Source organism: Sebastes fasciatus, chromosome 16 (genome assembly GCF_043250625.1).
Source record: "Sebastes fasciatus isolate fSebFas1 chromosome 16, fSebFas1.pri, whole genome shotgun sequence".
NCBI classification, from domain to species: Eukaryota; Metazoa; Chordata; class Actinopteri; order Perciformes; family Sebastidae; genus Sebastes; species Sebastes fasciatus.
In genome coordinates, this window is record NC_133810.1 from 11,980,764 (window position 1) to 12,052,852 (window position 72,089).

At 40.9% G+C, this 72,089-nt stretch overlaps 1 protein-coding gene and 1 long non-coding RNA gene across 4 annotated transcripts; one reads left to right on the plus strand and one right to left on the minus strand.

Annotated features, from left to right (window-relative positions):
- The first annotated feature begins 7,237 nt into the window (after positions 1-7,237).
- LOC141752631 (uncharacterized) lies at positions 7,238-41,677 on the plus strand. 3 transcript variants are annotated; one of them, XR_012590280.1, is made up of 4 exons: positions 7,238-7,609; positions 28,055-28,143; positions 36,253-36,370; positions 40,064-41,677. It is a non-coding gene; the product is annotated as an uncharacterized LOC141752631 (long non-coding RNA). The 3 variants fall into 3 exon arrangements; XR_012590281.1 differs by lacking the exon at positions 28,055-28,143; XR_012590279.1 differs by lacking the exons at positions 36,253-36,370; positions 40,064-41,677 and adding an exon at positions 28,297-28,959.
- Positions 41,678-50,770: 9,093 nt separating this feature from the next.
- Positions 50,771-55,352, minus strand: spry4 (sprouty homolog 4 (Drosophila)). The gene is made up of 2 exons (XM_074610545.1): positions 55,132-55,352; positions 50,771-52,492 (listed from the first exon to the last, which is right to left on the minus strand). Exon 2 carries the CDS (start codon positions 52,439-52,441, stop codon positions 51,287-51,289), a length of 1,155 nt encoding a protein of 384 aa, XP_074466646.1. The 5' UTR covers positions 52,442-52,492; positions 55,132-55,352; the 3' UTR covers positions 50,771-51,286.
- Between the last annotated feature and the right edge of the window lie 16,737 nt (positions 55,353-72,089).

Genomic DNA, 72,089 nt, shown 5'->3' on the forward strand with positions numbered 1-72,089 from the left:
ATCAGTTGGCACACACGCAAATGTACCATTATACTTCTGTTGCACTCAATGCAAGAATAAAATGTACGGTATCTTAAAGGGCAGTACAATAGAATGTGCTTTCTGTCAACATTTACTGTGAATGTATCATATGTTACATCTTACAAACAAATGTTTTTTCTCTCCCTTCAATGTATTCCTGGTAATCATCCATTGACAATAATGTAATGTCATTACATCTCTCCCTATATTTTTCATGCTGGGTGGCACCATTCAGTCTATAAAATGAAAAATGACCCATGTTTCTCACTTTACCGCTTACCTCCGCAGACTGCTGACGAGTTAAGTCCTGCAGACGTTTCTGAATGTCATAAAAACGCAGATCCGTTGTGTAGTCTGTGTTATTATCTTGTGTTTATAAGATGCCGCTGTATAAGACGCAGAGAGGCAAGTTTATCCCATGGCTTCATCCTGTAGTGATGTCCGTGACCTGGCTTTTTTTTGTGTCTTCACACCGTTTATCAATTCAGCCTGTATTGGTTAGAAGCTGTGACTATAATGTTCCCTCTGCTCCTAATGCATATGTCTTTTATTGTATTATAAATCTATTGTGATAAATCGCATTGTATGTAATGTACTATACACTGTACATGCTATTATATTATATTCGTCACTTCCACCAGCGCACATTTTAATAGTCTACTCCATCAAAAAGTAAGCACAACTACAAGCCAAGTTTACCTTTCTGTAGGCCTATATTGCAAGAATACTTAATTATACTTTTCTTAAGTATATCTTGATCAAAGAATTAAGCCAAGTATGCTTAGACTTTTCTGTATACTTGTCAGTATGAGTTAAGTATGCTTAGACTTTTCTGTATACTTGTCAGTATGAGTGAAGTATACTTAGACTTTTCTGTTTACTTGTCAGTATGAGTTAAGTATACTTAGACTTTTCTGTATACTTCTCAGTATGAGTTAAGTATGCTTAGACTTTTCTGTATACTTTTCAGTATGAGTTAAGTATGCTTAGACTTTTCTGTATACTTCTCAGTATGAGTTAAGTATGCTTAGACTTTTCTGTATACTTGTCAGTATGAGTGAAGTATACTTAGACTTTTCTGTTTACTTGTCAGTATGAGTTAAGTATACTTAGACTTTTCTGTATACTTATGTATACTTTCTGATCAGTACATAAAGAGTAAACTGATAGTATACTCTCTTATTTTAAGTTTAAAATAAGTATACTAATGGCACACTGGAATAAACTTTTTGGTAAGGGTTTACAATATAGGCTATCACGCATGTTGTATTGTATTGTATTGCGTTACTGCATATTGTATTGTAGTTAATTGTATTTCTATTCTTTTCTTACAGTTTTAGATGATGTGAGTTGTTCGCTTTTGACTCTGAGCTGTCGCATGCTCGGACACCTCAAACACACTTCCTGTCAACAGTTTAATTACTGTTACAAATCAGTGCTCTTGGCAATCCAGCTCATATTTGACTGCACATGCTGTAACCATGGCAACAATAAACCTTGCACAACATTGATGGTGAAACTAAACCAAAGATACTCACATTACACTTGCCAAGATTTTCAGTTTTTTTCTTATCTGCTTCATTTGGTGCAGCTTTCAGTGCTGATAATATCGTATTATTGTTTTGGACTGTATTACACTGAAATGTATAATATTGTGGTGTGACACGGTTTGTGTTGGTTCTGGTGGCGTGAATCCACCTGCCATCTCTCTCTCTCTCTCTCTCTCAGGGCTTTTTTGTGAATGGAGGCTTGCTGTGCTATGACGAGAGGGATGGATGAATGGGAGGCAGCGACGGACGGATGAATGGGAGGGATGGAGGGACGTGTGTGGCGAGGGAGGGAGAGATGTGCATGGAGGCTACGTCACATTACGTTTCCGCAGTGCATCAAGGGAACTGGTCTGTCTGTGACTCATACTGTCAGGATGGGGCGGGGAGGGGGTGATGGAGAGGAGAGAGAGAGAGAGAGAGAGAGAGAGAAGGGCAGAGGGAGGAGGAAGAGGAGGAGGAGACAGAGAGGAAGAGGATGAGGAAGAGAGAGAAGGAAAGGAGGGGTCTGGTCTTTTTTTGTCCTATCTTTCGTTTTCTTTTCCATCGCTCCATCCCCCATCAGTGATGTAATACAGGTGACCTATTCATCACAGGGAGGAAGCCTTCCTCCTCTTCCTCTTCCTCTCCTCTCCTCTCATTTTTATCTCTGTCTCCCCTCCTCCCTTCCTCTCTCCTCGCTCAGCTGACTGGCTGAATGCATGAATGAACAGGCCTCTCTCCTTTTATAGCGGTGGGGGGAGGGGATGACACAGGAAGCCATGAGGCAGACGCAGAGCAGGAGAGGAGGAAAGAGTGAGCGATAAAGAAGAAAGAGAGGGAGGAGGAGGAGGAGGAGGAGAGAGAGTTCCCATGGCATCTCGACGGATACACATCGACTGCTGATCTCATCCTTTACGTGTGAAGCTGTTGCTATTATCTGTCCGTCTGTGCGTGCGTGTGTGTGTGTGCAGGCATACGCGTTGTGATGTATCAATGGATGCAACCTATTGAGAAATCCATGTGCACATTCTCTGTCTAGTGCAGACACTTCCTCTTTGTGTACTGCTTTATAGTTACTATGAAAGAATGAAGTCTAAAAAATGTAATACAGTGAGGTGTCACACAGTGTTTACAGTCTGAACATATTTCTGGTTATAATTAGGTCATTCTCAACATGTATCTAATGGATTAAGTGTAACAGGATCATATTTTTGATTTTTTTTCCGGCAACTCTGCAAATATGGTAGAAGGTGCAACTTGAATTATCTTACTGTAAACCAGTGTTTAGGGAGTATAACAGTGTGGTGGAGAAAGGAGGTGCAGCACGTTATCAACTTTATTCAGTGACTTATATTTATTAATTTAAAAGGATCCCAATTAGCTGAGGCGAATGGTGCCAGCTAGTCTTCCTGGGGTCTGTTGTGATATGCTATGTACACGTGTTTCACATGGCCTAGACCCTTCTAGACCAAAGACCTAGTGTAAGTCAACAATAATACACTACAAGGTTCCCTCATACACAAAAATAATGGAAAAGGCGGCAAAGAACACAAAGATGTAAAGCAGGTGTTTCCTCTGCTGGGTCCTTTACTTTCTATTTCAGCACATCTTGGTGTGCAGTATCACATTTAAGGCCACTTACACAGACAAAACGAGAGCTCAAATTATTTTTAATATTAATTTAAAAAAATGACTGTAATTTAAATTTAATTTAATTTTAAAATTTCTGTTTACTACAAGTGTATAGAAATTTAAGCTGCACAAATCAGTGTTTTCCTATTAACAATATGTCAAATATATACACAAAATATATATAAATATAAATAACATGAAATGTGTCGCTCGTTGTGACGAACCCACACAGAATTATCACCTGACTCTGCATTTCCCCTCAGCTATACCAGCCCGATCTCATTCCCAGGGCGTCAACGCTTTGTCACGCCCCTCGCTGTGATACTGACGGATAAGGCACTCTTTAACGTCTGTATGAGACGCACTATGTAACCCCATCCGCGTCAATATTAAACGCTCAGAGAAAGTGGTCGGGGAGTGTGGTGGCGTAGTTTTAAGAGCAAGACAACACACATAGGGTGGGCGGGAGTGGTGATGGATGGGTCCACCAAACACAGGGCTTTCACCGAGGAGACCGCTGTCCTATATATTCAAATAGCTTTTTGGCTGGTAGGTGGGTATACTGTAAAACCGTCAGAAAAAGAGGTGGATATACTCCATATACCTGTGTATACCCTCCACTACACCACTGGTTAGGCCTGTTTCACCAGCAAGACTTGATGGTAATGGTAGCGCAACACAGAAGTGCTGTTCCTATGGTTACCTTCAATTTAATATACGTTGCGCACTGACTTAGAACAGTGTTTAAACTGTTAACCAGAACTATGCTTGATATTATTCTAAACACCTCTCAGGCAATCAGACATGAATATTTTCAGCAGCCATGGAATAAATCAATTTTAAGTTTATCCAATGACCTTTTGAGTTTGTTTTTTTGAAGGACATAGAAAACAAAAATGTTCTCAAAAATGATCTGAAATAGCCATAAATAAATATGTAATACTGGAAACTGACTTCTGTCTATGGTTAAGTATGCACAGTGCTATATGTCGTATAGGCTATGCATATGTGTATTATGTCCATACCTGTTTACTTTGCTATATAGACCATATGAGTGTATGCATGTGCGCCTGTGTGTGTGTGTGTGTGTGTGTGTGTGTGTGTGTGTGTGCACGCTCATTGCCAGTCTTCAGACCCTGGTTGTCTCTGCCTCCACCTTGTATGAGTCAGAGCTGCAGTACAGTGTGGGAGGGGCTGGGATTGGATATCCTGCTGGTGGCTCGTCCACACATATGCACACACACACACACACACACACACTTTTGTATTGTTATACTTGGGAGGACCTTCAGTAATGGAATACATTCCCAAACGTTTAGAAGTGAGCAAGATATCCACTGTGAGGGGATAAAACTCAAGCTGCTCCTAGATTAGATGTAAAAGAACATATAAACACATATACTGTACATGGACACACACTCCTCATGTGCAGGAAGACATACGAGGAGACAAACAGCAACATATAGTCTGCACTTAACACACATAAGCACACACAAACACAGCATGCTGTCACATCCGGCCCTGCGCTCCACAGCGTGGCCTATAATTAGCTGCCTGCAAAGCTGACTGCCTGGAGATGAGATGAGCTAACCAGAGAGAGAAGGAGGAGAGGAAGAAAAGGAGATGAGCTAACCACATGGAGGTAGATGCTTGCTGCTCCACCGAGAGAGGACGTAGAGGAGGGTATAGAGGAAGAAAAATGTTGGGAGGGCGGGAGGGAATGTGAGGAGGGAGAAACAACCAAATAGAGGTGAATCTTCATAAAGGGAAAGCCACATATGATAGAGGAGAATTACAGTACTATGGGTGCACAGTGTGGGTGGCCCCAGCAGGGATTAAACACCTAGCAGTGACACACACTCGTCCACGACCCATTCAGCTATACACGACGACCAAATAAGGGATTGGACATGTGTGTGTGTGCCTTCCTCTGCAGAGACTGGAGCATTTTTTTATGAATGGGGCTCCGGCAGCCAGAGCGGTAAAGTATGTCATAGCACTATAATGAGAGCAGCGATGGTCTCTTAAGTAGCACGATTTCATCTGTATAACAAAAGTAGGCTTGAGACTCGGCTGTGAATGAATGAGTCAGGATCGACGTAACCCGGCTACGTCGGCACTGTAGGCAGGAGGGGAGAGGGCGAGGGAGGGAGGGAGATAGAGAAGGAGAGAGGGAGGGGTTTATGTATGACTCATACTCTCTCCTCTCTCATTGTCACTCCACTGCAGTAGCATTGGAGGACTTCTGGCCTGCTGTGGGCTCTCCCTCCTTTATCTCCATCTCCCTCTCTGTCTGCCTCTCCATTCGCTCCACACACTTTCTCCGCCACTGCATTGTTGCTCTGTCTCATCCACGTGTCTGTTCTCTACTTTTAAGATCTTTCACCTCTCACCGTCAGTAAGATAAAACCAAACAAAGTTCACTAACAAAGCGACCACGCCAATAATGGTATGGGTTCGGAATAGTTTATATTGGAGATAGAGGGGAGCAATGATGATGTAGGGGGAATGGGTTAGAGGATGAAGGGTTGCGGTATAGGGGGATGAGGGCAAGAGGGGTCGTAGAAGGATGGATGGAGGAGAGCGATGGTGGACCGGTGACGGCTGGAGGCGGAGGGTATCGGGGGGAGTTGAGACCCAATTGTTCCTGTAATCAAATGAGAGAGAAAGAAGGGTGAGAGAAAAGAAAAAAAGAGATTTGGGGGGGTAGGGAGGTGAAAGCTGAGTCAAGGGGAAGTGAACGGATCAGGTGTGCTTAAATACTTTTGCTGTGGAAATGGGATGTCTATGAGGCGTGGTCTTTGTTCTCGAACTTAGTTATAAAACTTAATTAAAATAATTGTATATAAGGATTAAAAACAATGATAATAATAATAAAGACCGGTAAAACAATAACACACTGACACACCGTGACCCGGGATCATGGCCCTGAACTGTCCATAGGTTGGAAGAGCACTGATCTTCAAGTTGTTTTGGAGTTCGTCCCATGAGATGGGAGAAATTATTTTTTCAAGAGCATAACGTGTTTGTGGGACCTTAAGCATAAGCCAGTCACGAGAACATGTTAGATAAGGTCCAAGGTCCCGATCCAGCATTGCTGTGATGTAAGGTGGTAGCAAAAACTGAGCACTTATTTCCATCTAATGTGGTCATGTCTATTGATCACAACGTCATGGTCTTCTGTTCTTCTAGAGATTGAGAAATTGCTTAAAACGGATCCAAAACTGTGTATTCTATATTCTATATTTGCAATTGTACTGTTAACTATTTATGTAGCTATTATCATTCTATTGGTGGTAATTTAGATTAACTCTTATTTTTGTAGCATAAGCCTCTACATTTATGTAAACACGTATGTAGGTCTATCATTTATCATTGTAAAATGAATTTAATCCATTATTTATTAAAGTTGATTTTCCATAACCTTTCATTTTTTAACTGATAGTAGTTAATATCAATATACTTTTGTGTGAATAAACAGTAGTAAGTTATGTGTAATTTGTACACATGTAATTTATGTCGTCACTTCCAGAGAGCCTCCTTGCTGGTTGGAAATGTGTAACCATGGTAACCTGTGCAAACCTCATGTGACCAAAATTACGTTTTTGTGAAAATCAAAGTCTGAATTCATTGAAAATATATATTACTTAAAGCAAAGTGAAATCTTATACTTACAGTTAAATTGAAGTGTTATTGATGTTACAGTGCTGTCTGTCAATGTCCGTTTTGAACGTTTATCCTCACTACCTTATTGCATTGTGGGATATTTATGCCGTACCATACTGTAATATTTCACCGGAAATATAATGCAATTTGCATACAGTTGGTTACATAATTAGGTTTCGGACGTAGTAAATATCTCACATACTGTTTTAGCGTACTAAATATCATGTTAGTATGGAATTTCGGGTGTAGACTAACCGAAATAAGCCTGTTTTAATTGGTAAACTCGCTTTAAGCAACGGCCCCTGGTCACAATGGGAGTGTCCGATACATCCGGTCCACACGGGGGCGCTAGTGAGCCTAAACAATGGTTGAGTTTAGGTCGTGGCAGACAGAAGAAGCTGTAATTTGTCTCAGGTGCTCCAGTGAGTTCTTTTAATTACATCCATCTCCAGTGCTCAGTCACTTCTAGTGGAGTTAAAAACAGAGTCAAATATGTTAGGTTAAAATGTTAAAATAGTTCCAGAAGAGATTCAAATTGTCAATAAAAGCTATGTTGCGGAGTGTAGCTACATGTTGACTGCAGCCAGGTGTGGAAGCTAAAAGAGTGTGGCTAAAACAACACATTGAATGGAGGTATGGGACCGGAGATTTAAAAAATCAGCCATCAGACTCTCGGGCACAGGATGTGTTGGTTTTGCTGGGCCGAAGATGATGGTATCCATGAACTTCTCAGGACGCAGCTGACACAGCCAGGTGTAGAGGTGAGTGGAGCCCTTTGTTTATAGGTGAGGTGGCTGGGTAACAGAAAAAGAGTGGATGCCAGTACAGAGCTAAAAGTGGATAGCATTAGGTTAGTGCTTAAACGCTAGGGCTGCAGTGGTCAGGTAGCCCAAAATGCCAAAGACTGTCACTTTTTCCTCAGTAAATATCGGCATACAAACTATAAGGATGCTGCTTTTTACAGCTTGTACTGGGTTAAACGCCAAGGTTTTCATGGCGTGCAAAGGTGAAACTGCGCTTTTCACAGCGCGCAAAGGTGAATCGCCACCCAGAGCGGGGAAACACCACTTTTCATGGCCCTTAAAGTTGAAACGCAGCTTTTGACGGTATAAAAACTCATAAAATGCGGCTTTTTACGGCGTTCTGGTGAGGACACTAGGGGATGCGCTGCTCCTTTCAACTGGTCGCTCAAGTGGTGACGTAACCCAAATGCACCTGATTGGTCCCTGGTTTTCTGCTTGCCGATTCAAACAGGAAACAACATGGGGGCCTGCTGTTAAAATTTCAGTTATTTCGTATATATATTTACATGAGAAATAGACTATGCCTCTGCTGAATCTCGTTTCATTTCCGAATTACATCAATTAGTTTGACAGCTTGGTCCAAGTTTCGTGAGCCAGATGTGTCGCGCTGGACGGGCTCATTTGCATAACGTTGAGATTTATCACTCCCACCATGCACTGGGCGACTGCTTCTTCTGCTTTCCATAGGATCTGTCACCGGATCTGGTGGAAATGCGCCGTTAAACCCACTGACCCTGTTGGTGGGTCAGTCAGTAAAACCTCATTGTCAAAACTGACAGAAATTTTAAATTCAAGTGGAGATATCAAATATGTCAGCCTTGATTTTGGTGAAATTAGTATAAAATTATGCCAAAGATGGGATGGTGCAACCATAAATACATCTTGAATCTTTGGTGGTGTAAACATCAGATAGCTCCAATAAAGAAGTGGAACAATTTTAACTGCTCCCAGTGAAAATCTGAAAGGCCAACTGCTGTCTTCAACCTTTACTTGGCGTGTGTTTAACTAGCATGCATAGCCACATGTGCAATGTTAAAGCTTCTGTCTTTCACAGCAACCTTAGCATTCTCCACTCAGTCCCCTGACATCACATGAAATAAATGCTGAATGATAAAAAAACATAAAATTAACACAAACTTACTGCTGTTCAACGCTGCCAGTGTAGCTGTGAGGAAATCATTTCCCTCTGATTTTCCACTCTCTTAAATGTGCTGCTCAATCCAGCATCTGCCTTGCAATGCCATTATTTTGCCTTTTAAATAATAATGATGATAATAATAATAATAATAATAGTAATAATAGTGTGGAGTCTTTCTTATTTCATCCAAGAAGGCAGACTAAATACTGGGAGAAGCCAGACGCAGCACGGCATGACATGGTGAAAGACTTTAAAGCTGGAAGCTGGACTGTTTTCTCCCTCAATATTGGTCTGATTAGTTTGTTTGCACAACAGTATAGTTACACAGTAATTTAAAACAATAATAAAAAACGTAAAAAGCGAGAAGCTTTTACAAAAAAACTTTCATAAAAGACCTCAAAATCAGCAGAAAGATGAGCAAACCAAATGCTGGACTACAATCAGACACTGACGTAACCATGGTGATTAATAATGATGATGACAAATATGATGAAAGATGACGTCTACAAGATGTAAAGTAAAACTCGGAACAACCTTTTGGGACACAGAAATAAGTAAGAAGTGATTTTCTTTTCTGCCGTTGCGGTTGGTCCACGTCATAGCACTGAAAATCTCCCTTCTTGATAGGAGGATGGCGAGATCTGTTGAAGTGAGAGGGACATACATTTTACATGATGGAAATACCTCCTGGAAACTCACCGGTGGTGGCGAAGGCGGTGGTGGTGGTGGTGGTGGAGGTGGTGGGGGGACTTTACTTGCTCATGCGTGTGAGGTGCGTTCATTATTATTCCATGCCTTCCTCGGCTTGACTAATGGGTGCACTGGGCCCTGTGCTTTCACGCTGGGCTGGAGGAGGCATGGAAATAAGATACAGGGTGTGTGTGAGTCAGTCAGTGGTCATTACAAATTAACAGCTGGTAACCTAAAGACTGTATGCAACCAAAACCGCTGATATTCAATTAGGAGAACTTGGAAAGGCTTATAAGTTAAGTTCTGTTTTTCCCATGTTCTGTCTGATGATTAATAATCATGTGCAGGATTGCTAATTATTAGCTATGAGGGAATTATAGGCTACTTTATTATACGATACAGTGTCAGTTTACTATGCAGAGAGTCGATTAGTCGACTAATCAGTCGTTTTGGTCTTAGTCGACTAAGATTTCTTTAGTCGATTATTAATTCTTTATGCTTTTTTCATGCTGAATGACTTTTTTTTCCAAGAAACTTGTGAGCACATCTCTGGTAAACACAAGATTAAAAGTGGTGCTATTGTGTGATTCCTTGTGGAGAAACTCAGTTTTACAGATCTGTCTATGAAATTAACTAATCGATTATTCGACAGAATCGTATGAGTGTTAGTCGACTAAGATTTTTCATTGGTCTAGGTCTTTTTAAAGTCAAACCCTTGATTTAACAATTACCATAATGAGTTTCACTGCATTTGGTGACCTCTATGGTGACCTCTTTTATCAGGGCACGGGAAGTTATTTTTTTTAACATTTAGCATTTAAGATACTAAGATACTACCCTTCAGTGTGCTCTTTAACATTAAACACAGTATAAAGGCCTGCATATGTTAAATAAGCACCTTAAAAGGGCTCAACTATAAGCTACAATGTGCTTTCTGACTTTCGTTTTCCAGTAGTTATAGTTTTATGCAAGTGCTGTCCATTGGAACGAAGAGAAATGTCCCAAAAACAGTTATATATTTCAGGGAACGCACAATCGGCTCAGTCACTCGTCCATTGATTTGCACTGCGCGTAGAAATTTTTTTCAAGATAATTCAACTCTGGCATCGGGCGGGCGTGTGCGGGAGGCGACCACGGCCGCTTCACAGGATTGCGCCTGATTGCGGCTCCGCCTCTCATTGAAAGTGGCCAAAATCCCGAACTCGATGCTTCAAAACCATGATCAAAACGGTAGTCCACAAACCAATGGGTGATTCCACTTCTTATATATAGTCTAAGGTTAGCATGCCAACATTTGTCACTTTCGTTTTTTCGCCACACGAGAAGCTGTTCAGCGCAAACAGTGTATTTAAAGAGCCACACAAATACTGATCTGAATGTAGGCCTATTTTATATGATTATTATGCTATTTAGTACCCTACATTTTCATAGGTTGATTTTTCAAGATATTCGTGAACCAGGTTTCCTGTAGTTGAGCACTAATCACATTATAACCACTGTTCAGTGGTCTTTATTCAAACTGCAGAAGAAACTGATCCATCAATGATTAACTTTCTCCTCTGTGTACACGGCTCCCACGCTGCCTCGCACAGGATTACGTTACACTGCGTTCGTCTGGAAATTCTTCAAAAATCATACAGAGCTTTGGAACTTTAATTTGAGACACATCGTCGACCTCTATGAAATAACAGAAAACAGACTTCTCAGGCTGATATTGTGTCATATATCAGACCCCAATGAATCATGATTAGCGCTCCATTTTATAGTTCCCATGATGAGCATCTTTCTATCAGACTGTTTTATAATTTTACCTCCCCACTCGTTTTTGACACGTTCGACTTTCCAGTCCAGCAGAGACGATGTGTAAAGATCTCTCTGGAAATGGAGCCAACAGAGTGAGCCAAAAAGAAAGCTCAAAGCTGATCATTGTTCTCGTAAATTACCCTAGTATTTGTAAAGTGATATTGTTTAAATTATTACCTAATATGACTTATTAATGACTGTGATTTAGTAACGAAAAATTGCCTTTCTTGAAACAAAATAGGATTTCTGGTTTCCACTGTTCCCTGGCAGACCATAACACAAGTTCAACATAACCCTGCGGTTAATGCTGCGCAGGGCAAAGATCTAGACATGAAACTAATCTCAGGATATTTTATAGTTTAATCGCTTGCGTAAGATTGGATTGCAAGATTTTTCTGGTTTCAATAAATGCAATCTTTTCAGGATAATATAACTTTTTTCAGGGAAATTACATCAAACACAAACAAATTGTCTTGAGGCATTTTTTTTTTAAATCGATTACGTGTTTTTGATATGGTTTTAAAGACACATTACTGTGTCGAATACGTTCAATTAAACTAGAATTTGCAAAACGATGCCCCTGCGCAGTAACATAATGCAATGAAAAAAAACAAAACACACAGCTGGCAAGATTGGATGATAAAATTACATTTCAGGCTTGTCATTTTTTGCAGTGTATAAACAAGCCCTTATAATGATTAACTGCTCCTTACATAACGCCTCCTGGGCCTTATGTGCTCATGTCTTTGTACCTGTTATTTGTCACTTGTACAACAATTTAGTGAGTAACTGCCATAAAGCAAGTTGTCATTCGAGGATAACAAAGCACTACTATGCTTATACTGTAGTATAGCTGTACATTAAATATTTTTGCCTATTGTAAAAAAAAATAGTAGCTTGAAAACATAAAATAGAAGCAGTATTGTGGTTTCATTATTTAAAACTTCCTAAATAGGTGCAACATTTATGAGCAGACTGGTCAGCTGCTAACAGATGTGAGGTGTCACAGGAACAGCGAGTCATTGTGAAGCAGTGGCCAGAGGAAGAGAGGAAGAGGAGAGGTAATGAAGGTGTAATTTGCTAACCATCTGTGAGGTGCCTGGCTGCCCCGGGGGTTTCCTCTTCCCCGGAACTCCCCCTCCGCAGGGGCACAGGTGCTGGAGAGAGGAGGAGGAGGAGGAGGAGGAGGAGGAGGTGAAGGCGACTGGTAAAGAGGGAAGGGAGGCGTAAGGTAGGAAATATAAAGGAGGAAAAAACAGGCAGATCAGGAGGGCAAAAGATGGAAAATGGATCAGGAGGAAAAAATGGCAGAAGTGTGAGGGAGGAAATAAGGAAGAGAAGGGAGGGAGGCAACAAAATAGGCAAAAGTATGGTGGGATTATTGGGTTGGATTGATTTTTTGGAAATGAAATGGCATCCTCAATGGTCAAGCTATCATGTTGGTCTTTATTTTATAATCCCAAATTTCCCAAAGGCATCATTAAAGGTGCTATATTTGATATCCAGAGCATTAATATAGCAGCAAACAACAATTTTCCAATGTAAAGATATAGAGGAGTAATGTCTACCTGAGCAGAGAATGAAGTCACTCTCCTTCTGTATGTGTTAATCAGAGCTTTTCCGTGCTTTGTCGACATCACCAAATATACAAGAGGTATGATGGTGAAGAATGAAATCTAGGAAAAAAATCTGATACGGTCAGAATATTCCTAACACTGGTTTAGTTTTTTATTTTGAAAATGGGACAGGAAGTGGCCTGCACCACTTTGTCCCAGCTGCCGTCAACAGTTCAACTCTATCTCTCTTTTGTTTATGCCTTTACTGTTCAACAGCCAAGCCATTTTCCCTTGCATCAAACCCTCCTTTTCCATCCTTCACCTACTACTTTCCATCCTTAAGCTCTGCTATAACTCACCACCATCACTTCCTCTCTTCCAACTCCATCCTATTCCCACCACTGTACTGAGCAAGTATCTAACAGTACAACTTTGACATTTTTAGATTATATGAAAAATCACACTTTTATTAATAGTCAAAGTCAGGATTTTTTTAAAAATTAGAAAAAACACACGTATTTGTTGAATGTTTTCCACATTAAATATTTTTTTACACTGCATATGTGTGCATATCTTGCCTGTTTTACACACTTTGACCAACAGGTGGTTTGGTGTGCACATGAAGCCTTGTGAAATGAACCCTTTTGCGGACCCAAAAGGTTAAAACAAAACAGGACAATTAGTCCATCAGTATAAATATTCTGGCGATTAACCAAAACAAAAGCCCCAACAAACTAATATACTGCTAAAGAAATAAAAAAAAATCTCTTAACTAGGAGATTAACACACTGGAAATCCCAACCCTCCCTATGATGTGGCGGCACTTGGTACATTCTGATTGGCCATTTCCTGTATTTAAGAGCTCTGCTTTATGGGGTTCATCTTTGGCTCCAGCCTGACAAGATGTCCAACCAGCAGTGACACTTTCAGCATTGGTAACTCAAGGTAATACAAACTAGAATAACTTAAGGTGAACTTATCTAGACTATAAAGTGTACAAAAGTGAACTAAATTCATGCACTACAAATAGAAACTAATACCCTGCCAACATTTATCTGTTTGCTGATGTGTCCATGTGGTCAAAAGTTCAACAAACTCAATGAAGAGAAATTAACTATTAAGTGTAAACTAAAGGTGTGTGCAGGAGGATTTAAATCAGCTGTGTTATCGGCAGCAGGTGTGGCCATCGCACATCCAAACACCCTTGTATCTCTGCTCATCCTCCCTGATCACCCTGCCCCCATTTCACCTTGTAAACTCCTCACTTCCCCTTGAACATGCATGCTGGTGGAGGTGGAGGTGGTGGCTGGGTCCCTTCCTGCTTTGAAGCGCTCCAGTCAGCTGTGTTGCCTCTGACTGCCTCTCTCTGAGGGGCATATAATGGCTTTAAGACGTCCTGACTTCCTCCATAATAACTGCTTCCTCTTGCTCTTGTCCTGTCCTGGCCACCTGGCTGGCTGGCTGGGTGTGTGTGTGGCTGGCTGACCAACACTCAGCTCACATCTGTAGTATATGATTTTAGTACCAATCATTCCAAGTATAACTTGTCCCTGTGCTTGGTGTTGCTCTCTTGTTTGTGTCACAAGCTGATGTTGCAAAAAGGGCAGCTTGCTTGCAGATTATTTAAGTAGTAAATCCCACTAAACTGGCTAACTGGTTAGTCGCCTTGCTGATCAACCGACAGGATGGATGGCCACTTTACCGCCTGGCTCTTTGACCGACTGGCTGATTAAAAGCTGGCTCCTTAAGTAGCTGACTTATTGGCTGAGGAATGCAGCAGGTGGTTCAAAATCGGAATGTTTTTTTTTTTTGCGGTTGTGTGTGCATACGTGCACGTTTATGTTGTGTGCGTGTCTCGGTGCGTGTTTTTTCCCATGGTTGAAGCCATTGAGTTTGTCTGCAGGCCCTCCGATTGCTTCTCTAATCTGGCATGTTTCACATTCCCAATTTCCTCCGCTGGTGCATGACTCCTCCGCTCTGTGTTCGACTGGAGACTGCAGAGAGGAAAGCACGACAACTGCCTGTCTGTCCGACTGTCTTTCTCTCTCTCTGTCTCTCTCTCTCCACTCTGCTGGAGCTCTTCCTCCTTGCTGATGTGCCACACCTACTGTATTTGTTTTCTCTAATCTCCTGTTTGTCGATCTGACTGCACTTTAGCCTGTTTTCCCACACAGAGAAAATCAGTGGAGGTATAAATCATCTCTTATTGAACGTTATATTTTTGCTTGACAAAGAAACGTTGCAAAGAAATCTCTCTTTGTCGCTATGCTGCACAATAGCGTACAACCGTTTTAAACTGGGTGGATCCACGGAAGCTGTTTAACCAACTTGTCTGCAGGCGTTTAACTTGTATTCAGAGTGTTCTTGAACCTGGGAAAACCTGATGGCCTCTCTTACCTCAAGGCCTTTCCTGATACATGTTTAAACATTTCGTTCAGGAAGTGGTTGTAGGTAATACTTTGACCTTGCGGGAGTGTCAATGTGTGTCCCACGTTCTAAAGAATACCCTGCTTTATGGTCTATTTGACTCTAAATGGGACCATAATTTACAAAATGAACATCATGCTGTATTGAAGAAGACTTGAAACTAGCGATTGACACTAGGGATGTTAATTTTGAAAACTTTTCTTAACCGATAACCGACCCTCGTTAACCAATTATTAACCGTTAACCGACAAGATTTTTGTGCTACCTTAGCAGCTCTAGCATTGCTGGAGGCTGCACACGTAGTCTGCGGACCAGCTTTTCTCCTTAAAGTGACGAGGCGCTCCTCTGAGCCGCTCAGCTTTTGAGTTAATTATTAACATTTCTTTTAACCGCTAGCGTTAACAGTTAAACAGTTAATTATGGACATCCCTAGTTGAGACCGTAAACTCATGTTTACAATATTTACTGAGGTAATAAATCAAGTGAGAAGTAGGGTCATTTTCTCATAGACTTCTATACAATCAGACTTCTTTTTGCAACCAGAGAAGTCGCCCCCTGCTGGCTGTTAGAAAGAATGCAAATCTAAGGCACTTCCTCATTGGCTTCACTTCTCAGAACTGGAGGTTGCTGCCGGGCCCAGATTCAGGTCTCTGGTATCAAAGTCCTGCTCTTTGAACATGCACCTTTCCACCCCGACCACCTCCCTACTACTCGTTGCTCCTATAACACTTGAAAATGTTTTGAGACAGAGCATAATCCAGGCAGCAAATACATTTCTCTCAAAATGATTTATCAAAAGTAGCAAACATAATCTCTAGGAGACAGTGTTGCTCCAAATATACATTTATGTGTACACACATAAGGATGTAAGATGTGGCCTGGTTGTGGCACAATGGGAGATGGAAAACACCCACTTAATCACAAGTATTCATGCGCGCACACACACATATCCACACACACATACATACAGATCCACTTTATCATTAGGTAAACAAAGGGCAGCGGAAGCTAAGGAACACTCTATCAGCAGGCTATCTACAGTACTGTTGACTCTACCGTCCCTTATCTGTTACATGAACTCTACTCTGTCACATAAACATGCTCTCTCTCTGTGTGTGTTGCATATTTGCATGTGAATGTGATACCAGCGTTTTTTCTGATGCAACAGCGCTGCTGGATTAATTTTGTGTGTCATCACGCCCATTACTTCATCCTATGAAGGGGGAGATGTTCCCGCACAATGTCATGTTCTGGATTCATGTAGTGAGCTGAAGCAAAATTAATTAACAATCCTGGTAGTTGAATAATTGCTTAAGTCAACTATCAAGCAAAAAAACGAATTCTCTGGTTCCATCTTCTCCAATGTCAATTTGCTGATTTCTCTCTTTTATATAATTGTAAATTGAATATCTTTTCGGATTTTCGTCAAACAAAACAAGCAGACGTCGTCTTGGAGTCTGGGAACTTGTGATTATTTTCTTACATTTTATAGACTAAAGGATTAATCGAGAAAATAAGCGATAGATCGATTTAAAATGAACGAGCCTCCAGTGTCTAGTGTGTCTTCCAACACCCATAAAACTCACTAATTCACACACTATATCTCATTTGTTTAATATGTCAACCCGGTCTCATGGGAAGGCGTATAAATAGCACAACATTACAAGGATATTCTGCGTGTCATGAGGACGCATTTTAGGCTTTTTGCATGTCATTTGTACGCCATGCAAAAAAAACTACGGTAACATCCGCAGTTAGGTTTAGGCAACAAAATCATTCAGTCTGTCTTCTCATCTAACTCAGGAAGAAAACAAACAAACATCAAACTATTCCTAAATGTTCTTCCCTTTATTGTGCTGTAGATCAATCCAATATGTTTTTTGGGAAACCACATTCAAGTGTTCTGCAGTATAAAGTGCAGTGTAATTGCATATATACTGGAGAGGAGAGGTTGACTGAGATTTCTGGAAACCTTTCACTTGTTGCTCATTTTGCTTGTTTGTATAGTGATTTGCCAGGAAAGGGTGACCTGCTGTTCTTTCAAAGATATCCTAAAGGGAATCCAAATACACCAGAATTTATCAGATGTCTGTTGCAAGTCAACTTATCACAGGACAGACGGTGTGCCACATTATAGCAGAGGTAACTGGGGTAGACTTTTATGCATGTAAATAAGAAAAAATCAATACACATCCTGTATTATCAGTTCTGTAGGTCAGACAAAAAAAAGGTAACACTTTATAATAACCATCATTAATTAATGGTATAGTGATTGTTAATTAGATTTTAGTTTAGTATAGTGATAGTTAGTTTACTGTGAACAAACAATTTAATGATAATTAATGTTTACTTATTATTAGTAATGCTATAATGTATATTTTAGCAGTTTATTGTTGCACATAACATTTTATATACTATATTAAGTATTCGTTAATGATTAATTAATGTTTTGTAAACCATCTATAAACATTATTTGGATGACTATTATAAAGTTGATGATTATATTACCTTGTTAAATGATTAATAAAATAACATACATTTATACATCCATACTTGTGTGAATGTGGATGTTATTTTAGTAGTGTTCCACTTTTCTTTTCTTTTTTTTTCTTTTTTTTTTTCTTCTTTCTTTCTCTCTAGTATTTTAGTTACGCATGTACTTGTCTGATATGTTGTGCACCTTATATTGTTTGGTATGTTGTTTTGACTATGTACTTTGAAAAATTTAATAAAAAGATTTACACTAAATGATTAATAAATACTTTGTAAAGCATCTATAAACATTATTTAGATACATAGTCAATACTTTGTCAATAGTTAATATTTGATTTCTGCTCCATCTAGCTATTTAATGTTTATAGAAATATAACAAACAATTTCTAAAAAGTTTGCAAATTATTTGATAATCATAAAAAAATATTTAAAATATTGTATATGAAATGTTATAATGCGTGCACCAATAAACAGTTAATAAATAGTTTTAATGTAATCAGAATGTAATAGTTATAGTCTCTTATTAGCTGATACAATCTATAATTTATCAATTGTTTCATGTCACACAAACTAATGATAAAATAAACATACATTATAGCATTATTAAGAATTAGTAAACATGATTAATTATCATTTGATGGTTTGTTAACAGTAAAAAAACTAAAGTTAATATTCTATCAATTTACCATTTATTAATGATAGTTATAAAGTGGTACCAAAAAAAATAAGGACACTAGATTTCTCATAAAGTAGACGTCAATTTTATAATAATAATCCCAAAAAAAGACGATTACATATTTCTTTATCATTTTCTGTTTCCAGGGCAGTCACCTCCTTTTCCCACTCACCTCTCTTGTTTCGTCCTCCTCTCCCTTTCTTACCCCCTTCCTTCCTTCTTACTTCCTTTCTCTCTGTCCCCATCCTCCATGCTAAATGAGAACCAGACGTTCAGTAGACCTAATCAAGATGTCCTCAGCTGAATGAGCCTTATTATGGGATGGGTAAACAGTGAGTTCCGACGTTGCCGGGGGATAAAGTCCCGGGACAAACCGGGGTTGATTGAGAAGAAACGATACTGACATCACACAGTTGTCAGTTACAACTATTTGTTTATGTCGGAGGCGGAACATTATAAAAGGATGAGGATTAGGAAACACTGGTTATCACAACAATTGGCATAGCAACTAACATTGCACAGCTACAGTATGTTTTATATAAATGATCAGCTGGAGGCCTAAATTAGGCTGCATTATAAACCTTGAAATAGTAGCCTATATGTTTGTTGTTACTCTCCTGAACTCTCAGAGGGGTTTTGTGCGGTTTCCTGTGGATTGCTGACTTGAGTGGTCGTGCCATAAACTCTGAGCCGTGCTTGTTTTGTCCTTAATGATGAGAGGCCATTCATACTAACAACCTGTACATAAAGCATGGCCGTAAAATGCTGTGCGGTGAGGCTGCTCTCCAGTGTTAACTATGGATCAGATTCCTCGTGGCAGATGTCTAACCCCAAAACATTCACTGCTGGGGGAGTTTGTTTCCAAAATGTCTTTGCCTGAAGATTTAACATCAGTAAAACACTGGAGGTTCAGTGTGAGAGTCAGCGAGCAGATAAGCTCCCAACTGTCCTTTTTAAGTCAGCAATATGATATACCTTCTATAGGGTAAACTGTCTCCTCCTATACTACATACATTTTACATTTCCTGCTCTAAACACTCTGATGTACAGTCGGTCTTTGGAGTTCCCGCTTGGCCCATAGACTGTACTGAACCTCCATGGATCAAAAATCATAATCAACCTTGTTTGCAGTTTGAGGTGTCCTGTCAACAATTTTACAGACGTCTCTTTTACAATGATGGTCTATGAGGGAAAAGGCTTTTTGGGCCGCAGGGGGGATTTTTCGCTGTATTACCGCGAGTGGCCACTGGAAAAAATGGGAAAAAAGGCTGAACAGAGGCACCGTATCCAGGTCTTATTATACATCCATGCTTGAGATACCATAATGAAATATTAACATGCTTACGTAAGCATGATAAGATGCTAATATTTTAGATATGGCATGCTAACTGTCAGCATTTAAACATTGATACATTTTACTATATATATTATGCTATACATATTTTGTTTATCAATTAATAGCCTGCGATTTAAGATTTATAGGCTAGAGGTGAAGTTAAAGGTTCACGTTAAAGTGTCTTAAGGCCGTTATGCACCAGTGTTTTTTTCCGTGCGATTAATCACACGTGAATATATCTTTTCGAACTATTGTTTTTTGTCATGAATACTTTCACACAGACAGCAAATATAGGCATCAACCAATCACGTTGTGCGGAACGTATTGAGTTGCGCCTACATTTATGAAACGACACTCCTTTCAACCTTGACGAAGGCAGCGCAGCCCACTCTTTTTGTTCTTACCTTTCACAATAAAAGCCCTCGACATATAATATTCGCACGCGATTATTTCGCATTTTCGTGTTGTTTATTCATCACGCCCCTGGTGTGTAAAAGCCTTTATAAGGTCTCTATAAACTTTCTATAATTTGTAGTACAATCCTGCACAACAAAGTCCACACTCATCTTGCCCCAAAGTACGATAAAACAAACAACAGAAATGATTCTCCCACCCTGTTTGGCCCATCTGGAGTGTACTGTACCAGCCTGACTCCAATCACCAAGAGCAACAGCTAGGTTTTTTATAAAAACTACGTTCCCCACTGTGGCCTCTCTGTTGACTGCAGCTTAACTGGTAGTCAAACAGAAAGCCCTTATCATAGGTAAACATTAAGTGGCCACTCAGCCATCCGGCTACAGAGATAGGCAGGGAGGGATAAACATCTCTGTATCACCACGCAGAGCTGCGTTCAAATCGAATTTCCGCTCTCCAATTTGGAGGCTTGTTTATATCCAAAAGCATCTGGAATATTAACATGCCCTTGAAAGAATTTCCTGGCATGCCTCATGCAGTGGCCACATGCGTCTTTGAGTGCCATATTAATGCGAGTGTGCGCATGTGTAGCAGGCCGTGTCCCAGTGTATGTTTCTCTTTGTGAGAGTTTGCATTATTGGTGAACATGTTGAACCTGAATGTGTTCCACTACTGGTGCAGAGCCAAAGTCCTCATTACTGTAAAACCCTCAGATATGAGAGCACTTGACAAACCTCTTTAAGGTTTGTCATATTTGACTTTTTGAAATTGTTTACTAATTTCTTCCCAATTGTTTTCACTTATTGTCCCTTCAAGGATGAGGCTGGCGCTATTTTACTTTTGTATTTTTCTTACTGTTAACAAATGTCAGTACTTTTTGACTTCTCTGCTATGACCTCAAGGCCATTAGTTCCTACTGGAGACCAAAATCTTAAAAAAATATATGTAGACGAATCCGGCAACCATCTAGCGGCACCGGGGACTACTCACTACACTACTAACTGGGGACTTTCAGCCGAAAGCGTCCGTGGTTGCTCGTAGTAACTTGCGTAAATGGTTGCCGTAGACAATAAATGATTAAAGTCAATCTGAAGGCTTTTACGAGGACACAGCTGCCGACGCATTCGGCAGAGTCACCACCTAGACTGCGGTGTTAACTGGTGACTTTAGCCTGCCACTAAGCAGTGTTTACTTAGCTGACGTTAATTGTTTCACCGTGTTAGGCTACAGTTAGGCAGCTGAGAACTGCTCAGGTACTTCCCGAACTCCTAAACATTGTTGTCAAAAGTAACGTTACATAGAACGTAAAGGTAAAAGTAGAAAAATGTACACTTCTTAGGACAACACACACTCAAACGCGCACAGGAGTAAATGGTCCATTTGTCGGGGTACTATTTTCGGCTGCGGATCACTGCACATTTGGTGCACTTGTGAGTATTTACGGCACCAGAATGATGCATGTGGGATTGGCTCAAAATAAACAACACTACCCATGTTCATTATAATGAGGGAACATGTGACTCAGCGCTCATTGATGTGTTTTTAATAGTTTTTGGACAATGTAGGTCTATAGTACAAGGAGTAAACTCTATTACGTTTCTGGCAATACAGGCAATGCTTGTTAGCAGGATAAATGAATTACTGGTGTTAATGTTTTCATGGGATTGGTTGACAATAAGAAAACTATAGAACATTGCCAGCCTGCTTTTTATGTCTAAACAACACCTGTTCCCATGTGAAACTGGCATCAAATTCACAACAGCTGAGCAGAACTCAAACTAACTTAATACATATAAAGCTTCATATTCACGTTGTCTATGCATATGTGTTCATTTTTTAAGTTTTTTTGGGCGTGTATGCTCCCACACAATGCCTGCTCCTTACAATGAACCCGACACCAGAGCAAAATGTGAAGAGAGGGACGTTGTAAAAAATCTAAAAACAACTCCCTGCACGCTTATTTTGCTCTTGTTTTCCTGCAGCACACCAGTTTTTCATTTTGGGGAGGGATGGAGCGAGGAGAGGAAGGCGGGATAGAGTGCGTAGCGCTGACAGTATTTATAGCCCGCTGTTCTGACCAAAATTATCAGTGTACCACAAAATAACTTCCTCTGGCCTCACTGCCAAATAACAGGAAGCCTTCAATTGTGCGTATTTATTAATTCTAACGCACACGCATGCAGACACACACAGTCGTGCACACGCTGAAATTTACGCACACAAACAGCTCACACATACAGCACATGAAAACATGCTCTTGTGTACACACACACACACATACACACATGTACACACACATATGTAGTGAGGGTTTGCTGCCTTTATAAATAGAGCAGCTCCTGGAGCTCTGCAAAGTCGGCTGTGTAAACTTCCTCCACTTTCTGGAGTTGGTTTTTCTTTGTACTCACAAACTCTCTTTCCTTTCCTGTCCGTCTGTCTCTCTCTGTCTGTTGCTCTCATGCACATACAGATGGACTCACGCAACCGAGTATGAGCGCACGTGGAAACACACACACAAACATGCACACAATCTCAAAATCTGGCCTCCATTAGAGAGCCATTCAGCGGAGTTTGGGCCGGGGGGTCAAAGGTGAGAGTGTGTTAATTGGTGACGTGGGGGGTCTTTTCTGCTTGACTGACCATCACTGCCATGTGCACACACACACATACACACATATATATATATATATATTTATAAATTATACTTAATTCCTACTTTCTTTTCCAGCACTTCTGTCTGCCTCTCTCTGTCCTTCTCTCTGTGTTTTGCCTTTTGGGTCTGTAAATCACAGGTTGGATGTTTCAACGCAGCACAAAATACAATCACAGATGCTGCACCTGGTAGACATGTTAGTGAGCATGTGCACATGTGCAGCTCTGTGTATGTACATGTGAGAATGTATGAGCCTGCCAGCCGGTGACTCTGTGATGGCAACTCTGCTTAAATAACGTAAAAAAAAAAATAAGTGTAATTGAATTGAGCAGCATTAAAGTACTGAACATATTTGGTGTCATCTCTGCCAAAATGGTATGTTTTATATAAATAAGCCTAATTAGGTTTGTTGAAACTAATACAAGCAAACATTTATAACTGTTAAATGAATTGTAATGATAGATGTCAAAGTCATGACAGTCAAAGAAGTCTACACACTGGTTTACTTAAGAACCACATGGCCTGCAGGACATTGGAGGATAAATCAAAACTGGAAGTTTTCTACCTCGTGTGTGTGTGTGTGTGTGTGTGTGTGTATTGAATTACAAGCATGTGTTGTCCACTGGTAAAGCAGCATATTTCTCTCCCATAATCAGTAACAATAAATAAATCCTCGATTTCTTTTTGAAACTGCCAAACTTACTCAAAAGCAGCCGTCTGTTAACTTCTCTTTTTCTGCAGCAAATCGATTGGATTAGGTACAAAATTAGTTCCTCATCTCCAGCTACTTCTGCAGAATTGGTAGTGCAATATTCAGATGTTGAATCCCAGAGAGTCTTACAAATTTTGAGACTACCTCTCTTGAAACATTGTCTAACCTGCCTCTTTGACCCCCTACCAGCTAAACTTTTTAAAAGATTTCTGACCTACAATGCTGAATATTGTTCATTTATCATGTTTGAGTACTGGAACTGTCTCCACTAGCTTTAAAGGTTCTCTATACAATACCCAGAGCATTAATATAGTAGCAAACAACTATTTGCTATATAAAGATATAGTGAAGTAATGTCAGCAGAGAATTAAGTCACTCTTCCTCTGTGTGTTGTAATCAAAACTTCTCTGTGCTTTGTTGACATAGCCGGGCCGGCCGCATGTGTCAGTCAGTGGGCTACCTCTGGGTCTGAAAAGTGAAGCCAATATAGAAGTGCCTTAAACTTGCATTCTTTCGAATAGCCAGCAGCGGGCGACTCCTCTGGTTGCAAAAAGAAGTCAGATTGTATAGAAGTTTATAAGAAAATGAATTGAGTCATGTTCATTTAGTAAATTATGATCCCATTTAGAGTAAAATAGACGATAAAGCAGGGTATGCTTTAGCACGTGGCTACCTTGTGATTGACAGGTCGCTACCACAGCCTTGTCCGGTCTGGGTGTTGTCCGCGTTTTCGTCTTACAACTTTAACCCTTTCACAGTGTGTTTTCAGTTCATGAAAGTTAAGTGTAACATTTAGGTCGCCTAAAAATGTCTTATTCAGCGTTTGGTTGTACTTAGCTCTACACTGTCGTGTCACTCCTAGTTGCAATTAACCAGGATAGCGACGACCAAAAGCCAAGATGGCGACAGCCAAAATGCCGAACTGGAGTTGTATCAGCAACTTTTGACCCACATTTTTCACTCTTAGATCTCAGTGCAGCCGTAGTGCCCCATGGGTCATTGTATACTTCTAAACCAACTGGAAAATCAATTTGTAGTAAGATAATACTCCATCTTATGTGAATTATGGAGTACCTCAGGGCTCTGTTCTTGGCCCTCTGCTCTTCTCTCGTTATATTTCACCTCTTGGCCAAATTATACGCAGTCATGGAATCAATTTCCTCTGCTACGCTGATGATGCTCACCTGTATGTGCCTGTAAGCAAGATTATTTATGCAACGAAAGTGCAACCTGGATTGATCGACCACCATCTAGTGTTGCGATGGTGGTTCGACAATTGCTGTGCCAAATCCTTCGCGAAGTGCTAAAAATCAACGTGTGAACAGGAAACACAAATCCGTCTGTTCTCTACATTTTGTGTTTCGTGACAGAAGCCTTTAGAGTGTGCATCCATGTCAGACAGATTAAACAGTTAGTTTTGATTTGTTTTGTACGTATTGTACGGAGTCAAAATCCCATTCAGCTGTTGTTAGGACGCTTGAATGTGCCTGCATACTTGTGAGTGCGTCTGTTTTCTCACCCAGGTGAGTGTATTATCTGTGTGTGTGTGTGTGTGTGTGTGTGTGTGAGAGAGAAAGAAAGAGGAGTTGGCTGGCGTTGCGTAACCACCATGTGCCTGGGTGCCTGGAGCCGGCAGCTCGTTAACCTGCCTTCCTTCCTGCTGTCACCTCAAACTAAATAAACACAGAGGCTATCTGCTGTGCATGCACATGTGCACTAACACACACACACACACATAGGACTATATACATACTCTTACACTTGCGTTCATGCACGTGGACATTTCTTTTTCTCCTGAACATATGAGCTGTGCACGTACGTCACCGGAGGCTCTTGCCTTTGGGGAGGACAGATCATATATCTCTTTCTGATCACACACACACACACACACACACACACACACACACACACACACACACACACACACACACACACTAACGTTGAGCTTTTATTTACCCTGTGGGGAGGATGTTACAGTTAGGATGGGATACAACATGTCATTAAGGAATCCTGCCTCTGACAGTTGAAAACAAGCTGCCGGGTCTCTGCGGACTTTAACCTCTGCTTGGTGTTTTTCAGCGGGTGGCTTATTGGCACCCAACCGAGGTTTGCAGATATTGTGACAGGGCAACCGAGATGTTATGAAAATAAGACATGCGGCTTTAGGCCAAGCTAAAATGTGGACGTGGTGGTGCCGGATCGTAGCCTCCAGGCAAACGCTCGTTACTTGGTCTGAACTTATACTGAAATGATGCAAAAAGGTTTTAATCAGGAGTTTTTTTAATATTTTGTTTTACGTTGAGCAAACATGGCTGTAAATTCTTCACAAGTAAACAACGACAGAAAGTGTTCCTCTTAACTTTACTGCCACACAGCAGGCTTACCTCATTGTTTTTCCCTATCCACATTAAACAGCAAGGCCGGCTTTTTCATATTTATCCGTTTTTTGGGTGTGAAATTGATGAGAAAGTGATGCATTTTCAGATTTAGCCAGCTTAGATGCAGTCTATATTATAGATGCAGTCTATATGAAAACAATGGGGATAACATAAGTTAGGAGAAGACTTGATGTATACGGGATAAGAGTTTTTTTCCCATGTTTCCATATAAAAATTCTTGGACATCCTAACTGATTACAAGACGCTGGTCGGCAAAAGATTGACCTCATCCGATTTCACTTTCCTCGTCCTGAGGCCTTTAAATCTGTTTAATACCCACTTTGAAACTTCAGCTTTTCATTCCACAAACGCAAAACATATCAAACCACATGTAACAAACCCACATCAAGGACTCATGTTTGTTTCATAAAAAGTAATCACATTAACATACCCTACCCCTACTTTTAATCTTTTAACCCAATGTTTCAACATGAAACTTCGCGGGGCCTCTCAGTCTGTGAGGGTTTTTGTATTAGTTTCTTTCTTTTAGAAAATAACACAGGAACATGGGGGGAGGAGTAGCAGAGGAGGCATTAATAAACAAAGAAATAAATAATGTTTATTGCGAGGCAGACATCACAGTGGGTTTATGGCTGGACTGTAAACTAGAAGAACCGGCTTAGAATTTACATAATTACTTCCTGGTGTAAATTACTCACCACCTCCCTCTCCCACTCTTCATCTCTCTCTCTCTCTCTCTCTCTCTCCTCGGGGTCATGTCATTACTCTTAATCATAACAGTATTCTTTCAGTAGCACTTATCACCTATGGACAAAGTATTTCTGCATATTCCAATAGCATATATTAATTCTGTTTTCAGGAATATATGGTGTTCAATTATGAAAAAAATAACAAATATAGTCTGGTGTTGATGGAAGAACAACAAAAAACAGTTACAAATTATTGGAAAAAATATTGTTATTGTGGTGTTATGCAAATTGCTATTTGTGAAGTTTTAAAATTCTGTGCTCCAATGTTGTGAAATTGATCGATGTCCATCAACATGTGACTTGAAAAAAACACCCTGGCCCCTAGAAATTACATTTATTTAGAGCCCAGTCGCACAACAGTTCGTAAAATAGTCACGAAATTGAATGTATTGATTTGTGTACATAGAAACAGATTTCCCATTTTTTCATGATGGTCAGCACAGGTATTTATTACATGGTTTTTGTTGAATACTCGATTCTGATTGGTCAGCCACAGCGTTTTACTGTCTCTTATTTCTTTATAGCAGACCGTTGCTATGGACCTAGTTCTGATGTCAGAGTCGGAATCAAATTATTGATTCAATAAGTAATTAACCGTTTAATTAGCAGGATAATGTACAGCTAGCGGGTCATTGTCGTGAAATAAACTTCCCTTTTTGTACGTTGATAAATTATAATAACCGTCCAAATCCCTGTTGATCTTATCTATTAAATATGCACTTCAAAGTGCGTCACATAGCATCGCACCAGAAAAGAGGCGATAAATATCCATGACTTCTGTAACCTTTCCCACTGAAGACAAGAGCCATGTTAGTGGGTGTTAGTGGGTTTTTTGTTCAGTGGGAAAGGGGCTTTATATACCAACAGGGACACCGTGATGTATTCTTAATAGAGCTTTGACCAAGAAGTTGCACCACAGTTGTAACAAGAAACACATTACATAACTTCCAGCTATAGTTGTTATTATCGTTTGATCTCACCATGATTACCCTTTTTACTAATATAACCTGATTAATGAGAATGCCCTTCAGTTGGGGCTTGATCAAATGTCTGCAGAGTTTATACAATGACAAATGTACTATTTTGAAAAAGGACCATTAGTTGATAACAGATACAGGCCTCATTAATGATGAAACTATTTAAAAAAAAAACTGAGCATCAGAAATAAATTTTTTGTTTTTTGCATTTACACAATGAAACGACAGACTTGACAATGAAAGCCTTGAGCTGCGAGCTGCAGGGAGTGTTTTCTGTCTCTGGTCCAGCGTTGAATTGTAAAGCACAGGGTTAGGTTAGGTTAGTGGAGGTCAGGGAACACAAGGACAAATTGCTAAATGAAACGTTTCTCCTTCTTAAGGTCAGACTCTTTGCCTGTGTGTTGTTTATGTCCTGGGCTCGAGAAGAGACGGGTGGAGGGAGGAAGAACTGAGGCCTTCACTTTCTCCGGTCTGTTTGCACTCTCGCTGTGGTCATTTCAGCCTCTTCCTCTCTCTTAACACTTTCTTCATCTCTTTCTTTTCTCTTTTTTCACTCTTTCACTCTTTTCCACCCCCCTCTGCTTCTCTCTTTCTCTGTCCTCCGTTCCCACTGGGACCATAGCCATGTGCTTTGGAGGCCCTCAGAGATGAAACCACACATTGGAGCTGTAGCAGGGGGTAGAAGAAGAAGAAGAGGGCTCCAGAAAAAGCTCTGCCGGCGCTCCCAGCCAAGACACCAGCCAGAAACCAAACTGGATGTGGTGAAACTGTCAAATTACTTAAGGAAACTGCTGCAAAACCTCAGGAAGCGAAAAACAGAGAGGGAGAGGGGAGTTTTTTTTCTCATCGTGTTGCAAAACAAGCAAAGCAAAATGGTATTTGTAAAATAATTTATAATTTTAAAAAGCTGTCAGTGGGCAGGCCTAGCTGTTATTGAACATATTTTCTCAGTATCTTTCAGTGTTCTTCTGTAGTTTAATTAAAAAGGTATTTATGAAATGCATCTTTTGATTCAAATCCAACTGAGGACCTACCTCTTGCACATCTTTCTAACCATACTTCAAATCAGCTCTCTAATAAAGAAATAAAATGCACGGAAATACCAATTAAAAAGTTATTTACTTGAATGTATTTCAAGACTTAGGCCACATCCACATTAATTCGTTTTCTGGTCATTCTTTTGGCCACACTAAGCCAGCGAAAAAAACAAAACTTTTTCAAAAAGATGCACCCAGAAGTTGAGAAGTTTGAAAAACAATCACGATACTTGAACATAACCAACAACAAAAGCTTTAAAACCTTATTGTAAAATGTTACAAACCTGTCTAATTAAAAGAGTTTACCAATTATTCAGTGAGGGAAACCAACAAGACTGCATCCATTTGCAACCCTGTCCCTAGAAATATCGTTCATATAATACCAATTTGTTTTGGCAGTACCGTTTTGAAGGAAACATAATTAATGCCTCGAGTGTATTCAGTGGCAACATTTCTTTTAGTGAACTGTAGGAAGTGCAACGTTTTTCTACCACATGCAAGTCGTGGGGAGTTTCCTGATGTAGATGGAGGGCGTACAAAGACTTTTAAGGCACCAAATGTACTTTGGTTATGGTTGGGGAAAGATCTGAGTTTCCGTTACTTGTCATTAAGGAAAACACGTCATGTATATTCACTTTTTTTTTCTCACTTTTTCAGTGTTTACCAAAGACTACAATCTTTCTCTAACCTTAGCCGAGTGCTCTCAGTGCCTAAAATGAACCATAAAAAATATAATCATGCTTTAGTTGTATACGATCGGATATTGTTGAAAAACAAATTAAATACAGTACGTTGTTGGTGAATGTTTTGCAGATATGTTCCACTTGGTATGAATATATTGCGACTTGCCAGATACATTCATTGTTGGTAATTCACGTGACATTAACTTTCTTTTTTTTCGTAGTTGCTGTTGTAATTTTGTAATATATCAATATCATTTCTAGGAGACTGTGGATTCTCATAAATGCATTAATACTGATACATTTGCATACGATACAATACAACTTTATTGTCAGTTTGCACTGAAATTAATTTTCTCTGGATTCAGCTATTAGTGCATTTTACAACTTTTAGGACCTAATGATTTAAATAAGGGATATTCAAGTGTTCATACGGGGAAGATGATTTACCTCAAATATCCACTGATTTACAGATGTCTCTTTCCAAATGTAAGTCTATGGGAAAAAAGTGTTTTTGGGCCCAATGTCATCACGTGACGGACACGGAAGTTGTAATTCCACCGTTTGGCCATTGGCTTCAAAACCCGGCGCTCTTCCTTTGGGGCTTGCTTCGGACATTATTACAGGATGTCCCGTAAATTCAGAACACGCTCTTTACTCTGCTGGAGGTATCAGCTTCTACGGGATCTTATCCCCCCAGTACTGTATATTTTAATTTGTGAAAGAAGTGTACAAACTGGCAGTGTTCCTGAAATTTGCAAATGAAAAAAAGGAGGGCTTTTATTTTGACATGGCTGCCGGTTAAAACTGATGCAGAATTCCAGTTTCCTGTCATTTAAGAGGAAGATGTAACATGAAAACATTGTAAGAGTTGACATAAGGGATGAATCAGCTCAAGGCCTGAGTGGATCATTAGGCTGCTATAAATCACGGCTATACGTTTCACATAAAGTGTTACCATTTGTGTGTGTCTGTGTGCGTGTGTGTGTGTGCGTGCGTGCGTGCCCTTGCACCGCGCTCTGGCTCCACTGAGACTCCATGCCTAGCAGTTATAGACAGCAGACATGGCTTTAACTTCCGCTGCCTCTCTCTCTCTCTCTCTCTCTCTCTCCCTCTCCCTCTCCCTCTCCCTCTCTCTCTCTCTCTCACATGCACACACACACCTACACGCACACACACCTCCTCCTCACTCCATAACAAACAGCAAGAGTCTGGGCCCCCAAGGCTTCCTGTATCCTACACAGCCAGCAAATAAACACAATCACATTCATTTACCCCTACACTCACACACACACACACACACACACACAAAAGCATTCATTCGTGCACAGTCGTGCTGCAAACAGACCCCCCCCCACAAACACACACACACACACACACACACACTCAAGCATTCAGGCGTGTGCAGCAGACACACAAGCACACACACACACTCTGCGACTGAAAGAGGACTCAGACCAAATGGGTAACCACTGCTATTTCTTCCCTCATTAAGCAGCGATATTACGAGCTGACACTCTGAGAGGCCTGTGGGCTTGGACTCGGTGTCCCGAGGTTTCCACAGTTAAAGGGGGGGAACGTCTCCTTCTGTTACAGGAAGAGGGGAGAGAGGAATCAGAGGAGATAACCAGCGATGCCGCAAAAGATTTAATGACCATATTTTAGAGGTTAAATGAAGGAAACTGTGCGTCCGCAGGAAGATTAAGGTCACAGAGAAGTGGACGAGTTTTCTTTTGGCGTTCTCGGCCTCTTTGTTTCTTACAATTTAAGTATTGAAATTGCATTCCCATTCCCTGCAAGTTTTCCAGTCAGAATAGCAGCATTTTCTATCACTATCATTATGAATTAGAGCTGTCAATCGATTAAAATATTTAATCGCATTATTTGTCCATAGTTAATCGTGATTAATCGGAAATTAATCACACATTTTTTATCTGTTCAAAATGTACCTTAAAGTTAGATTTGTCAAGTATTTAAAACTCTTATCAACATGGGAGTGGGCAAATATTCTTGCTTTATGCAAATATTTATTATTGGAAATCAATTAACAACACAAAACAATAACAAATATTGTCCAGAAACCCTCACAGGCACTGCATTTAGCATAAATAAATATGCTCAAATCCTAACATGGCAAACTGAAGCCCAACAGCTTGAAAATCATCACTTAAACATCATCAGTGTTTCATTTAAAATTCAATCTGCAAGAGTGCAGAACTAACGCAACAACAACAATAATATATGTCACCGTCAAACTACCTATGGGCTGCACCCTAAGTATCTTGTATAAATATTAGAAAGAATTGATTGTTTTATCGGCTTAATTCACAAACCGGGCCGGAGAAGAGATTTGATCGGACTGTGTTGGCTGAGCATTTGTGAGTTTGGATGGAAAGAAGTGGTTTCTGGGAAACCGTAGCTCGCGTGGGGGCCTGCAAACAAGCCAACGTGCAAGCCTCCAAAATCTTAAATATTTGTTGTGCAAATCTGTGGTTCTTTGTGTCAAACAATCTGTGATTAGCCGAGCGGGGAAGGAGATCGTGTGGTATCACTGGGATCACGCCAACACGCCAATACTTTATGTATTAGGATTGTTTTAATGCATTCACATTTGACACTACGCCTCTGTACACACATGACATCTCTGCAGTATGTATGTTTGCAGGCTTTATAGAGGAGAGCTTTGTGAAGGTATTTACTATTACAAACTATTTCATATGAATAAACTGGAACCACCTTCTAATAAGAAGCCCTTTGTAAAGGTTTATAAGTTGTAACTAACGGCTTTATTATTAGTTATTAATCTGTCATCAAAATAGTTGCTTACTAATTTAATAGTTAACAAATAATTGATTAATTGTTGCAGCTCTAATTGCCTTATTGATCCTTATAAGCCATTATTAAGAAAAAATGTTGGGTTGTTGGCTTACAATTGATCGATCAGGATATCTTATTAGACAGTGGTACCAATAAAGTTCCTTAAGGTCTGTTGGCAATTGTAATATTTACTGCAGTGAGCAAGCGGTTAACTTAGATTGTACATATTTGGAAGTATTTTGCTTACTCTAAAGTCAAACCGATCTCACAGGTAGGTGTATAAATAGCACAACATTACAAGGACATTCCCTCGTGTCATGACGGCGCATTTTTTAGGTTTTTCGCGTGTCATTTTTACATCATGGTTGGACTTTAAATAAGTACGTAAACTAAGTAAAATACATACGAAAACATGTCACAAACATCACTAAAAAACATGTCAAAACGTGACTAACGTAACTTACAAAAAAAAAAGTGTTGCATATTTACACGGATGCATTTACATTGCAGTCAGCACTACATTGCGTACAAATGACATGCCAAAACCAAGAACGACGTTCTTATTGCACGCTAAATGCCTTGCTGATTATCGTGTCGTTCATACGCCTTTCCATGCAACTGGGTTGCTACAGCAGCTCTGAATGTGCATTATGGTGTTAAATGAAATAGCTTTTTTGTACTTAATAGCAAGAATCTTTATTGTGGAGTACACGCACCACTGAATATAAAATGGTGCTGCATGTTTCTAGTGTTTATAGTCAACATGTTTCAACAAAGAAAGAAACGACGGACAACTAAACTTTTAATGCATCAAGAGAATGTGAACTGTTGCTACTATTTTGTAAACTCATGTAAATTCCTTATTTTTAGCCCCACCAATACTATATTTTTGACTTCACCTATACATATAGCATGTGTTTATAATATCCCTTCCTCTCCTCTCGTCCTCCTCCTCCTCGCGGGCGTGTGAAAGGAAGATACCAGGGTAGCAACAGAGGAAACATAGCAACCACATAATTGGAGGCCAGGATCAAACTTCAATCACATCGTCCTATCGGCGAGGCTCAGTACCCTGCTCTTTTCCCATATATCTTGTGCCACAATGACTGCGACACAGCTCTGCTACTACAGGCTTCGGTTGAGTCGGAATGTATGTAATTGGTTTACAGAAGTTGCATTTAAGGGGAAAAGAAATTTGCAAGGTTGCAAGTCACTGACATGTACTCACTGTTGTGGTGGAAACAGATTTTGTTTACCCGCCTTTTAGGGTAACATAAATCATCAGAATGCATATAGTGTATATTAAGTTTTAAGTTACATAGAATAGTTTTAAGTAGAAATAAATTGTTTCCTTGTGGTCACAGTGGCCTATTTTTAATATACATCTCTGCATTAACTATAAACAGAGTTGCTTTATAAACTAGAGGTTTACTTTTTGGCTTGTGTGAAGGAAAGTAATGTATTCTTTAGGGCTGCTCCCTCTTAGTCGATTAGTCAACTAAGATTTCTTTAGTCAATTAGTCATTTTTTAATGTGTTTTTCATGCTGAATAACTTGTAAACAGCAGATTTAAAGTGGTGCTTTCGTTTGATTCTTTGTGAAGAAATTGAGTTTTACAGATCTGTCGATTAAACCGCGTTAATAACGCATTAACGTAAATTTGTTTTAACGGCACTAATTTCTTAGGAGTGTAGCAGGCTCAGTTTTAAAGCTAGAGTGAAGATACTGGTATCATATTAAACTAGAAAACCTAAGAAATCCATTGGTACCAATGGTATGTCATACTAGCTTGTCAGGAAGGAGGCTAAATAACGCTCCAAACATGCTCTAAATTTTGGCGAGGAAAAATTGTCATGGTCATTTCCAAAGGGGTCTCTTGACCTCTGACCTCAAGACATGTGAATGAAAATGGGTTCTATGGGTACCCACGAGTCTCCCCTTTACAGACATGCCCACTTTATGACAATCACATGCAGTTTTGGGCAAGTCATAGTCAAGTCAGCACACTGACACACTGACAGCTGTTGTTGCCTGTTGGGCTGCAGTTTGCCATGTTATGATTTGAGCATATTTTTTATGCTAAATGCAGTACCTGTGAAGGTTTCTGGACAATATCTGTCATTGTTTTGTGTTAATTGATTTCCAATAATAAATATATACATACATTTGCATAAAGCAAGCATATTTGCCCACTCCCATGTTGATAAGAGTATTAAATATTTTTTGACAAATCTCCCTTTAAGGTACATGTAGAACAGATACAAAATGTGTGATTGCGATTAATCGTAAATAAAAAATTTTAATCGATTGACAGCCCTGGGTTAAACATAACTTACAGTCTAAAATAAGGAATAGATCTGCTGTTTTATTGATTAAAATTGGGGCCAGCTAAGCTCTAATGGTAAGTGTACAGAGATGTAAGTAATTTCAAGCTGCAGCAGTTACAACAACAGTTAAAATATATTTATACGTTTGTAAGCAGGAAAAGGAGGTCAGGAATTTTATGCCTTGATTTCCTTGAACTGTGCAGCTATAAAAATCCAAGGACGGGTTTGTTGATTTTAGAAGGTTGAGTCTCCTTCCTGTTATCAAAGACAGACATTGAGGTGGTGGACAATTATGTAATGCTGAATTTCACAGCGGACCTGTTGCTGAGCTGAAATCTGAGGCCAAAGAAAAAGAAAAATCCTTTGATGTAAGCTTTAATGTAATGTCCCCATTTTCAAAATCCCTTTCTCTCTCGTTTTGACCTCCTATTGGTAACTACAATATTTGAGAAATGCTACCTACATCTTCTATGGCCGTTGAGCTGTTTCCATGGCGATGGTAGTCTCAAGTTTAGCATCCAAAGTTTAGCCCTGAAGGGGGAGGGCGGCCAACTTTTGTGGCTCGTAGTGAATCTAATTCCTTTTTTTTTGCACCAGACTCCTATCTTCTCTTTTGCGTTTTATATCTCGCAGACAAAACAGGAATTCTACAAATGTATGATGATTAAAATGCATTAAAATCTGCAAGAATAGGAGACAAAAAGCAAGCTGATCATCTTAATCAGACTCCAAACTCCACCAGGAAACAATATGTTTCATCTGAGGCAGTTTAAAATGACAGAAAGAACCCGTTTCCCTGAAAAAACATTAAATTTACTTTACTACAAACTAAAACTTGTGCAGAAATGTTTCTCTCCGGGGAGATTACTACCCACCGCTGTGTGTGAATGAATAGAATCAGCCTGCACAAACAGCTAGCTTGCTGTGCTGTTTGGTCGTCCCACCAGACACAGGAAGTTACAGTGTCCCGGACGTCATTGTACTGCGGGACAGAGGTGTCTTTGTCTGGGCCCCGAGGTCGCTGAGCAGGTGCTCTGTCTCTGTTCCCTCAGTGGTTCTCACTCACTCTCTCTTCTCTCTCCCTCCGTCTCTGTCTTTCTCTCACTCTCTTGCACTATTATGCACATTAAACACATGAAATTACAAATGATTAAAGATATCTTCCTGATATGAAAACCACAAAAGTGTACAGACAATGGAGCATCTCTTGTTATGTCAAGTTTGTTAACTTCCTTTTCATTATTTGGCTTTTATGTATACAGTAATTAAGGCTGTCAAAGTTAACGTGATAATATCGCCTTAACGCAAATCTGTTTTAACATGGCCATTTTCAAAGGGGTCCCTTGACCTCTGACCTCAAGATATGTGAATGAAAATGGGTTCTATGGGTACCCACGAGTCTCCCCTTTACAGACATGCCCACTTTATGATAATCACATGCAGTTTTGGGGCAAGTCATAGTCAAGTCAGCACACTGATACACTGGCAGCTGTTGTTCCCTGTTGGGCTGCAGTTTGCCATGTCATGATTTGAGCACATTTTGAATGGCTAATGCAGTACCTGTGAGGGTTTCTGGACAATATGTAAGGGATAATGTACAGCGAGCCGATCATTGTTGTGAAAGAAACCCCTGACAGGGCGATGCCGCACCCTGACGCGGTGTGGATGCTTTAATTAAAACCCGCTGATGAAAATGCATCTGACATTTTTCTCATAGTTGGATGGCAGCGAGGACGTACATGGACGTTTGGGCCTCCTGTTTACTGCATCGTACGCCATCGGCAGGAAAGGAAAGGATGAATCGGGACAGTGAGGAAGCATTGAAGAAGGCAATTGTATGCAACTACACACAAAAACACACACACACACACAGACACACACACACAGACCCAGGAAAGAGGAACGTGAGAAAAGAACGAGAGGGAGATTAACACACTAATCCAATATCCGATGCTCCTGGACGGAGGAGCGGCTGTTGAATGATGCCTCTCTCTCTCTCTCTCTCACACACACACACACACACACACACACACACACACACACACACACACACACATGCAAGAAGACACACACATGCAAGATACTGCAGAGGGGGGGTCTGAAGGATACGTCCCGTAAGCATTTCAGTGAGACCAACCACATCCTTGGCTAAGCCACACACACACACACACACACACACACACACACAGAGCCACAGGAATAGTATTGTGGGCCACAGGGCTTCGCAGGCCAGACCACTTCTCACAGACAACACCACTGCCACAAAATTTACAAGGCTTGTTGCTAATATACATTCGGCTGCATTTGCACGTCCATGCATGAACGTGCGTGAGTGTGTATATGTGTGTGTGTGAGTGCGTGCGAGTATGTGGTGTAGCTTAACTAGTTCCTGTAGTTCCTAGAGATTCCCTTTCTTGGAAACCATTAACTAAATCACTTTTCACAATGGCTGGCACGAAGTGAATCCAGCGGGTTTATAATTTGTTTCCTCTCTGAGGTTCTGTCCGTTGAGACCTTTTGATTGACAGCTTGATGCAGCACTTTGTAGAGTACGATTAAAAGAGCGGTCCGTCAATTTAATATTGCACATCCCCTAAATGAGAAAGAATTCTTAAAATTGATGCAGTAAAACCAGAGATTTCCTCTCCTTTACTTCTTTGATGCTTCCTTCTCTTAAAACAAAGCAGGATGGCGCCCACTTGTTCTAGCTAAAGTTGCTCACCCAGGACGTACGCTTGCTGGTTGCTTCTGTGTTGTGGTGCCCACTTCACATGTGTATTATGCCGTGTTTCCACTCACTTTTGGTACAAGGTCTTTCTCTCTAGCTGTGTTTCCACTGCAGATAGTACCCCTTCAGTGTAGGCGGGATTCTCAGCTGATCGTCGTAGCGATGGCGCGTGAAACTGCCGTGACATCATCTTCAACGGAACACTTGCTGAATCATTTCAATGGCAACCAAACAGAGAAATGTCTGCACTTCTTCAATTGTAGGGTGTATTGTTGCAAGCTGCCATTCTTTAAAACCTGGGTCACTCAGCACGACTTTCAACAACGTTTTTTTCATGCGTTTTTTTCTATGTCCAGCAACATGGGACACATGTGTCAATTTCCGCTCCAGTCTTTTCAAAATAAAACTACTTAGGTTTAGGAAAAGAACGCTTTTTGTGTGTTTTCCTACCAATGTCCAGCAACACGTGTCAATTTCCGCATTTTACATACATACAATCTTTTCAAAATAGACTTCCGTCTTCACAGGAAACAACTTGGTTAGGTTTAGGAAAAAAACGTGGTTTGGGTTGAAATAACACCGGGAGTGCTGTAACTTAAGTACGTAATTTCCTGACAAATAAATCAACGTTGACTTCTGGTTTCACGCGGCACATGAATGCCGGTCTCCTGGGTGAAAGTCTGGTGTTTATGGACCCACGCATCCACCACGAAATCTCTCCTTTTTTAAAAAAAAACAGTAACTTTAACTAAACTCCAGCTTTACTGTCATGCAATCAAAAGCATACAAACGATTTGTGCTAAATATTAGCCTTCTATTTGTGGGATAATACACCTCTTTCTAAACTATCATACTGCACAACTGGCTTTGACTCAGAGACCTGTGACCTTCGAGAACAGAGAATGCATGACAGGAACTTCACAGGAAGAGAAAAGGTCAGCCAACAGGAACACGGGAGTGCCAATAGAGCTAAAAGGAAACATTGAACCGTGGTGAGACATGCCAACATACCCCGCCTTCAGGTCCTAAACATGCAAACACACTTACACACACACACCAACTCTCATATATCTGAGAAAACATGACTTGACCTCTTTCTCTTTGCCTATAGGTGGGCTACTGTGAGAGGTGGCGGGTTGTTTCTGATGGGTTGCCGTGGTGATTTTGCTTGTTGCTCATGATATTGACTAAACAGATGTATGTTAACAGGAAGAAGAGAGGGCACTTCAGAGTAGAGCTATGTTAGCGATCAGCTGTAGAAGATGTGACCATGTGAAAGTTACAAGAGGAATGTTTCACGAGAGCAGGGTCTCTCCTCTCCTCTCCTCTCCTCTCCTCTCCTGAGCCGGAGAGCGAGTTGGCAGATTCAGAGGAGTAACAGATGTGTGTAACATCATTATTTCAGTCACTGGCACGACCACTGTTGGATTTGTAATACAAAGCTGCTGTAAGTTTATCACAACACATCCAGCCTTCACAACTAAACTCTACAAGTCCCCCAGGGTGTGTGAGAGTGAGTCCATATTAGTGTGTATGCATTCATAGTCTGTTTATAGCATGATGAAGCAGAGGCTATAGGCTGGCATGGGGGCATACCCAGAGGATAAAGTTCACATGAGCTGTCTGTGTCCAGTGTGATGATGTCTCCTCTGGTTCTCGTCCACAGTGAGTCTTTGGAAGTTAATTCATTTCCTATAAAAGTCAGCGGACAGAGATTCTTGGTCATGATGTGGGCTGTCAATATGGCAACCCAATCTCATGGGAAGGCCTATAAATAGCCCGGTATTTTAAGGAAATTCCGCGTGTCATGATAACGCATTTTTAGGCTTTTCGCGTGTCATTTCACGCCACGTTGTGAAGTGGCTTTTGTCATTTAAAGATTCTCTATATCATATTCAGAGCATTAATATAGCAGCAAACAACTATTTGCTGTGTAAAGATATATAGAGGAGTGATGTCTACCTGAGCAGAGAATGAAGTTGCTCAAGTGCGTGTTGTAATTAGAGCTTCTCCATGCTTTGTAGACATAGACGGGCCTTTTCTCACTTTTTTATTCTATGTCACTAACTCTGAACATAGCATATTCACATGGAAGCGTTTATATCACAGTCTGTACTACATGGCGTACACATGACATGCCATAAGCAAAAACAGCATTGTTATTGGAGGCGAAATTACTTAAAAATGCTGTATCATTAATACGCCATTTGGTGAGACCGGGCTGCAATATGACTAGAGAATTTGGCCATGACTGAATTCATGCACATCAACTGTTCTTATTAGTGCTGGAGATTTCGTTTGACAGCATTTTAACCCACAAATGTAAAAAGAAAAACCTCAGGACAGCAGAGAAATGTCAGTAAACATCAAAACCAACACCAATATTTTTTAATATAATAACGCCAATCTTAAAATCAAACAGTACCATCCCCATCCTATACATCATGCATTTAGTCTGTGGTCCAATCAGTGTACCGACTAAACCGAGTCCAACAACAAAGCCTCATTGTGGACCACAAAGCTGATACACACACACAAACACACACTGTTACGACATGCATACATGAATGGGGACACTCACACATATGCATACAAGATAAACACAGCCCAGGGAACAAACAAACAAACAAACACACACACACACACACACACACACACACACACACACACACGCACACAATGGCGCTGACTTCCTGTGAAGTCATACCTGTTACATAAGTCTCTCTCTCTCTCCTTGTTTCTCTCTTTCTCTCTCTGTGTGTGTGTGTGTGTTTGGCTCCTTTTGTGTTTGTCCTGACAGAATAGAAACTGGATCACGGACAGACAAGCAGACACGTGAATGAAGCAGATTTAACCTTCAAGAAGCTCAGTAGGAATTACATGAAGAAGCATGAGTGACTTTGAAGCCAAATCTAGGAAAATGAACACCATCATGTTGGGTTTTTGGAAATTATAGCTGCCACCTTTCTCTATTTTCTGACATGAATAATTAGTAAGAATGACTATTAACATACACTAAAATCTAAATGACTTCATAGCTGACAATGTCCTGAAAGTCTGTTTCTATTCCTCCCCAAACAAAAGGGTAATATACATATTTTTTTATACCTTTTTTAATTTTTGTCTGCTGATTTGGTGAACTCTTCTGTTCATTTTGTGTATTTCTTATTGACATTTACTTTCTTTGTATTTTGCTAAATCAGGTTTGAATTTTTAGTTTAGTGTTTTTTCCATATGGCTTCTTGACCTCTCCTGTCACATTTGTTTTTATTTCTGCTTCACCTGATATAAGGCCCAGGCACACCAAGCCGACATCAAAGAACTAACATTTTCACTGCTCATGGCCTTTACAGTGAAACAGATAATTCAACTAACAAGATCAGATTTTTACTTAATTGAAAACGTAATAATTGGTACACACTTTTTTCTTGGATGCGGTAAATGTCTCAAACTGAAAAAAAAGTTTTGAGAGTCCCGTGTGAAGAGACCAATGAGGCTGAGGAGGATAGGAGAGCTGCGTCCTGTAACGAGAGGAGGTCAGGATGAAGGAGATGTTATTCGCTATCTAGTGAAGTCGTGAGAGGGAAAAAAGTCAGTGCAACAGCTTCACTTTAGAAAAGAGAAAACAAGATTAGAGAGAGAACATAGATAGGAACACTTGGACAGAGAGGAGGAGAGCAAAGACAGGTATCAAAACAGTGTTCTGCAATACTTTTTTCTATGTGTGCATGCATGTACATGCAATGTCTTTTCTCATGCATGCACACGTGTTGTCTGTTCTCTGTTTGTGTCAGTACTGAGTGTAAGAGAGACTCCAGCCAAGAGATAAATGTATGAAATGTTATTGTGGCGGGGCTGGCCCTGCTCCAGAGGAAGTGCTTGGCTTTGACAATGCTCTCACCAGGAATGCACTGCAGGCCGCCGCCAAGTGGGCGTGTCGCTGCTCCGGGGTCGGAAGCCAAGTTTGGTCGGTTCAGTTTTGGCCCCTCCGACGCCTCGGGGGACCGTTCTGCTCCGCTGTTGTTCAGAACGAGGGAGAACGAGAGGGGAAAAGGGAGAGAAAGCGGGGAGAGAGAGAGAGAGGGTGTAGGTTTGTGTGTTCTTGTAAGCTCACTTTGTATAGATTTGAATGAGTGTGTTTGTGTGTGTTTTCCCTTTTGAGGGGAGGATCTGAAAGGAATGCAACTGTTCCTTTACACATGTCCACCCCCCCTTTAGGCCGCCACAGGGCCTGTTGAAAACAGACACGCATCCATGACACACACACAAACACACACACACCCACACACACACACACACACACACACACATAGAGGTTGTGGAATGGAAGGAAGTATCAAACTACACCGGCTGAATACTTATCAAGACTGAGGAGCAAAGCTGCCCATTAAGATTCCAGACTTTCACTGCTTAACTTCTGCAATAAGGAAATAATACGATCACAATACAACACAATAGAATAACATGTTTAATATATATTTCTAGGCTCAAATGTTTCCCCCTCATGCCTATACCATACACTAGGAGACTGAAGTCTGATCACATCTAAAGACAATGTTTCTTAAGTCAGAGTTTTTAGTCACAGACTAGAATGGGGATCTTGCAGGGTCACTATTTACAAGACTACAACTAGATTCCTTTTTGACATTATGTCCCATCCTGCTCCTGGTGGAAATCAGGGTTGTCAATTATGCTTATTATAAACGACTTTGGGCTTGTTTGCCGTTTTTTATAAGTGTGATATACGAACGAGCACATCATGCCAATCTGGTTAGATAAGAAAGAACAAGAAAAATGTAAAGTTACTAACTAAAAATGTATGCAAAAATGACTTGAAACGTTCAACTTCTTTAAGTTTACAATAAGAAAAATGGAAAGTTACAAACTAAAACTGGATGCAAAAATGCCATGTAATGCAATGCAAGTGATCAAGTGGCCACCTCTCTCTCTCTCTCTCTCTCTCTCTCTCTCTCTCTCTCTCTCTCTCTCTCTCTCTCTCTCTCTCTCTCTTGTTCACTCCACGACTCCACCAGTTTCTCCATGTTTACTTACTTACCCCGTTTGCTGCTTCCTGTTTGGTGCTGGAGAGAGCGCTTCTATTGGTTGTTGACAATGTTCGCTTAATTGAACTTACGATAATATCAAACTCGTTTGATTTTATCAGAATGTCAAAACGATAAGAAGACTGACTTGGACTGAGTTTTATGACCACCTTACACTAAACGATCAAGATCACAAGGGGGCGCGTCGAACTCTAAAAAACTTGTGTGATTTTATTCCGACATTGGAAATATGTCTGTGACAGTGAAATTGCTTGAAAAGTTGTTTGGGTGTAAGGAGTCCACTGAAGTCCACTGACAAGAAGAAGTGCTGTTTGATGGGTTTAATTTGTTTTTCTTTTTATGTGCTGCCCCTTTTGTTGACACTCCTGAAAGCTGAAATCAAACCCTCCCCCCCGGGTACAGGGTTAGTATAATGGTGGTATAATGGGAGAAGGCTGTAACAGAAAGCGGTGTGGTGGAGGCCTCGGTGTGCTGCAGACTGGCAGTGCCTGGTGATAAGAGGCTGCGGCCTGGATGGCCTCTCTGAGGGGAAGTGATGCAAGACAGTAGCTCTTTGTTTAGTGGCATTACTTGGTCCCATGCCAGTGGCCCCGCTGAATGAAATGGACCGGTTGGCTTGTTTGCTGGCTGGGTGACTGGCTTCATGGTGGACAGGCTGACTGCCTGGCTGACTTGCTGGTAGGCAGGCAACTGCGGCACTAAAAATCGTGGCTAATCTCTCTTTTCTCTTCTTCTTTCTTCCTCTTTGGGCTCAAAAAGAAACATTTAAGCCGTGAAAATATTTCCTTCCATAAAAAAAACAGCACCGCTGCTTTGGTTTTTTGACATACTGGAAATGAAAACTATTTGGATGTTTGACAATCGCTGTCAAGGCTGACATTTTTCATGAACAACTAAGATGTTTTTAATTTAATATAGGCTCTCATTGACCATTTTTAGGACGGATACACATTAAATCAGACAAGCTTCTCAGAATCCCGAACAACCGCTCCTCCTTTGCTCCCTGTTCTCCTCCGACTGTCCCGGCAGCTCCCGTTCCTCTCCGCTCTGCTTTCCCCGCCACTTCCCAAGTGTTGAAATGTGTGTTTTTCCTGCAGCTCAAGCCGTCCTGTCACACTTAGGTTCATTTTACTTTTGAATTCCACAGAGGAAAGAGAGGAGGGGAAAGAAGGGGGTGCAGAGGAGAAGATACTGTGTGTGTGTTTGGACATCTGTGCATGAGTGTGTGTGTGTGTGTGTGTGTGTGTGTGTGTGGTGGGAGGCGACATGATTTTGCAATCTGCAGGTCTAAATGTCAGGGGTTCCATTTCCAAACAGCGTGCACTTGCCATGTCTGCCCCATATAAGAGCGTGCATTCCTGCAGGATCTCATTCACCCATATGCACACACATAGGCTTTATACACAAACATAAACTCCTCCTCACTCGCCATCATCATCCTGTTCCTGAGTCAGTGCAACCAAATTCTCTTATATGCGTTTTTCAATTTGCACATAACAACCTCAGTGGAGGGTCTGCCTGGGTAGCCAAGTGGTTACAGCGCTTGCCATGTAACCGCAATGTCCCAGGTTCGATTTCACCTTTGTTACACATCATACCCCTTCCTCTCTGTCAAATAAAGGCAAAAATGCAAAACCCTCAGTGGAAGCACAGGAAATTCCAAAAATAGTTGAAATATTGTAAAAAAAAAAAAAAAAAAGTTTTTACGCTTGGCTGAGGTAGAAAAGTTATATTGTGCCATATTTCCATTACATTTTCCACATTGTTTTTGTTCATTTGAGATTTGATTGGTGCTATTTTTATTACGCCATCTCGTTGCAATGTCTTCTTCTACAGTGGTCTATTGGCACTCAACTGGAGAATTAGCACCACCAGCTGGTTAGCTCTTAATATTCACATACCAGTAGTGGATGGAAACCATAGACTGTATATAAGAAGTGGACGTAGTCAACGTGACGTCACCCATTGGGTTTTGGACTGCTGTTTTGAAGCCTTGAGTTTGGCATCGTCACCATCTTATTTTTTGGAGCCAGAAGTTACCATATTTGGACGAGAGGGTGGAGCTTGGAAAGAGCCACTGCCCGCCATTTTGGACTGAAAACGCTTATCATATTTATAATATTGCATTGTTCAATACAGGCCATTTCAGTAGAATATGACAATAGAATAGAAATAATTTTGTTTTACTTTTTTTACGGTACTTTTTAGGTGGACGTTTTACTGGCGTCCGGTAGTCGCTTTCAGTCCAAAATGCCAAAATGGTAGTTTTGCCGCTGGGCACTGATGTTGCAATGGAACGACCAATTGACTTTCACTTCTTGGCAATATACGTTCTTTGCCCGGAGGTTGCTGGTTGATGGAAACGTTGCATTAATTTGCATTTTCTTTTTCTCGAATTTCTGGAAATTCGGTTAAAATTTACACTGCATGTGGATAGACACTTGATTTCTGTTTACAGGTTTATGAGTAGAATCTTTTTTCCCAAATGCTATATTTCTATTTTGTGACTGAGATATTATAAATAATCAAACCTAATATATTTGGTGTTGTTAAAGTGACTGAAAACAGCTCATAGTGTTAGCATTTCCAGATGGTCACACTGTGTCAGATTAGGTTATCATGGTGCTGCTGTAACTTGGAAGAGAGATCAATTAGCCTATAGCTTGCAGTCTCGCACGACCTGCAGGCACAGAGGGAGTTATGACTCTAAAATTACAAATCATTGTGTCTGGTGCTCTTCATAGTTCGTTATGCCACATATCTGTTGGTTGGGGCCATTTTTGGGACCAAATTGTCACACTTTTTTAATATAAAAAAAAACTATATATATCTGCATTTATAGATGTTCTGTGAACAGAGAAATATAGAGAGAGGGGGGATGAATGGGGGTGAAAGGAAAAGTGAGTAAAGTGTGTGTGTGTCTGGGGGTTGTCGGCGGTGCGAGGGGGTTTGGTTGAGCGCTACACCAGATGTGAAAATGACTTTTGCAATATGTCATCTAAACAGCAAACTGCAGGGGATTTACTTGAGCTAACTTGAAGCACATAAGTGCTGGAAAGTCAAAAATTACAGTTAGCTTCTTGAAAATCTCAAACGGATCCAGAGACCAGCTGAGGGGAAACATCATTCATTGCAGGAAACTGGCATGCGGTTTTCCCCACGGCCTCAGAGCATCGGTCTAACACATGCTACCCAAATGCAGATTCACGCTGGAAAGCGGGGAGGTTTTGCCCCTTTAAGTGGTAATCTCGGGTCACATCGACGCGCGGCGATACGGTGATTTAGCAGGACGAGTTCTGCCGGTTGTGAAACGCAGCAGATAAGGAGACAAACATGAGATGGGTCAAGTCAGATTATGTAGCTTGGAGGTTGCACCTGATGATCCCTTTTGTCCTGCGTTATCGCAACACAACCTGTGTTTTCAGCGGGACTCATATGTAATGATGGTCCAACACACACACACACACACACACACACACACACGAGGTCACACGTGTCCTAACTGGAACAAAGTCCCATCCAGCCTGAGGGCCACTGACACACTTCTCTTTCTATCCCATCCAGCCTCTTTTTTAAAGGAGCACATTTAATGCATTTAAATGTCCTGTTCTCAGTTGCTAATTAAAAAAATTAAAGTATTTTTTTCTTGGATGTAACATACTTGGATTTGAGTAATAAATTACCAGTAGAACAGAAAATACTCTGCCATAACAACAGCTGATATGTGTGCGTGTGTGCAGGGTGTGACGACCTTATTCTCTTGACATTGTACAATAACGCAGCGAATGAAACAAAAGCACAAACATGCAGCAGCAGTTCCCGCCCCACACAATGCTTAGCTGAATGAAACAAAAACAAAGTACACACGCAGATTAAGGTCTTAAAAATATTAAAATATTTGTTTCAACTGGCTGGTGTTGGTTGCATTGTAAGCAGCAGGCCAAACCACAGCAACAAATAATTATTTGCATACTCAGTTTCTGACCCAGGACTGGTTCCTCAGTGAATCCAGCCTGCTGGCTGCCATAGCCGATAATAAATGGTTTCTCCTTCACCTGCCTGTGCCGAAGCTTCCTGTGTTGATGATATGTATGCGGCCCGGTGGGGTGGAGATGACAATGTAGGTGTGGAGGAAGTCAAATGCAGGTGTGTGTGTGTGTGCTGTCCCAGGTGGGTGCTGACAGACCGGCAGGTAAACAGACAGGTTGGTCTCTGATCTCACCTGTTGGAGCAGACACTGCAGCGCCTGCAGGGCTTTCTGCAGCGGAAACATGTTCTTTATGTGATGCTGGAACTCCGCTCTCCTTTTTTTGTTCCATCTCTTCTCTACCTTTTCTCACACACTTGCTTGATTTCTCGTCTCCCAGGTGCACTCGGGTAAACACCCAGGAAACAAGCGTGTATATATATATATATATATATATATATATAGAGGGGAAGGGCGTAAAGGGAGGAAGAGCGCCTCGGGGGTAACAGCAGCGCAGGTGGGCTAGGGGGTTGGGGGGGTGACGACAGTGGGTGTGAGAGGAAGATTTTGTGTGCTCCAGCTCCTTAAGGAGGTGCTTTGGAGAGAGAGGAATGCTACACATCCAGATTATAACAGACCACCCCTATAAAGTAGAAGGCAGTCAGTTTAAGCACACACACAAACACAGCACCCATCAAGCATAATCTCTGATATGAAGTGAAGCGTCTGTTTCATATTAGAATCGTCCAGAGGAAGTCGTCCAGAATTATTTCCTGTTAACTTATGTAATGTTTTCTTTCGGTTTAAGGTCGAGCTGCTTTATTTGGCCTTCAGTGACCTACCAGTGTTTTATAGAGAGCGATCCATTCAGACACAGGAAGCGGGGGACCTCAGGAAGTTGAAGTGTTGATGTAAAACAACTAAAGCCTGTAAATGTTCCTGCGCAGAATGATTCATAGTTTAAGTAATCAGCATCTAGAAACTTTAAGTATCATTACAGAGACGTTAAAAGCTGTTTAAAAAATGATTTTCTGTACTAAACTGTACTGTACATGTGCACCATTACTGCAGGACTTAAGGATTTACTCAAGTTTTTATAGTAGAAAATGTTGATTAAGCCATAAATGAAGCTAAATTCATTTTAACACAACTAATTTCTGGCGATTTTTAACTTCATGGCGGAATCTTTTAAGCTAGAGTGAAGATACTTACATCATATGAAACTAGAAAACCTAAGGAATCCATTGGTACCAACCATGTCATACTAGCTTGTCGCGAATGAGGCTAAATAACGCTCCAAACGTACGCTAAATTTTGGCGAGGAAAAACTGTCATGGCCATTTTCAAAGGTGTCCCTTGACCTCTGACCTCAAGATATGTGAATGAAAATGGGTTCTATGGGTACCTATGAGACAATATTTGTCATTGTTTTGTGTTGTTAATGGATTTCCAATTATAAATATACATACTTTTGCATAAAGCAAGTATATTTACCCACACCTGTGTTGATAAGAGTATTAAATACTGGACAAATCTCCCTTTAAGGTACATTTTGAACAGATAAATTGAGATTAATTGCAATAAAATATTTCAATCACAGCCCTAATCTTTACATGAGTATCGTATTTTTATCCAAAATCCCTCTTAATGTCTCTATAGGTGCGTTCTGAAGGTAAAGTGCATGAAGTGTGTGTTTGCATGTGTGTGGTATTTGGGTGAAAACATACTCACAAAATTAACGACACAACAGCCTGGTATATTTAACAATATATATTTCCATTGTCAATGTACATTCCTTTTCGACATAAGCTTTCTTCACAAACAAAAAAGTTGGCATCTAAATAAATACTATATAAAATAGAACTTCAAAATAAATATATCTATAAAGGGAACCTTTTATATGAGAGATTTTTTTTCTTTTTGTTATATCTAAACAAAAAAACAAAAGCACAGATCTCGTTCTTAATCCCCAACGTTGACGTTGCAAAGGCATAAAGGAATGGAGTAGCATCACCCAGCTGTATGAGACTTTTCCCTCTTGTTTGGGTTTGAAAATAAAAATAATAAATCAGTGCCCATGAATGAGCGACACAAAGGGGGGTACGGGTGTGTAAAAGTCACAGCATTGTAGCAAAGGCAACAAAAAGAATAGAAAGGTTTTAATCATTGAGTTGTCGTCGTTGGATGATTATTCCACACCTTGAACAGGCTAGCGAACACATGTAAAAGTATAAAGCTAATGTGCAGTGACTAAAAGTAAAGAAAGGCAGTTTGAAAAAAGAGGTCCACTGGTTAAAAAAGATGGCACAGAACTACAAATCGAGAGGGAAAAAACAAAGACGGGGAAGGGAGGAAAACAGACGAGAAAGAGAGACAGACTTGTCTTTCTCTGCTGTCTCTCTGTGGTATGACAAGTTTATGCACAGCAGCTGTGTTTGTCAATCAAGGCCAGGGGTGTTTGTTGGACTATTTCTCAGGGAGGAAGAAGGGAAGAAGAGGAAGGAAAAAAAAGCAAGAGAGAGAGAAAGAGGGGAGAGAGCTGAGACACTGAGCAGTAACAGCAGGAAATGGGTTGATCCGGATAGGGGTAGATTGTGTTCCCTGTGTGGATTCAATGAGTCCACAGTCTTTAGGACTCGGAGAGGAACCAGGGAATTAGCTTAGCCTCTCGACTGCTAATGAGCCATGGATAGCATAAACAGCAGGAGTTTTTTTTTTTTTTTTTCCTCTTCTTCTTTTTTATTGCCGGGCACACTTTTCTAAATCAAGTGCTAGTGATAGAAAGACCTGTCATTTTTTTGTTACCCCTTACCGAACCTTTCCTCTCGCCACCCTCTCCCCTCTTTTTTTTCTCGCAACCTCAAAAACATCTTACCCTCAAAATATATATCTAATATATTCTCTATATATTTTGTACTGAATTGTAGTTATAACGTACCATGCAATCTTTCAAGGACATTTAAAAGTCTCTTCTAAAGAACACAAATGTTGTGAAACTATTTACAGCAAATAACATTTCACCTGCATAGCTCTATTACTAAATATATTGTCAAAACATTTGTGATTTTTGCCGCCCACACCTACATGTTATCAGGCAAAATTTGCCCGGTCAAACAATCATTCTCCGATTTTGGCACCTTCCTCTCGGACTGAATTGCTAGGTTTTGAAAATATTGCCTCATACATTCAAGGACAGTGTGTTTTTTTTTTTTTCTTTCCTCTTTTTTCAGCTTTGTGCAACAAGACTATGAGCAAAAAGTTAGGCGCCCTACTGGAAGTTAAGGGTTCCGACGTGAAAGAGAGGTGTGTGTGTGTTATGGAGCAACAAAGACAGTATGCCAAACAGAAAAAAGGCCATCTGTATTAAAGGGCAGCGTGCCTTTAAGAACCAACTGCCGTCAACTCCATTTGGCAAAGAGTGCATAACAACTGTGATCACTCAGACAGCGAAAACAAGCTACTGTACGCTAGCTTCCTTTGGCAAAGTCCTACGAACATCATGCAAGCCACAAAAATAGACTTTCAGAATAAAAGACAGACTATCTGACTAAGCTATGCAGCATAATGGTTAGAACGAAGACACTGTGTGTGTGTGTGTGTGGAGGTGGACTGGGGGGCTAAATGTAGTGCACGCGAACGTAACGTGAGATAGCTGAGGTGGTTAATACTGTGCTTTAGTACATCCTTTAAGGGGCTTCCTAAAAAGGTTGTGCAAGTGGCAGGTTTGATTTCGACAAAGATACAACAACAACTTTGCTATGCCTTCTCCCCCCCCCCCCCTATTCACTCTATCACTTGCGTCCCCTCTCTCCTCCGGAAACATTATTTTCTGGCCTCTCACTTAGCTTACTTCGTTTTAAATTATTCACTATTGCCTTTTTGCCCCTAAATGTTTCTTTGCCTTCGTGTGCAAAGAGGAAGTAGGACCAGGCTCTTAGGCAGTTTTAGAAATCGACATGCTGTAGGCCAAGTTCTAGAGAGGATTACTGAAACAGTCCCTGAGAAGGTTGGGTGTACTTTTTTTGTTTTGTTTTTTTACAGATTTCTCTACGACACATCGACTTCTAGCATGGTGGGTTAACCATTACACTAGAGCATGCAGGTCATGACATGCATTACCTCCGAGGTGATTGGTGAACAGCATTCAAAATCTTTTTAAGAATCTCTGGGCTTCACCCCCCCCCCAAAAAATAGGAAACACACCGTAAAGTGACTATCTCTCTCTCTGTACAACTGCTTATGCACAATACAGAGTTAAGGATTTATGGGAATTATCTTAAAGTCTCGAAAAGGGTTTGTTTTTTACATCTTAGAACTCAGAGATACAATGTTAGCGTTACCAAGCCAGCATCTTTTTAGCTAAACGAGGAAAAAATGGCGACACTAAAAGATGGTCATCATCGTAATAGTGGAGAGAGTGAGCGAGTAAGTGGTGGTTTCACTCTCGCAGTGGCCCATCATAAAGCCACAGTATAGGTTTGTTTGTTCAGACAGAGGGACACTGGGCTGTGCTTTCGGGGGGGACGGGTGGGAGGAGGGGGCGTACAGATATTTATCTCCATCAAATAACTTTTTCTGTTATCCGAGGATCTGCAACCAGCTTCTGGTTAGTTACCGTTACAAAATTAGCTGAGAAATACAGCAGCAGAGAGGTACAATGACTTTGTGCCTTCAGCCAAAACAACACAGTCCCACAATCTTGTCTCTTCTTCTTCTTTTTCTTCTTCTTGTGTCACGCTTACAAACAAACAAATAAAAAAACATCTCAGAGGGGGCCTGTTAGCTATTCTCTCAGATTAGGCCCCATTCGATCATCCACCCTTATCAAACGCAGGTCAAGAAGCCATTTAAGTACCTTTTTGTTTTACATAAGTCACCTTCCAGCAGATTAATGGGGTAGTTTAAGGGGTTGGTGTTGGATTGTCCTATCCATAGAGAGCAAGCAAGTATGGTCCTGTCCAATTTTTTTAGCGAAGGCCAGTTTGGTCCACTATCATGACCCCTGCTGCTGCTGCTTCTCTAGCGTCCCGACTTTTGCTTCCACGCCTCCGTTTTTACACACGGGAGCGCCCACGCCGCCCTGCGAGTTCTTGCAGCGGCACCCGGGCCGGCTAACATTGTCGTAACACTTCTGTCCGAGTTTGGCCAGGCCCGTGGCCGGCAGATAGCAGACCAGGCAAGGCAGGACAACTGAAAGGGCCGCCATGAAGGACCAGCGTGCGCAACAGTTAGCCTGGGAGCACGAGCAGGGCTTGTCGGCGCAGGAGCCCTCGTCGTCCTCGTCCTCGGTGCAGTGGTAGAAGATCCCTTTGACCAGGCACATGCAGGTGGCTGTATCCACCAGGCTCTGAGCAGAGCACAGGCACTCCTGGTTGCAGACCCAGCAAGAGGGTAGGGTCCGGGGGAGCGTACACTCCGTGCATCGGCACTTCCCGCAGTGCTCGCAGAGAATGAGGTGCTTCTTCTCGGCCGGGGAGGAAGGGATCAGCCCCGGCCCCTGCTGGCCTCCGGTGCTGCACACGCCTCCCGCGGGCATCTTTGCAGACTTGAGGTCCAGCGATTTCGAGGAGGAGGAGCAGGAGGAAGCAGAGGAAGAGGAGGTGAGGACTTTCGATTCAGAGGAAGTGAAGCAGCCTGGAGTTCGGGTTGGGATTGCGTTGACGGGGCCCTGGTGGGGGTGCAGGTTCGGGTGGTGGTCCACCGTCGGGGTGGGCGCGGCGTGGTCCAGCAGCCTCTGATCGGACGAGGTGCTGCTGCTGCTGCTGATGGAGCTGGGCCTCCCGCTGAAGGAAATCCAAGGGTGGGTGGTGGTGTCCTGGTGAGGGTGCATGGGGTCGCACCGGCCCTGCTGGTGGTGCTGCTGTTGGTGATTGTGATGATGGTTGTGGTTCGCCCCCAGGAAGGACTCCTGATTCTGACCGAGCCAGGTGATCCTTCGGTTCGCAGACTTCTGGCTCGGGGGCTGCTGGGAGACGACGGCAGGGCTGTCGATGTAGTCGTTCTCCACATGCGAGGACTTTATCTGGTCGATGGGGTAGATGGTGAGAGGGTGCTGCAGGCGGCCGTAGGGCACTCGACTGTCCAGCAGGGGCTGGGAGATGAGGGAGGAGGACACTCCGGGGATGTGGTGGGGAACCCTGGACTCCATATGTAGGCCGGTGCCTCGCACGTCTTCACTCTAAAGCAGCATTTAGCAAAACTGCAGAAAGAAAGATACAAAAGAGACAGTTATGACCGGCTGCATCATCGTTCTTTCTCTTTTACCCTTTTGATCCTCTTTTTTTTTTTCAAAACACCTCATCTTAGGCAAAGTATATTATGAATAAAGGATGGAAATAACATTGTGATCATTGCACAAAGTTTATAAATCACAAAACTGTCCAAAAATGACAGGCAGGTTCGCTATAAAGAACGAGAGGTTGAATACGTGCCTTCCTTAAGTTGTCTTTAACCAAACCAGGAGCTCAAAACCTTAATTTTATGTGACATAAAATGAGCAGAAAACATCCTTTGCATTTATTCAACCTTGTCTTTAATCACACATGTTAACGTATAATGGAGGGTCACATTGTTAAGTGTAATTTTTACTCTCTGTAGTATAATTTCAGTCTTTTTTGCGTTGCTTCTGCTGATGACTAACCACTGCTCTATGTCATGATTAAACTAAAATTGCTTTCCCCACATGATTGAGAACTTTATGATTGTAATAAATCATACAATGACTATCTAAAGGGATCACTAGGTTTCAAATCGATACCTCGGACATATTACACATAGTTTACTTCATGCAGGACAGTTATTAAATCTTTAAAACCAGAGCGTTTCAGTCTCTCAACGGAAATCTCTCTCAATGCCGGATCTCTGCAATAATCTGAATGTAGAGTCTCCAAACGATCTTGATCTTTCGACTGAATACCAACAGGGTTTCAAAACCTCCTCTATTCTAACTTTGACATTAGAACAATAGAAGTTGGGCTCTCATCGCCTCCCTTCCCAAAGAGCAGGGAGCACCAAGAGAGCAGGGCTTGCATGCAAAAAAGATTCAAAGATGCAAAAAACAAGGCAGAGCAAAGAGAGGAGGAGGTTTGCCAGAAATGGGACAATACCAAAATGAACGCAAAGGAGGCAATGGGAATACAATAATATATTTTTACTTCTAATTGTATATGTTGTAAATTCTCTCTCTCTTTATATATACACAGAAATTTGAATCCGAGAATCTTTGGGATTTTGTGAATGGATGGGATTTTGTGAACTGCAGGTTTTTTTTTGTGAATGAAAAGCTGCTGGCTGCACTCGGTGTTGCAGGCATGAATCAATGCGCTCCAGTCATGATGAGCTCTGAATGAAATCGGTGTCATCATTCATTTTCATAGATCAAGCAAAAGACCTACTTTACAGAAAACCAAAAAAAAAGAAGATGATTCAAGACAAAACGACGCAGCACCAGCAGACATTTCCACTGACCCACATCTGCTGTAGCTTATTGCAAAATACACAAAACCCACAAGCTCATTCACAGATTTCACACCATAAGATGCATTATGGTTTTCCAAGCACCTTAAAAACCTGTCGTGTTGTGCTTTATAACTGCTGACTGGTGGTCTATTTGATGTCAAAATGTCTCAGTATAGTCAAACGCAGCTCGTGTTATTCTCCTTTTTTTTCCCTCGGATTTTGCAAAGAAAAAAAAAGAAAAGCCTGCTTGCTTGAGAAGAAAACCTGTTGCGACATCGCTGGCACCGACACAAGCGCTTGTGATCGTCAAAAATCTCTAGACCATTATGAGCTCCCAAAGCCGGAACAGTGCGTGTTCGAGTGCGTGTGTGCGCGCGCGTGTGTGCGTGCGCGTCCCTCCCTTCCAATATATGTGAATGGACTGAGTCATAAAAAACCGGAGGCGGTTATACTCGGCATATATATACTCAAATAGCATGTTCATATAGGCATTGTAACCACGTATGTGCAACACCTCGCACGTAATAATGTGGAAATTGACAAAATAAAATGATATTAATAAAAGAATATGGTAGAATGTGTGAACACCAGACAGACTGGTATATAGAGGGGTAGTTTTAATGGATAAATGCGTAGTTTTGGTGCGTAAAGCTGGATCGCGCTTGACAACCAAAAGAAGCTGATTAAATACATTTTTATATATTATCTTGGATGTTAGATCAGATGGAAAAAGCTAATGGCAAAAAAAAAAAACACCTGACACAACCGACACGGTGCGCCAACAACCAGGCAGGTCGCTGCAGCGAGGAACGAGACACGCAATTGGTAGAAATTCATTTTTTTTATTCTTATTTTATTCTAACGTTTTTATCTATTCTTTTGTTATTATTATACTGTTTACTTGCACCAACAAATCCAAAGCAAATTCCTAGTGTATACCTCTCACACCTGGCAATAAGCACCATTCTGATTCTGATTCTAATTCTGATTCCGATTCTGATTCCGAACCGAACATTCTAGACTCCAACATGAGAGTGGAATAGGAGGTTTTAGACATAAGATGGAAATGTGGATCTGCTGTCCAAAAAAAAAGCGACATTATACGAGCAAGTTACGCTTTAAAACGCGACGCTTGTTTCCTCCTCACAACGTTGCTTTCGGTACCAAATCGGTGGTTAAATATTTACCCAAAGTGCAAACAAGCTTGTTATATAGCAGGAGCGTTTTTCATGCTCTGTCTGCGATCCAGTCCAGTGGATCGAGAGAGGAAAAGGACAGCCAAAAGGAGGGCTGAATAGTCAGGTCTGTGCAGCCACACAGTGAAGTCACAAGTTACGAACATGAAACGATGACACAAAAACACACCAGAGGACGACTTACTGTGGTTTCAGGATAAAACTCTCATCTCTTCGTTGCGCACGACGTTATTGCGCGCAGGTTTTATTAGTCCAAGTCCAAGCAAAGCGAGTATAGCTCCACAAAATGTTGCGTAAAGTCCAAATTTTAAGGAGATAATGCGAAAGGAGAGCTGCACTATATTCTCCCCTCGCTGGTGCGTAAAAGGCGACTGCGGTTGTGGACGCAGAGCTTTTGGATGTGATGTTGCAACCACCACAGGAGGAGGGAAGTGAGTTTTTATGAATGGGAGGAGGTAGAAGGAAAAGGAAAGGGGACGTTCACTGCGCAGATGCCTCAGCCTTTTTTTTTTTTTGTGAATGGGAGGGCAGAGCGACTCCTCGGGAGGGCTGAAATGCGGAGGTTACATTTTTATGAATGGGGAGGACTCCGAATGGCATTGCGCATGCGCGGTGCCGAGAATTTTTATGAATGGGGAAGAAATGGCGAATGAGGCGTGTGTGTGTGAGAAGAGAGGGGGGGGGGGGAGGGGTTTTTTTTTTTGGTCACAAGGGCAATGTCAGCCTGATTTCCATAAAGAGTCGGCTCATCGGCTGCTGGTGCCACTCGCTTTATTTTAGCCTGTTAATTTATTTATCTATGCAGCTTCCTGCAACATGTTTAGAGGAGATGGTGGTTTTTGTGTGAGAGATGAGATGTGAGGGGGCTAAATCTGCTATGAATTAATTTTTTTCATTTGCTGGCACCATCTCTTAATATTCTTCTGATTCTGATAAATGGTGCCAAATTGTCATGAAAAACATGAAGATGCAGTCAACAAAAAGCCATAAATCTGCAGGATACAAGTGGGTTTAATGAAATAAAATAAAACAGTGTAGTATATGAAGGCTATTTTAATCATCATCATCGAGGAGGAAAATCATGATGCCTTTTCAGATCACATGCCTCAGCTCGATTATAGGCTAAATAATGTCTGCTTGTGTTCCTGTTCCTATCTAAAGCAGTTTATTGCAAACAAGGACGTGCCCTTCCTTCCTCTGCAACAATGTGAGGTATGACTACAGCTTCTATGGTAGTGTAAAAAAAAAAAAAAAACAGAAGAGGAGGAGAGGAGGAGAGGAGGAGGGGGGGGGTTATAACGCCTACTCTGAAACGCAAACCAGCATGAGGGCAGGCAGGATTCACAAAAGGACAGGATGTTGTTGATTTGTACCGAAACCACACTGGAGGAAATGAGTGTGAATTTCCTTTCTCTCTGACATCCCCCCTGTGTGTGTGTGTGTTTGTGTGTGTGTGTGTGTGTGTGCGTGCGTGCATGTGTGTGTGTTTCCCTGCAACCCCCCACCACCACCACCCTCCTCCTCCTCCTCCTCTTCCTCAGCTTGGGGGCTTTTAACCAGTCAAAGGTTAACAGTTGCCCCATTATCCATTTGCACACATCACCATGGAAACCACTACACCTCCAAATTGGGATTATTGTTTTGGATAGACAAGCTAGAGACAGAGAAAGAGACAGGGAAAGGGGAAAAAAAATATTTGGATGAATCAGCAATAACTGTCATTAAAACACACTGGAAAAAAAAAAATGTAATCAACTGAATTTGACTTAATCACGCTTTTTCTATTTCCTATAATATCTTTTCTATTATATGGCTGTAATATTTACTGGGCTGCTCAGTGACTTTATCATGCAAGTGGCATTTTATTTTTTCTCTTAGAGCACAATTTTAATAACTTATTGGTATATTATTAATAATAGCCTATATACTGTATATGCTGCTGTTCTTCTGTTTTATGTGATTTATTGTATATCATGTATTTTATTGTGTTATGGCTGCTACTTTGGCTCTTTTGTTCTCAATGGGACTTCCTGGTAAAATAAAGGTAGATAAATAAATAAATAAATAATATAGATAGAATCGAATAGAATAGAAAATACTTTATTGCCTACTTTTTGTTTACAAAAGGAAGGAATGTGTCTTTGGTTTGCATGTGCAAAATCTGCTATTAAAAAGGTACATTTAAAACACAAAATTTCCCATCCAGACAGAACACATAAAACGCAACACACATAGAAACTACATTAAAAATAGCACCGGGTACTGAATCAAGGTTAAATAAATAGATAGAAAAATGCTTTGTACTGAGGTAGCAAGCTGGCTTCAAAAAGTATCTGTCTGGGTTTTGTGTATGTTTTTAGTAAATAATACCAGTAAGTAGGTAGAACTAATGCTAGAGGTTAAGTGCTGATTGTAAAGCCCTTCGAGTTATTTTTCTTTTCGTAATTACTATAATTTATATTTTATTGATTTATTTAACATTGTCACATTTTGGTCAACAAATCAAATGACTCCTATAAGCAAAATAATAATGATGATAATAATAATAATAATAATAATAATAATAATAATAATAATAATATTAATATTAATATAAAATATAATATCTACAAAATCATAATGAAATACAAAAAGAAACAGAAATCAAATACATATTCCTATGTTAATCTGCATCATGATCTCTTTGAGGCAGATTTGTGATTTTGTGCTGTAAATAAAATACACTTGTCTTTATTTATACAGCAGCACTTTTACACATATGTAAAATAAAAGAATACCTTTGAATGACTATATTAATAGGCTCTAATGGAGACTGGTGAGGTTGCAGTTCTCATATTGAATGTTGATTCCGCTACAAGTGTCTTGTGGTAAATATTTTAAGCCATAGTAACTGCAGGCTTTAAATAGTATCACTCAAATATCTACAGTACGCTATTACAAACCAGCTTTTTAAAAAAAAACAACAAGATGATGCAATGCAGGACTGCTAATATGGTTTTATTCTCTGTCTTTTCAACAAAAAGTAACTAAAACAAGTAGAGCTGCAACAATTAATTGATTAGTTGTCATCTATTAAATTAATCGGCAACTATTTTGATAATCGATTAATCAGTTTGAGTCATTTTTTAACAAAAAAAAAAGTCAAAATTCTCTGATTCCAGCTTCTTGAATGTGAATATTTTCTCATTTCTTTACTCCTCTATGACAGTTAACTGAATATCTTTAACTTGTGGACAAAACAAGACATTTGAGGACATCATCTTGGGCTTTGGGAAACACTGACCGACATTTTATGACATTTTATATCCAAACAACTAATCAATTAATCAAGAAAATAATCGACAGATTAATCAACAATGAAAATAATCGTTAGTTGCAGCCCTGGAAACAAGCTATTTTAAAGATGAATCATAAAAGAATGGAAGCTTTCATAATATACCAACATATACTGTACCTCTTTCCTTTTCCTCACATTTTTATTATCTCTCTCTTTCTCTCTCTCCCTCACACACACACACACACACACTTAGGGATATGCACAAAGACACATACTGTTGATACTTGCAGATTTCTGTGCGCAGCTGTGAGGCTCGCAGGCATGGCCCACATGAAGTGCTTGTTGAATTGTAGATTTCTTGTCGGTGTGATCATCCAGGCATACATGCACGGAAGGGAAGGCCTAGATTTCTCTCCAGAGTCTTCCCTCCCAGCCTTCCTTCCTGTCACATCTGCTGGCTACTGCTGTGAGCTGGAGATTTCTAATGGACAGCCCCATCTGCTTCCACAGCAGTTTGACATATTTTTTTTGTCATTCCACTGTGCAAACCTAACAAAACCTTAATTATTTGTATTTTTAAGCCTCTTCCTTATTTGAGTTTCTACTAAAAACGTCTGGTTGAACTGGTATTCCCGGCTAAGAAGTTTTTTTTTTATCCAGACTAGTCCACAGATATGTCTGTATAAATCCAATTACAATGTCAATAGCCTTTTTGTTTATCACTTTAGTCTATCACTTCATGTAATTCACTAATCTATTGCTGTTTGTCAGTCTTGTATTTCCTCCCAAGACACAATAACTTTAGAAAAGCTGCTAATTGTTCAGTGCATGTGTGTATTTGTGTGTGAGTGTTTAAATGCAAATCACAACGAAATTGCTCAAAGCTCACATCAAAAGCTTCCTGTTGCAGGTAAGCCATCATTTACTACGCCCCCCTCTCGACACTTCACAATACGCATCTCTCACCAATTAACAGACGTGTGGTTGCAGTCGACAGCCTGAAGATTTTGAATGCCACACCAGGTCACCATGTCTGCAGCTTTTCTCACAGACGTGAAATAAAATCCTGAAGAGAAAAATTTAAGCGATTATAACATGAAAACGGACCTATAAATGACCCATAAAAAAGGAGGTATAATGCTGGTTTATGGTGTTTAATAAACATACACCGATCAGCCATAACATTAGGACAGCATGGGCATCCTGACCGGTCTGCGGCTACGCAGCCCCATACGCAACAAACTGTGATGCACTGTGTGTTCTGACGCCTTTCTATCAGAACCAGCATTAACTTTTTCAGCAATTTGAGCTACAGTAGCTCTTCTATTGGATCTGACAACACGGGCCAGCCTTCGCTTCCCACGTGCATCAATGAGCCTTGGGTCTGACCCTGTCGCCGGTTCACCGGTTTTCCTTCCTTGGACCACTTTTCCTGACCACTGCAGACCGGGAACATCCCACAAGAGCTGCAGTTTTGGAGATACTCTGCCCCAGCTGTTAATATATAGTTAACTATTTCAACTCTTTACCCATTACTTTTACCTCACTATTGTCCATTCATTACTTTAGCCAACTACCGGTACTGTGTAGTTATAGCAAAATATTTCAACTGCTCAACTCAACCGATAAGAATATCATCATGACCAAGCAGCAGTGTTGTTGTGATATGTTGAAGTAGTCGCCCTTCTGGACGCACCAGAGGACCAACGCTCACAGCTAGAAGGTAGAATAGGATTGCTCAATGTTCCTTAACAACACAAATATTTACAGGAAGCAAGCGAAGCAGACTTTGCCAACTCAGGGCCTGAACTCTAAAGAGAGATGGAGTTTTCTGTGGGGTTGCAACTGGTTTTGCATTTAATCTTAAGCAGCCATTTTTACTGCTACTATTGAGTCTGATACTACTTTTCTTCCAGCATATTAATGAATAACTCTGCTCCACAGCTGTTCCAGAGACATAATTAAAAATAAAAAAAAGTAATAAATAGAAAATAGTGAGCTAAAAGCAGCCTAATGGATAAATTGTACCTCCAGCTTCTACCACTCCAAGTGGTATTGCTATCAGAACAAATGCAAACTTGACCAAAGCTATCAAACACTGACATTTCAATTGTATGGAAAAAATAGAAATATCCACTTAAATGTAATTAATAGTGTTAACTAGCATCCAGTTTATAATCAGTTCATGAGGACATATTTGGGATATGACGGGTGGTGAAGATGAAGAGTATACTTGAGCTCATGTGAACTGACTGTGGGGGCTGGGAACCACTGCAGAAGAGTATATTACCAGTACTTGTGTTTTTGTAAAGTGTTACCGTAAGGGTGGGTTTTTCTTTTAAACAGTAGGGAAGGCTTTGGGCCAAGAGTAACAGAATTAGCAAATGTAATGACGTGTTTTAACCTACAGTAACACTCAGCAAGCTGAGAGCTGCATTGTAGGAAACTCTATAGTTTGCCTACAGTAAGAGGCGTATCTCGAACCACGAGGCCAGGTAGCTTCAACTCAACAAATATTGACTTCCTTCCTCGCTGCCCGCCTGGTCAGGAGGTGTGTTTGTGTGCTTTGGAGTCAGGAGAGGTGTGTGGTAAGAGAGGTAGGAAGGGGGGGCGGGGGCGCATGTACGTGTGGTTGTATGAGTCTGTGTGTCCACATCCATCAAAATAAAGAGTTTGATGACTTTGGCCTGCCCTCATTGCACCATAATAGGATACATTAGACCTAATTCACTTAGAGCCATTAGAGAGTTTAAAAATCCCTGTAAAGGAATAACAACACGGAGGCCAAATGAGCTGCACCACCACAGCTCTCTTAGGATTTTTACAACAGGTTGTTTGTAACAATGTCCCAACTATTATATTACTTTTAATCAAATATATTTATCTAATTTCTTTGTGAAATTGGTGATATTAAAGGCACCAGTTTCACTTCATTATCTATTACTAATCTACCATTAAATCTGATTTAAAGTCAAGTTACAGTGAGTGGAAAAAGGCTACTTCAAAAATAAGTAAAAACAATGAACACAAGGTGTTTTTACGTGTAATAGGTAAAACAATCTTCCCTTGAAACAAGTAAAAGTGTGCTTGGTAAGATTTCTTGCAATAACATGTAATATTTAGGCCTTTCAAGATTAAAAAGAGATCTTAAAATTAGCTGGGAAAACTCATATATTTCACTAGTATTAGGAAGTGTTGCGTGTCATAATAAGCCTGTAATGCTCAAAAGTAGTATTTTGTTCACTTAAGATATTCAAGATGATGTATCGCACTAAAATGTTACTCGATTGTGTCTTATATTAAGTGTTATGAGATATTTGGACTAGTAATTACACAAATATACTTTTAGATTTTGCATTTTTGCAGTTTGTGTTCTACAGATACATCAAAAACAAAGATGCAGAAACTTTCAGCACATGAAAAAATGATCCATGTATTTTTTTTCTCCTCTTTAATTATTATTTTATCATGTTTAATCAGTGTCTACACAGGTGCACATTCAAACAGACCAGCGCCATCACCAGAATTAAAGTATTTTTACTTAAACCCCGAAACAAGCCACTCTTTTGTCGGTAGAGTCAGCTCTTACTCAACTTTATTCCACATTAGTCTAGAGGAGCTTTTACATGAGCGTTTGACATTTTGAAAGGAAATCTCGTGACCAGTAATTTGACATGGTTACGCAGGAGGAAATGGGTTTTCTGGCTCCAGATAGTCACACCCATTGTTAGAAAAGCCCAGCAGTCTGTCCAGATCAGCAGGACGTTGTTTTTTTTGTTTCTGGGAAGCCCTCCCAGGAACTGTGGCCTCACCTGGTCTGGGTTGGTCATACTTCAGACAACTTTGAGTAGCATATGCCATTCAGCAGAAGCTTTTCTTCATGATATTATGGGCAAAAGTGTTACATTGAGCATAGGGCATTAAAATAGTGACCTCAAAATAACGTTACATTTCTACATATTGTTGACAAGTGGGAAGAGAACTATACTTTATTTGGTGAAAACAAAGATGTCTATAAGTACTGATGCTTACACATGTGAAAAAATGCTTGGAAATGAAATAAATATGACATAAAATTTCGCCGGGTATTCTCAGGGACACTTGAGGATCCTTGGTTTTGGAAACCCGTGACCTCGAGGTCAGATAGACTATATTTTCACCGGATGACCCAGACACGGTGTCCATGTTGACAAGCATCTGCCCCGCTGAAATGCTCTCGGGCGAGACCCTGAATCCATGTCAGCTGCAGGGGCGCTGCTCTGTCGCTGACCCCGACCTCTGAACTTCCTGTGTTGGTGGAAGAGCGATGAAAGAATTTCCCTGTAGGGATCAATAAAACCATCTCATTAAAACACTGTGATACATTTTTAGCAGGGGTGGTCCTAACAGGAATCGTATGCCATGGATTTAGTGGGCCTAAATGCTTGATTTCTTCTATATCATTGTTTATATGAATCCCTGAGTTCATCATCAGAGCAGCACCGGAAACCAACAGTGTAGTTATGGATGAAAAACAGGAAGACGTACTTTCAGGGTTAAAATGTAAACTAGGTGTCTTTTTGAAGAGCATTGTTCCTTTGTGTATGATGTTGGCATTTGAAACATTTGAACTTTGTTTCGGTCATTGCGGGATTGAAAAGATGCTGTCCAAATCCTTTCCACATTTTCCTGCCACAAAGAGAAAACATGGGAGAAAACACTTTGCATCTTTGGAACTGAGCATCGTTAAAACACTGTGACCGCATGATGTAGATCAGGACAGTTCATGTTGTAGCATCAAAGATCAACTTGATGAAATGTCATGTACTGCACTTTTTGATCTTCTCCTTTTGTCTGACTTGACATTGACTCCTGACACACAAGAACATAAATATACGTGCACAGAAAGACACGCATTGACATTTATGGACGTACAGTGCATGCAGAGATCACACACACACACACGTGAACACACACATCCCTAACTTGGCCTTCCATCCCTGTTTCCATAGTCAACCGGCTGGTTGATATTATGTCTAATTCCAGGCATGTAATTAGTGTGTAGCCTGGTCTGGTTCTGTCTGGGTCAGTGTCGAGACTGTGTGTATGCGTGTGTGTGTGTGTTGAGTGTGATGTTAGCCAGCACCACAGGATGGGATGCGGACTGTACCGCTCTAAGCCGAACCACACAAGGAGGGCAAATAAAAAACACGTTACTGTGCTAACACACACACACACAGTAGGTCTATCCTTGGTACACTTGCGCCAAGGATACGCAAGTAGTCATATGCACAAATACATAAATAGCAAAGAACAACCAATATGGGGCGAATGCTTTTTAGCAGGCAGCCGCAAAACGTACACATCACTCACATTAAAACTCCTGAATGAGCCAAACTAAGCAGACAGACAGACAGACAGCAGCAGAGTTTTGACTTTTAAATGTAGTGGTAATGCTAATGATCCCTGTCCCCGCGAGTAGTAATAGGGCACATCAAAGACAAAATAGGATAGAAATAACAAAAAAACAGCATGTGTGGGCTACATGTTGCATGTATGAAACTAATTCTGACATAAGTAAAAAATATTCAAATATTCATGTCAGTTATAGAGGGGCGAAACGATTTCCAAACACCATTTATTGTTTTTGCCATTTACATCTTTTACCGTCCATAAAGCAGAGCTGGTTTTGTGATCAAAGATTATATGCTTGATTTTGTTTATATGAGTTCTTGGTGATATATTGCAACCTGGTCGCACGAAAAGGCGTATGAATGACAGGCAATAAGAACGCCGCATTTGTAAGTTACGTTATTTTGTATAGGAAGTTTGTGAAGTGTTTTTTAGTGACGTGTTTTCTGTACTTATGGTACGTTGTTTCTGTACGTATTGTACTTAGTTTACGTACTAATTTTAAGGCCAACCATGATGTTTTTCCTAAACCTAACTGAGTGGTTTTGTTGCCTTCTGCTGGTACTGAACCTTCATATACGCGTGTAATATTCATGCCTCGGTGAGGCAAAACGTGACACCGACAGGCTATCTTTTGGTAGACAAAAATATCGAATATCCCATTATTATGTTTTGTGATACTGTATCGATTCTCAAAAACACTGTATCGATTTTTAATTAATAGTTTACATGCAAAGTAATATGTAGTGGAGTAAAAAGTACAATATTTGCCTCTGAGATGTAGTGGAATAGAGGTATAAAGTAGCATAAAATGGAAATACTAAGGTAAAGTACAAGAATCTAAATTTTGCCCTTAAGTAAAGTACTTAAAAAAATTTAGTTTTCAGTTACATTTCACTACCACTGAATCTGTGTGTAGTACATGCAGTGTGTGTGTGCGTGTGTTTGTGTGTGTGTGTTCATCCCGGGGGGTGTCTGGATGATATGTGCTCGCAGCGACACTTGGAATGCCCAGAATGTGAGTGGTGGCGAGGGGAAGCGAGGGCCTTTGTAGCCACGCCCCTGACGGCAGGTCACGCTTCAGTGATTGGTTGGTCCCTGGAGGTCGGAGTGCAGTCGGGGTCCTGTCACTCCTCTGAAGAAAGGTCGAAGGTCAACTTCCACCGGAGCTCTCCTTTCCTCCCCTCGCCCGGCGGGGTTCTTCCAGCTCAGACGAGAACCACAAAGTCAAAACTAAACCGATTTTTTTTCAGGAATTTTTCAACTGAAACAGAACAGGAAGCCTTCAAATCCATAGATTTGTCTCAACTTGATATTTTGACGCTACTTAGTTACCCCCAACACTGGGAGAGCCATCACGATACAAACGCCATTTTTTATTTTAGAGAACATGTTTGATCTCCTACTCTTGATGCAGACTTCTGGGTGTGAGAGTCTGGAGAGTGATACACACTTTCTCTTTGGAGTAAGAGGGTATTTAAATCAGATGAATGTATCTGAGAGAGGCCACTTGGTGATATTCCTCTCTGAAATTACCTGTCACCGGGTAACGCAGATCCTGGGTCCGGATTCAGCTCCTTTGCTCTGCTACCCTGGTTGTTAGTGCTCTTTGTGTTTTTCCTACATGGTTATTTTATAAGATAGATCACACTGCTTGTGGAACAAGACATAGTGCCTCTTACTGTCATTGTTTTTCCTGTTATCGGGTGGGCGTATGTGGTACACTTGAATGTAAAATGTGCATGAACCACACAGATAATTCCCATGGCGGAGGATCAAGGAAGGTGGTGTTTTTAACAGGGATGAGATCAGATTTTACCAGCATTTGTCTCAAGTTAAGGAGACGTTTGTACACTTGGGTAAATACATTTTTAGGTATTGGATCAGAGCTCAAAATGTGCCAGTGTTTTCCTAGGACCATTATTTGGTGTATTTTCCTAGGCCCTCTTCCTATGTTACAGTGCTGAACCTGTCTCGGCAACTTTGACCCAACTTTCATTATACCGTCTCTCCTTGAATCTGCATTCTAATTCATCTGCTTGTTTGTCATAGTCAGTGGCCATAGTTGTCTAAAATCAACTTAACTTAAACTTAACTTGCAAGAGCTTTTATAACTCCAGAAGTATAAAAATTAAGCAGACAGTCATACATTACCTTTGAACAGCGTTTCTTTTTCTAAATGCAGCACTTGCGTCGTCAAATTGGGGAAAATGTTTCCATGATTTCATTGTGTTTTGTTTGTTTGCATGGCAGCCTGTTCTCATTCCCAGGGCGTCAAATACCGACACACTGTCACGGCCACCTACGTTAAATAGCAGCGCACAAGGCACCTTTTAGTGTCGGTATGAAACGCACTGGGCTTTCCATCAACTACAATGTAAACCCATTTGCGTCAATATGAAACATTCAGGGAAAGCACACCGGAAGAGTGGTGATGTAGTTTGATGAGCAAAAGAGACACACCGGGTGGGCGGGCGGGAGAGAGGTGATGTGGATGTGTCCAACAAACACAAGGCTTTCATCCAGGAAACCGCTGTTCTTGTCCTGTGCGTTAATTTCACTTTCACATTAAAATGTCGTGTCCTGTATTCACAACCTTCAGTGGCATTTTCATTGTACAAACATAGTAGTTTTCAGTCCAACCATGTTGTTTTTTCCTAAACCTAACTATTGTGGTTTTGTTCCCTGAACCTAAGCAAGTATTTTTGTTTAATTCACAACATTAAGCACATTGAAATAAAAACTTATATATAATAATAATAATAATAATAATATTAGATTTATATAGCGCTTTATAATATTCTCAAAGACGCTTTAACATAGTCGGGGGGGAAAACGGTGTGAGACAGACAGACAGGAGACGAACGACAAGAAGCGACATACACAGGCACAATCACATACATACACACGGACTGATGGGGAGGGGAAGGAGGGGGCTACGGGTAAGCAGATGAGAAAAGATGTGTTTTGAGGCGGGACTGGAATGTGGTGAGGGAATCAGAGTCTCTGATGAGATTGGGGAGTGAGTTCCAGAGCTTGGGAGCTGCCCTGGAGAATGCTCTGTCCCCAAAGCTGCGGAGTTTGGACGTGGGGGTGGAGAGTAAACCAGCTGAGGTGGATCTGAGGGACCGTTGAGGTTGGTAGGGGGAGAGGAGTTCAGAGAGATAGGGGGGTGCAAGTTGGTGGAGGGCTTTGTAGGTAAGGGTCAGGATTTTGTAGGAGATCCGGTGGGAGACGGGGAGCCAGTGAAGGTCTTTCAGGACTGGGGTGATATGATGCCATGATTTGGTGTGGGTGAGGAGTCGGGCAGCTGCATTCTGGACCAGTTGTAATTTATTTATGGAGGTGTTGCTGATGCCGTAGAGGAGTGAGTTGCAATAGTCAAGGCGGGAGGAGATGAAGGCGTGGATGAGTTTCTCTGCTGTAGGGGGTGTGAGGGACGGACGGATTTTTGCGATATTGCGAAGGTGGAAGAAGGATATTTTGACCAGTTGGCGGATGTGGGGCTCAAGGGAGAGGGTGGAGTCGAAGATCACGCCAAGGTTACGTGCCTGGGGGGAGGGGGAAACAGAAGTGCTTAAATACATTCAATATATTATATTAGGAGGTACATTTAGCAGCAATGCTGTTAGTCAAATTTAGAAGCCAGCCTGTCTCCGAGCCAGATAACACATTGGTGAAATCCACAACATGTTCCGTATTTTTAGATTGTCTGTGAATCAAATGTATTTCAGCCTATTTTTTCTCCGCTTTTTACATATTTGGGTTTAAAATAAAGGTGAGAAATAATCACTTTGTCATGTGAAACAGGCACAAATATATAGAGACCAACAGTGTTGCAGGCGAGTTATGATGGCTGCAGCATCAGCAGTATCCAACTTCAGCTCACAGACACTCTGATGACAAGCTTAAATTAAGCCTTCAGAGGAGGGACGGCAGGACAAGAGGAGAGGAAAGGAGTAGAGGAGAGGAGGAAAGACAAGAGGATCAGGTGAGTGGAAAAAAAAAGGAGGTAAATGAGAGGACAGGGCAGGAGGACGGAAGAGGGACAAGATGAGAGGGGTGAGGAGATCAAAGGAGAGGAGGAAGGAGGTGAGAGGAAGACGAGGAGGAGATAAGAGGAGGATGAAATGATCGGGGGTGAGGAGAAGAGAAGAGTAGCAGAGGAAGGAGACACGGCAGGAGGAAGGACAGGAGGAGACGACGAGGGGTGAGCGTGACACAGCTCCAGCGACTTCCTGTTAGCCATCAGTCTGGAGAGCAACGTAAGGAGGATGAAGTGGGTGGCAGACAAAGGAAAATCAGTTTCATCTTGTGAACAAACCCGCAAAGATTTCCCAATTTAGTCAGCTGTGAAGTGGTCATGCAGGCTCATGAAAGAATGTCTGGGAACAGGAAATGTTAGACCAATGCTGGGCTTTTATTAAATACCTGATGTCAGTCAAAAAAACTTTATTTTCTCATACTGTCAGCCTGAATATGCCTGTATTTACCCTCTGTCTGAAACGCTCCGTTTTAGCACTTTTTGACGGAATTGCAACAGAATTGCGTTGCTAGGCAACAACTTCGGTCCATGTGTACTTCCTGTCAGCTGATGTCATTCACACACACTGCAACGAGGAATAAACTGGGACACATTTAGAATGTTTATGTTTAAAATGATGTCAAGGGTCTAAATATTGTATATTCGTGACATCACGAATGGGCAGAAACCATGAAACCTACTTTCACCTGATTTTACTAGATGCTTTTTTTAACCTGATTTTACTTTAGTTTCTTTTTCATTCTTTAATTTAATCTAATTTAAATGTATCTTATTTCTGATCTGGTCCAAAATTACGAATTTAATTATATTAGTCTTATCATTAAAAAAGCCAAAGCTTGTCTTTTTGAGTCATAAAAACAGTGAAATTGAAATACACTTTTGTCCATTTATGGAGCTAACATTGCACATGGGTTGGCCTTTTTCAGAATGATCTAAAGCTGTTAACTATAAACACTCTGTGGGATTATAACATAGAAACATCAGTAATCTATAAAGGTGTATCAATCTGTAAAGGTGTATGTAAATCAGATTCAGCCCCTGAGAGCCGGTGTGTGTTTGTGTCCAGATGTGAGTGTGCTTCACAAGCCTCTGATTAATACAACAAGATCTTCTCCTGAGAGGCTGAGAGGATGTGGCTCAAGAGGGATGCTTTGACTCACGGAGCCCTTTTATTGTGATGGATGATGAGGTGGTCAATTTCCAAACTAAGGCTCAGTCAATACAGGATATGAATCAGTATCCGATTCAATATGAACAGGAAATAAACAGCAGCTCTTCACTATGGGGTCTATTTTTACATGATACGATTCTCACTAAAATGAATCATCTCAGCTTCAGGAGCTGAGTCAGTGATAATGATTAGATCCTGACAGTCAGCTCATTGTAGTCTACAAAGAGTATTTTTTCTGCATCAGATGAGCTGTGTCACTCAGTGCATTTACATGTGCTTCTGTACCTGGTTACCTTCAGCTGTCTGCAGTAACTGGATTCCTAAAACAGGAGAAATCTGGTTGAGTAACTACATTGTAATGTATTTTAATCAAGTTATTATATGTTTATATGCTGCCTATTAGTTAAAGGAAGGGTCCATTATTATTGTTTTTTTTAGGTTTTTATACCATTCTGTAGCTTCCCAGTGGCGTTCCTTATGTATTCAAATCCAAACATTAACATTTTGGTCAAAGTATGCATGTTTTAGCGTCAAAATGCTATTTTCCCAAGCCCTTCTAACTTTTTACCACGTGATCTGACGTAGGTTTCTGCATGATGACGCTCCTTAGTCAGTGTATTAACAATACAGTAATTTAGATGGCGGTTTGCACGCTCCCTGTTTGGAGAAGCAGACGGGAGTTACTGCTGTGGATGCCACAGATTAGTTCAGATCCGAAAGTCACACAATAACACAAAGAAACTAACCGATCGATGCAGCGGTAGACCAGCAACTCTCATGTTCTGTGAGGTCAAATTACCACTTTTGTGAATGGAGTCTGGTCTGGCTTTGAAGGCCGAGATATAACAGCTTCAGTTCCCCGTCGGGAAGGTTGTCTGATGGCGAGGTAAAGTGGGGAAAATATTCTAAATATAGCGTACACCTAAACTGATGATGATTTTTTTATGTAGCTGAAACACGTTTTTCTGCTGCTCCCGCAGCCGCTGTACCTCGCTGTCAGAAACGCCGTTTCCGACGGGGAACTGACACTGTTATATCGCTCCCTTTCAAAGCCACCAGACTACATTCACAAAAAGAGCAATTCTACCTCGCAGAACGCAGGAGTATACATAGACCTCCACTTTAAAAACATCGGAACAATTTCCAAACTTATAGCACAGCTAACGTTGTGTCAGCTACTGGTAGCTTCGATCAGCTTATTTTGGTAACCTACGTCAGTTTATTTTTCTGAGGCTAACACCAATACGCTCACCCCCAAGCAACTGTATAGTTTATTTGTTTAGTTGTTTTTTTACCAAAAGCTCGGCTTTTTTTTTGTTTCTTTGACCCTCTGTTCTGTAAAAGGTGAAGTATTGGCATAATTGACCTGTAAATGTGACATTTCATTTTGGACCTCACCTCTCCTTCTCCACCCTCCCTTCATCACCACACCTTCATTTCCTTAATTGATCCTCACATCCTGCATATCAGGCAGATTAGCCTCGGATTAGCCAGGTAAACACAGCAAAGGGTGTGCGTGTGTGTGTGTGTGTGGGTGTGTGTGTGTGTTAAACCAGAGGGGGAAGTGGAGTCTTTGATCAGGCTAATGAGCTGCCAGTCCTCCCTCCAGGGCCTGCTGGTTGGCTGGGGGTGTATGGACACCTGAAACAACACGGAGACCACGCATAGCCTCCGGTGACACACACACACACACACACACACACACACACTCACATACCCTCGTCAATGCAGCACACCCGCATCCTGCCACCATTATTCTGTGCCTGCCACCTCCTCCCACCCCCTGCTAGTCGTCTCTATCCATGTGTCAGTCACACCCTCACTTCACCTCCACCTCCTCCTCTGCAGCTCCCACCCGACTAACAGTAGCCTATCCTCTCACAATGGTCACACCGCCCACCTACCGCCTCACCCCCTACCTATCCTATTTTCTGTCACTCACACACACACACACACACTTCCACCTTCCCCTACCATCCCCCTTTCTCCTTCATCTACTGTTCTTCCTGTGGCTTATCACCCATGTGTCAAAATACCTCTTGAGAGCATTTTTCTTCTCCTTTCTTTCTTTTTTGTTTAACTCTTTATTATTTCCCTATATATCAACAATTGAAATATTGTCTGACACATCCATCATATCTTACCAAATTACTTCAGCAGACTGTTCTCATACACTGTTCGTAGCTACACTTACAAAAAGTAATGCACTGTAATTGGTATATAACCTACGTAATCAATTGATAATCCACATAATCGTGAGCAGGAAGGGTGACGTAATATAAAGAGTGACAAAGTCCGCATAGGGAGGAGGTCGGTGTGAATGGGTGGGGTCTAAAAACACCAGACTTTCACCCAGGAGACCGCTGTTTGTGTCCTATGTGAAACCCAGAAGTCAATGTTGACTTATTTGTTACGTAACTCCCGCACTATATTAACGTAATAACACCACTTCCGTAGTTATTTTAACCCAAATCACAATCTTTTCCCAAACCCAACCAAGTAGTTTTGTTGCCTAAACACTGCAGATGCTTGCGCAGGCACATTCAAAGGAAAACGCACAAAAAAATCCCCCAATTTTTTTTTTGTAAGATATCATACAAACCGTTATATGAGGATACGTTGAATTCTGTAAAGGTTTCTGAGAATGATTTCACATTCTAACGAAATCCCTCTGCATCTGTTTAGAAAATATTTATTGCTGTCTATAGATAAAGTAAATGATTTTTAAACACGATTGTTTATGTTTTAATACATGAATCACAGGCAAGATTTCTCAGATAGATTTTTTTTATTGTATCTTAAGACATTTATATTCAACTAGACAAAAAAATATTTCTATTTACCCTATTGCCATACATCAAGACATACATTTTTAAAAAAATCAAATTTAGACGTCCACAGTTATGGAATTCACTGAATATGACATAATCATATGGCATTAATGAGATAAAGAAATGTTTAGGCCTTGACTAGTTCCTGGGTTTAGTTCCTGAGACTACGTTTGGTCAAACCTGTCCTGAAATCACTGCTTTTATAGTTCCTCTCCGAGGAAGTTTACAGCTCCTCACACACACCCACATACATCACACGTCCTCACCCCTGCTGACCCCTCAACCCCGATGTGTGTCACTCAAGGTGCTGACAGTCAGAGATGGCGCTGCCGACATGAGGGCACTCAAGCGATAAGCATTTGTCTTTTGCCCTCCTGCTTTTTTCCCCTTCTGTGTCTCTCTCTCTCTCTTCCTCTGTGGCCTTTGC

Bases quoted from the DNA above. Each gene is read 5' to 3' on its own strand.
- spry4 (XM_074610545.1), bottom strand. From the start codon at position 52,441: ATGGAGTCCAGGGTTCCCCACCACATCCCCGGAGTGTCCTCCTCCCTC.